We start from the raw sequence: 72,089 nt of genomic DNA on the forward strand, positions 1-72,089 counted from the left end.
TTGGATATGCAATGCTATGTACATATGGTGTTCTATACATGTTGTACATATGGTGCTATGTACATACGGTATTGTGTGCATGATTGTACAAGGGGTGCTATGAGCATGTGGTGCAATGTACATGTCGTGCATGTTATGTTACGTACATGTGGTGTCATATAAATGTTGTGCATATGGTATGATGTACATGTGGTGTTTTGTGCACGTTGTGTAGGTGGTGCCGTGTACATGTGATGTTGTGCACACATTGTGCAGGTGGTTGTAGTGTACATGTGGTACTGTGTACATATGGTACTGGTGTAGATGCATTTATTGCATGGTGTCATATGATGTGTGTAGTTGTATGTGTGTGATGCACATTATGTGTATGTGCACATGGTTGAGCAGAAGGCACTAGGTGTTTTTCTAGTGTGGAAATTGATCTAGAGTGCATACGAAATAAAGACAAAGTTAGAAGCTAAGGATTGATGAAAGGATAATTATCAATATTTTATTTCAGTTTTATTATGCATGTGCTTATGACTATGATCTATGATCATTATATGTGATCTATGATTCTGGTTTATGATGGTTACATGTGATGGTTGTGTTTTGAGCTAACTAGATGTGATATGTTTATATATGATGTTTTGATAAAATAATTAGTTTGACTTGTTGTGACAGGTAGAGAACAAGATTGCAAGTGTACCTTATTGACGAACTACCAACGAGGTATGATTTGAGGTTATTTCAATTTATTTGAATCTAATGGAAATTATGTGTCTGGGACAGGAATGCACGAACATGCTCGGTTGGGTGGTTGAAATCGACTGCAAGAAATGGTAGTAGCAATAAAAGAAATTGGAACATGCAACAATATGATGGTAAATTACTTCAAGAGCAAGGACATTATGGGACACTGGTACCCAATAGTGTCCATTGATTTCCATGGGCATGATATGACTGGTATGATGGTTGAGGCAGGTATATGCATTGGTTGTTTGATCTTATGATGCGAGGAAGCCTTGCCTAGGGATGGATTGCCCAAGATAGGGGATGTTGGGGAACTTGGAAGGTGAGTGACTAGATGGAAGGGGGTGATTGGATTTCCCAAGGGACTGTGTAGTAGAGAAGGGAAAGTCATAGATATATTGGCTTTGGTCATTGGCATTACCAGATGGGATCATATGCACATTAGGAGTGCGCCCTAGAACAATGAGATGATAACTATTCACTAAGGGGACAAGTGGCACAGGATTATATCACTAGACAGTGGATGCAACTTTGACTCTGGAAGTGGATTCTGGACTTCCTGGGAAGGAGGTGAATCCTGATATTACATTGAGGGTGGAGGTGTGATTCTCTGGATTCCCTTGTTGATTGTGTTGGGTTGTGTTATATTCTTTCCATGACTAGCCCACGTATTTAATCGGGGGGTTAGAAGGGGGCGGAGCCCCCCCTTCGTTGCACCGATTGTGTAGCGGAGGGAGTCACGGGGGGTTTGAGGGGTTCAGGTAACCCCACTCTATGGGGTTTGGGGCAACACCCCGGAAACTTTTGGTTTTGGGACCCTATGTTAGGTTGGGTGGACCTACTTATGGTTTTGTGCATGATTTTCACACATGGTTTTGGATGTGATGGTTTTCGGTCCATGGTTTTGGACACGATGGTTTTCGGTCCATGTTATTGGATGCTTTGGCATGTATAAATATTTATTGTAACATTGAAAGGAACATAATGAAAAATCAAGCTGGTAGTCCTGGTTTTGGGATCTAGGGAAAAATATCTGTGTATATGTGTTTTATGTGTTATGCTCTCACATTGTTTATTTTCTGTGTTTTAGAATTCATATGCAGGTAACTTATGTACAGGGTTAAAACCTACATTTGGTATCAGAGTTGTTTTGGCTTCAAGGGGACGCCTTTGTTGCTGAGGATTTTCACTTAGGCCTATGGTAGACCCTGTTTAGTGGGAGATCTGCGAGATCGATTCTGGTGGTGAAAGAAGATGGCGAGTAGTGGAAATATATAGATCGAGAAATTTAATGGTCATAGTTTTGAGTTGTGGAAAATCAAGATGGAGGATCTGTTGGTGGATAAAGATCAATGGATCACAGTCGATCCAGGTACTAAACCAATGGGAGTGTCTAATGAAGAATGGAAGAAGTTGGATCGGAAGGTAAAGAGCACAAGATGATTGTGTGTCTCAGAATCAATATTGCTGAATGTATCAGGTGAAGCTACGACGAAGGATTTGTGGGACAAGTTAGGGACTTTGTACCAATATAAGTCTCTAGTGAATAAACTGTTCCTACAGAAATAGTTGTATAACCTGAGGATGAAAGATGGAGACTCAGTGACAAAGCATCTGAATGCGTTTAATACTATGGTAAGTCAGTTATCATCTGTTGATATCAAAATTTCATATGAAGATAAGTGCATTAGTTTTCTATGTTATCTACCAGATTCATGGGATAGTCTAGTTATTGCAATAGGTAGCAATGCAACTGCCTTGCAGTTTGATGAAATAGTCTCATCCTTGCTGACAGAGGAGATGAGACAAAAAAATATGGAGAGCCAAAATGATGATGCCTTGTATGTACGAGAACAGTCCCAGAACATAAATAAAAATAAGTCATCAAGTGGGAGATCTAAATCTAGAGGGAGATCTAAATCTCCAGGAAAAACTTTAAAGGTGGTGTGCTAGAAATGTGGAAAGGAAGGGCACTACAAAAGGGACTGTAAATCTAAAGCTCCTAAAAAAGTAAAGGGATATGATGATGCTCCTTCTGCAGAGGCGAAAACCACCTCAGATGAAGGTGGGGATGTGTACTTAGCTTCTTCAAGTACACATGTAGATAATGAGGCATGATTGATTGACTCAGGTGCATACTTTCACTTCACTCCCAATAGAGAGTGGTTCTACGAGTATGAGAAATATGATGGTGGTGATGTCTTCTTAGGGGATGATAGGAAGGCTAGAATCATTGGTCGCGGAAAAGTAAAGTTGAAGTTGCAAGGTGGAAGGGTTAGAACACTTCCAGGTGTTCTACATATTTCTGCATTGGCCAAAAATCTAATTTCTATAAGTAAGTTGGATGATGCAGGTCTAAAAACAGTGTTCGAGAAGGATACCTGCAAGATGGTTTGGGGAGCACTGGTATTGATGCGGGGAGTTTGGATTGGAATTCTGTACAAGCTACAAGGTAGCATTGTTGTTGATGGGTGCAACAATTCTGTGGTTCCTGAAAGTGGAGCAAAAAAGCTAGTGTTCTTTGGAGAGAAGACCATGTTGTGGCATCAAAGGCTTGGACATATTGGAGAGAATGGCCTTCGAATACTTCATGGTAAAGGTATGGTAGAAGGTATGATTAATAGCTCTCTAGATTTTGATTTCTATGAAAATTGTGTATATGGGAAGCAGAATCGGGTGAGTTTCCACTCTGGTGGTAAGAGGGCGAAACATATATTATAACTTGTGCACAGTGATGTGTTTGGATCTATGAAGGTTCCATCATTGGGTAAGTCTATGTACTATGTATAATTTATAGATGACTTCTCATGGAATACATGGATATATTTCCTTAAGAAGAAATCTAAAGTCTTTGACAGGTTTAAAGAATTTAAGGCTTTGGTGGAAAACCAGACAGAGAAGAAGATAAAGGTGTTGAGGACAGATAACAGTGGAGAGTTTTGTAGTAAGGAATTTGAAGAATTTTGTAAGAAGTGTGGTACAACACGACAAAAGACTACTCCATACACACCTGAGAAAAATGGAGTTGCAGAAAGAATGATTAAGATGTTGATGGAAAGGGCAAGAAGCATGCTCAGTGGTGTCGGGTTAGGACAGGAATTTTGGGCAGAGGCGGTGGAGATAGCATGTTGCCTGGTTAACACATCACCTTCATCAGCGTTGGAGGATAAGACTCCACAAGAGGTATGGACTGGTAAGAAACCCTCTCTTTCACATCTGAGGGTATTTGGATGTCATGCATATGTACATGTTCCAAAAGAGAAACAAACCAAGTTGGATAATAAATCTGAAAAGTGCATCTTTATTGGGTATAAGGATGGTTTAAAGGGTTATAAGCTTTTGAAACTAGTAACAAGGAAGGTTGTGTATCACCGAGATGTGGTGTTCAGAGAGGTAAAAGATGTTATTAAACATGAAATCCAACCAAAGGAACTTGAGAAGATAGAGTTTGAGCTTAAGGAGGAAGAATCATACTCTACAACAAAGGAGGAATCAGAAGATGAAGAGCCACAAACTCCGAGTATGAGAAGATCAATTCGAGAAAGAAGGCAGCCAGAAAGGTATAATCCATGTGCTTTCTGTTCAAATTTTTCTTTATCTATTACTGATGATGATCCCAGAATTATGAAGGCAGCAGTAGATTTAGAGGATGGAAAACTCTAGAAAGAGGCATGGTTGATGAAATGACATCTTTGCACAAAAATGAGGCTTTGGATCTAGTGGAGTTGCCGGCTAGAAGGAAACCCATTGGCAGTAAATGGGTGTTCAAGAAGAAGACAAATGCATGAGGAAATGTGGAGAAATACAATGCTCGGTTGGTAGCAAAAGGTTATTCCCAGGTGCCAGGAATTGATTTTGGTGATATTTTTTCTCCAGTTGCCAAGGTAACTTCTATTAGATTACTTTTATCTGTTGCTACTGCTTTTGATTTTGAGGTAGAATAGATGGATGTGAAGACAACATTTCTTCACGGGGATCTAGAAGAGGAGATCTACATGAAGCAACCTGAAATCTTTGCGATGAAGGGTAAGAAAGAACTGGTATGCAAGTTAAAGAAGTCTTTGTATGGGTTAAAATGGTCACCAAGGATGTGGTACTAGAAATTTGATACATTTATACAGGGACTTGGCTTCACCAGAGGCAAAGCGGATCACTATGTGTATTTTAAATTAATTGGCAACCATGTTATTTATCTGGTCTTGTATGTGGATGATATGTTGCTCGTTGGAAATGACAAAGAAATTATCCAGTATTTGAAGACCCAATTTTCCTCCAAATTAGACATGAAAGATATTAATGTTTCAAACTATATTTTGGGCATGAAAATTAAAAGAGATCAGGCAAAGAGGAAGCTCTCGTTAAACCAGAGGAAATATGTTGAGACAATATTGCAAAGTTTTAATATGCAAGATAGTAAACCGATGAAGGTTCCTATTCCTGTAGGTGTAAAGTTATCTGCTGAAAAGTGTCCCAAGACACAAGAAGAGGAAGAGGATATGTCCCGTGTTCCATATGCAAGTGCAATCGGTAGCTTGATGTATGCGATGGTTTTAATATACTAGACATTGCACATGCAGTGGGAGTATTGAGCAGGTTTATGTCAAAACAAGGGAAGGAGCATTGGACAACAGTGAAGCGGGTTTTCAGGTATTTGCATGGCACTAGTGATTATGGTTTGTGCTACCAAGGAAGACTAGGATTGGACAAAGTTTTGGATATCCGTGGCTTTGTTGATGTAGACTGGGTTGGAGATTTGGATCAGAGAAGATCTACAAGTGGTTATTTGTTTAACCTATTTGGAGGTGCAGTCGATTGGATGAGTAAGAAACAATCTGTAGTGGCACTATCAACTACAGAGGTAGAATACATGGCAGCCACTCATGCAAGCAAGGAAGCAGTTTGGTTGTAGATATTGTGTTCAAGTATGGGGTTAGTATAGGGAGCTAAAAGGATAGACTATGACAGCCAAAGTGTAATTTTCTTGGCAAAGAACCCTGCATATCATTCAAAGACAAAGCACATTGATGTTTAGTATCACTTTGTGAGGGATATGATAGAAGACAAAAAGGTGTTGCTGGTAAAGGTGGACACTTTGAAGAATATTGCAAATGCATTGACAAAATCTATGAGCTCTGAGAAGTTCTCTTGGTGTATAGAAACAATGGGCATTGTAGGGCTGGATAAATGACTAAGCTATCTTGTGTTCCCCTGTGGAAAGAAAAAAATAAGTGGGAGAATGTTGGGTTGTGTTATATTCTTTCCACGACTAGCCCATGTAGTTAACCGGGGGGTTAGAAGGGGGGCAGAGGCCCCCCTTCGTTGCACCGATTACATAGTGAGGGGAGTCACAGGGGGTTTGAGGGGTGCAGGTAACCCCACTCTAGGGGCGCCTCGGAAAATTTTGGTTTTGGACCCTATGTTAGGTTGGGCGGACCTACCTATGGTTTTGTGCATGATTTTCACACATGGTTTTGGACGTGATGGTTTTTGGTCCATGGTTTTGGACGTGATGGTTTTGAGTCGATGGTATTGGATGCTTCGGCATGTATAAATATGTATTGTAACATTGAAAGGAACATAATGAAAAATCAAGCTGGTAGTCTTGGTTTTTGGATCCAGGGAAAATCTCTGTGTATATGTGTTTTATGTGTTATGCTCTCGCATTGTTGATTTTCTGTGTTTTAGAATTCATATGTAGGTAATTTATGTACAGGGTTAAAACCTGCAGATTGATACGGGCATCATATCCTTTTATTTTCCAGTTTAGCAAATGTGCATACATCTATATGTGGTTATTGTAAATACTTTAATGAGTTGAGTTATAAAGCTCCAGTAAGTGGTATGGGTGTCATGTTATTATGGTTGTTATATTGTCATGATATTTTTCTTTGGAGCAGGTCTTTCATTGTAAATACTACAACGATCTAAGTATAAAGCTCCATAGGCAGTATATTTGCTTTTCAATAGTTTTGCTGAGGTCATGGTGTGGTTTAACACCGAGGATGGTGTTCCCCAAGGGGGAGCGTTCTATAATGGACCTGGTAAAAATTTCATGTAATAAAAGTTAATGAAGTCAAAACAAGACCATGGGTAAGGGACACATATTCCAAGCTGAATGTTGGGCAAAGATATCCTAGTGGGCATCACTGGATATGTGTTTTGGCTAAGGAAAATTGGTAAAGTCTAAGGAATAGGAATTAAAAGGCATTTTTGGCACATTTATTTATGAAAATAAAGGAAATTAGGAGAAAAGTAATGTGAAAGGTCACAGGTTGCATGTGAGGAGGAAATTGAAGGAAAATAATGGAAAATGAAGAAACTAGAGGCCTCATGCATAAAAAGGATTATGAGGATCAGTTCATGGCTTTTGTCAAGTTCATGTTTGGAGCACTCTAATTATTCTCTCTCTCTCCCACTCCCTTGGTCACTTAGAGTTTTCTTGGAGCACTCTAACTTTGGATCAAGGAAGGAAAAACAAGCAAAGGGAAAGGAAGGCAATTAAGGATCAAGGAAAGGAAAGCAGGATCAAGCATCTTCAACAAGAACACTTATAGGTAGCCTTTTGCATGTGTGATTTCCTAGATGGTTTGGACAAGCATGGCTTTGCATGTTGGTGTATGGTTCTCTTGTTATTGGTGGCATGGTTTTTCCAAGTTATGACATTAGTTTTCAACCTAGCCTTGCCTTTTTCTGGATGCCATGGTGTTGGGATGTTTATTTCTGTTTTTGAGATTTTTTTGCCGAATGGATTTCAGAATATAGGGTGGGGGTGGTCTCAAGTTCCATTTCAAAAGGCCTAGGAATCCCTTGACCGATTTTGGTGGGATACACGATAAATCCCGAGGGAGATGTCTCAATTTAGGGGCGAGTGATCTGGGTTTGGATTGCGGTAAAGTATGAGAGAGAAGGAGACAAAAAATTCCTCAAGGATAGTGATGGATCCTGGATGAAATTCCAAGTTATGTTCAGTTGTGATTAGAGCACCGGTTTGGTGTGATCATGTTTTGATGAGGGTGAAGGTGGTTTAACCTCTGGTTTCCCTTGGTTATTCTTGGATTGGTTTTTTATGAGATCCCATATTCATGCTTGGAATATGGCACGACAGTGAATGGATGAAAGAGAGATTTAGTTCAACCATGTTTACAGTCGGGTGGTACATGGAAGTCCTAAAGCTGGTCGGATTTGCCTATGATTAATAAAAGATGGTTCTCTTAATTTTGTACTTGTTTACATGTGGATTTAAAGGTTGTCATATCTTTGATATTTATATGGTTTAATGTTGGTTATAAGCATGGTTATGTGACTAGTTCATGTAATTGTTAAACAGGTGGATGCAAGACCTAATTGATGGTATGATAGTTCAATGGAGAAGGAGGTGATTCTTTTGATTATGTTTCATAATTTCTTTCAGTCATTTATGCTCTGTCTTGTATCCTAAACCTGTAGGTTGCATGGTTGCCAAGTGTTTGACAGAATGTGAGTCCCGGTTGGGGATGCTTTGGCCTAATCCTGAGGTTGATTTTGAGTATTCAATACTGTTATCATGCCTTTTAATGATTATAAAGGTTGTAACAAGTTTTAGGAAAAGTTTGAAATTCTAGGCTAGAAAAGTGGCTCAAATCTTGGGGTCGTTGGCACAAGTATGCTGAGAAAAGTCCACGGTCGCTGGCACAGAGGTCTATGAGAGTGACTTTGAGTTGATGGTCATTGTCTTTGTTATAGCATGAAAGTGACTTTGGGTTAAAATACTTAAAACACCAGTGGGACCAAGAGGTAGGATGTCTTAGTGGCTGACATGTCTCCTGTGGGTGTTGTTGCTGATGTGGATGGGTTTTTTTAATGTGTTCTGTCGATTCCATTTCCTTAAGGTTACTAAGGAGATTGAATCCCTTATAGTGACCTCTCTCATCACATGTTTTCCCCAACTAATTGGTTGCTTGGGTGGACCTGGGAGGAGGTGGTGTTACACTCAAGCTCAAATATTAACTCATCTAATGAGCTCATTTTGAAGCTCAGACAAATCCCTTGGTAAATTGTGTATATTTTTAGCCGTTTTAATGATTAATGATAAAGCTACATGCCCCTTTGTTTGTAGGGAATGTTCTCCATCATAAAGTTCGATTCATATTTATCTAATTTTATTTCCAAATCAAGAATTTTGGTAGTGGATGTTACTTATGGGATTTTCCTCAAATAATAGATGTTATTGCCCAGACATACGAGGCTACACACAAAAAATGTGTGCTAGTTTCAATTACTGCAAGTGATGTGTCTGTAGGTTTCAACCCTGTACAAAAAGTACTTGCATATGAATTCTAAAATCAGAAAATAAACAATGGTGAGAGCATAAAAGATAAAACATATATACACAAATATTTTCCCTTGGATCCCAAAACCTAGACTACTAGATTGATTTTTCATTATATTCCTTTCAATGTTACAATACATATATATATACATGCTGAAGCATCCATAAACCTTGGATTAGAACATAACTGTAGTTCCCTTGACCTGATCTAGAAAATACCATGGGCATAAAACCATCATGTCCAAAACCATGTGCGAAAACCATGCACAAAACCATAGTGTTATATGGAATTTGCATCTACGGATAAACACATTTTCCCTAGGTGGGTAGCTACACCTAGAACAACAGAAAGAAAGTAGTTTAACCTTTTCCTATAGTAGATAGATGAGATGAAGGAACTTACTTGTAGTCTTTTGCTTCCTTAATCCCCTTTGAATCTCTCTTGTTGCTCCCACTTGAACTAAACCCGCTCAATTGGTACCTGTATCAACAAAAGATACATGATTTATCTACTATAAACTAATGGAATCGAAGACATTGAAACACATAATCATCATATATATGAACAATAATATGAGAAAAGGAATAAAATATTTATTAATGTAGAAGGAAGAGTATCACCCAATACAGCTCGATCATGTGCCAGTCCTCTAGCTTCAGTCCAACCTTCGCCACATCAAAAGCACACCAATCCAGCAGCATAACATTGCTTGACATGGACTCAATTCTCAAACCAACATAATTTCCTTACAAACTTCATATTCTCACCCCATGATCACTATGATGAGTGCTCAATTTATAGGAAATGGAGGTGGTTTTGTCATAAATGAGGGTATTGAATGGCTTTCCAAACTTGGAGTTAGCTTCCATGGAGCAAGGGATGAGAGGATATGAGGTTAATGGATCCTTAGCCTATCCAATTTCAAGCTCATAGGAGGAGATAAGAGATGGGATCCTTCTAGAATGATCTAGAATCAAGGAATATTCCTAGAACCCTATGCAAATTTCGCTCAATCTCGCCCAACGTAGGTCAAAGAGGGCCTAAGTGCACTACAGTACAGGCATGAATGGGCCTGCCTTACCCCTAACCAAGACTGCGCTAGTGTCCGAAGGAGGCATTCAAGCAAGGCTTCAGGGCAGGAAAATTTCATGGAAGGAAGCATTCAATGTGATGACTTATCTAGGGCATGTAACAACTAAATTAGGGTTTGATGAGCCCTAATTGTATTGATCTGAATGTCGAGAGTGATGTGCCTAAATATACCTGTAACACATAGATAAGTCCACCCACCTAATATAGGGTCCAAAAAAATATTTCCCCGAGGCATTGCCCCGAACTCTGTAAAGGCCGGCTACCTCCCCCCTGTTGTGCTTGACATAATGAGCAGGGGGCTATCACCCCCTCGTGACCCCCCCCCCGCACGTGGGGCTAGTCGTGGAAAGAATATAACGCACACCCAACAGTGTGATGTGTAACAAGGCACCACAAGAAGTTTTTGGTATGAATCATATTCAAAATATTTTGATGAGATGCTCTCTCTTTAGTGAAATAGAGAACATAAACTCTAGAAATGAAATTATATGTAGGACTTCTAAGCTAAGTATATTTTTATCCACAAAAGGAAATTGAGAGTGTTTGTTTTATAACTTTGAAAGGATTCTCCTTACCTGGTGTTCACTACTTTTTTTTTCATTATTTAAAAAAAAATGCCATGGATGTCACAATAACAAAGGCAAGATTAGTTGGATGGGGAGTTGGTGACACAGTTCCCTGTAGAGCGTTGAGAATGGTTTCTTTTTGTTATCAATGGGAATAAGTGTCAAAGAAAAAAAACGTGACAGTTCCTTTACTATTTGTTTTCATTTTGTAACATTGTGCCCATGATGTTATATTGTGTAGGGATATTATAGTTGAGTATGCTAATATTGTGTTTGCAAATAGTAACGAATTAAGGGCTTTGTGTGGCTTTAGTTCAAGCAAAAGTCTTGATTTAGCTGCAAAACACATAATTTATTATTATCCCCTTATATCTGTCACAAATAGTGCATGTGGCTCCTACATTACAATAAATGATGAAGTTATGTACATAGCTCCTTTTCCTTGTCTTCCTGTAGATATTTTTGGAGTAGGTGATGCTTATGCTCATCGAATTTGAAAGGCATGGGTAATTTAGCTACCATAGTTGCTGCAGTCATTGTAGTTCAACAAGAGACAAGGCTTAAGGAAGAAGATGGCACTGAGCTAGCCAAAATATTTTCACATTATTTGTTTTTCAATAACCATATTACAGATATGTGTATAGATATTCAATCATATCAGATTTCAAGTATTTGAAGAGGGAAAATTGAAACAATTGAAGTTTCCCATGTTCCCTGAAAACATGATGTTTGAAGCATCCAGTCCGATTAATGTGAAACAAATAGCTTAGAGCTCTTATAACTTTGGTATATCTTATATTTTATAGTGTTTCTATGCAAGGCTAAGGCAAAGGAATTAAAAGGCATTTTTGGCACATTTATTTATGAAAATAAAGGAAATTGGGAGAAAAGTAAGGTGAAAGGTCATAGGTTTCATGTGAGGAGGAAAATGAAGGAAAATAATGGAAAATGAAGAAATTAGAGGCCTCGTGCATAAAAATGCTTTTGAGGATCAGTTCATGGGTTTTGTCAAGTTCAAGTTTGGATATCTCTCATTAATCTCTCTCTCTCTCTCTCTCTCTCTCACTATCTTGGTCACTTAGAGTTTTCTTGGAGCACTCTAGCTTTGGATCAAGGAAGTAAAAGAAAGCAAAGGGAAAGGAATGCAAGTAAGGATCAAGGAAAGGAAAACAGGATCAAGCATCTTCAACAAGAATACTTGTAGGTAGCCTTTTGCATGTGTGATTTCCTAGCTGGTTTGGACATGCATGGATTTTCATGTTGGTGTATGGTTCTCTTGTTGTCGGTGGCATGGTTTTGCCAGGTTATGACATTGGTTTTCAACATAGCCTTGCCTTTTTATGAATGCCATGGTGTTTGGATGTTTATTTCAGTTTTTGAGATTTTATTTACAGGATGGATTTCAGAATTTGAGGTGGGGGTGGTCTCAAGTTCCATTTCAAAAGGCCTAGGAATCCCTTGACCGATTTTGGTAGGATACACGATAAATCTTGAGGGAGATGTCTCAGTTTAGGGCCAAGTGATCCGGGTTTAGATTGCGGTATAGTATGAGAGACAAGGAGACAACAAATTCCTCAAGGATAGTGATGGATTTCGGATGACATTCCAAGTTATGTTTAGTTGTGATCAGAGCACTGATTTTGGTGTGATCACGGTATGATGAGGGTGAAGGTGGTTTAACCTCTGGATTCCCTTGGTTATTCTTGGATTATGAGATCCCACATTCATGCTAGGAATATGTCATGGGGGTGAATGGGTGAAAGAGAGATTTAGTTCAACCATGTTTATGGTCAAGTGGTACGTGGAAGTCCCGAACCTGATCGGATTTGCCTATGATTAATAAAAGCTAAGTTCTCTTACTTTTGTACTTGTTTACATGTGGATTTAATGGCTGTCATATCTATGATATTTATATGGTTTAATGCTGGTTATAAGCATGGTTATGTGGCTTGTTCATGTCATGTTTATTTCATGTATTTACTTGTAATTGTTAAACAGATGGATGCAAGACCTAATTGATGGTATGATAGTTCAATGGATAAGGAGGTGATCCTTTTGATTATGTTTCATAAGTTCTTTCAGTCATTTATGCCGTGTCTTGTATCCTAGACCTGTAGGTTGCATTGATGCCAAGTGTTTGACAGAATGTGAGTCCCGGTTGGGGATGCTCATGCCTAATACTGAGGTTGATTTTGAGTATTCAATACTGATATCATGCCTTTGAATGATTCTGAATGTTGTATCAAGTTTTGGGTAGAGGCTGGGATTCTGGGCTAGAAAAGTGGCTCAAATATTGGGGTCACTAGCACAAGTATGCTGAGAAAAGTCCACAGTCGCTGGCACAGAGGCCTATGAGAGTGACTTTGGGTTTTTGGTCGTTGTCTTTCCTATAGCATGAGAGTGAATTTGGGTTAAAAGGCTTAAAAAATCAGTGGGACCTAGAGGTAGGATGTCTCAGTGGCTGACATGTCTCTTGTGGGTGTTGTTGCTGATGTGGATGGGTTTGTTTAATGTGTTCTGTTGATTCCATTTCCTTAAGGTTACCAAGGAGATTGAATCCCTTATAGTGACCTCTCTCATCACATGTTTTCCCCGACTAATTGGTTGCTAGGGTGGACCTAGGAGGAGGGGGTGTTACACTTCAGCTCAAGTATTAACTCATCTAATGATCTCATTTTGAAGCTTAGACAATGCCCTTGCTAAATTGTTTAGATTTTTAGTCGTTTTAATGATTAATGATAAAGCTACATGCCCCTTTGTTTGCAGGGAATCATTAGAAAATTATATATTACAGAAGGAATGGAACACATAAAATATTGTAGAAATATATACACAGAAAACACATAAAATAAGAGAGACACAGATATACGTGGTTCACCCAGTTTGGGCTACGTCCATGGAGAAACAACCAATCCTTACTTTTATATTATCCAGCAAAATGAAGAGATACAACCTACATCAAATCCGTTGTAATTCCCTCTTCGATCTCAATCTCCTCTCGCTTCCTGACTCAGAATACAGATCTACATAGACGTAATACAATTCCCTCATATATAGTGAGGGGTTACCTTCTAGAGAAAAAAACCCTAAATTAAACATAAATTCTACCATCAGAGCTCCGCCTATTGAATGACCCAGATTGACTACAAAATTACAACATTTTACAAGGCAATTTTACATCTATTTTTAGTTTTGGGGGTGTTGTCCCCCATCCCCCCGCAAGGGGGGGCTCCCAAAGGTTGCAGTCGCCCCCCCAGACCCCCCTTGCAGCGAATATTTTACAGGTAGTGTTGCCGCCCCATTACGAGCTGGGGTCCAATGCGGTGATACCTTTGATGTTGAAGATAATCAGGCTCCACACCGAACAATCTCCCACTTGGAGACTGATTATAGCAGCTCCAACACTGCTTTATTTTCTGGACAATGACTCCACTTTGGACCTGGCTATTTCTCATATTCTTTATCATACATGAAGGCCAATTGAAACTGAGCAGATTCTCAGTTTCTCCCTGGTTACAACTTTTGTCAACATATTTGCAGGATTCTGGTTAGTGTGTATCTTTTCCAACTTCAACTGTGCATCTTCCAATGTTGACCATATGAAATGGTACTTGAGCTGTATATGTTTAGTCTTGGAATGAAATGCAGAGTTCTTTGAAAGATGTATGGCACTTTGGCTGTCACTGTATAACCTGCCCAACTCCTGCTTCTTACCCAATTCATCCAAAAACCTTTATAACCGAATCATTTCTTTACTAGTAGCAACAACATACTCTGCTTTTGTTGTTGAGAGTGCAACAACACTTTGCAGTTTTGAGACCCAACTGACAGTTGTTCCACCTATAGTAAACACGTACCCTGTTGTGCTCCTACTGTTATGTCTATCACCTGTCGTATCTGCATCAACATATCCCTGTCGAGCAATGTTTGAACCACCAAAGCATCATGCTTGATTTGTGGTACCTCTCAAATACCTGAGAATCCACTTCATCGCCATCCAATGTTCTTTTCCTAGATTGTTCATGTACCTGCTTGCAACTCCCACTGCATATGCAATATCAGGCCTTGTGCAGATCATTGCATACATTAAGCTTCCAACTGCTGATGCATATGGAACTTTAGACATATGAGCCATTTCTTCTTGAGTCTTGGGACACTCCTCCTTACTTAATTTGAAATGGCTAGACAAAGGTATACTAACTGGTTTTGCATTCTGCATATTAAATCTTTTCAACACCTTTTCTATGTACTCTGATACAATGTTAATTTGTGATTCTTCATGTCTCTAGTTATTCTCATACCTGGGATTTTTTTTGTTGCACCCAAATCCTTCATTGCAAATGAGTTCGCCAATTTTCTTTTGAGCACATTTACTTCTTGCATGTTAGAACCCGCAACAAGCATGTCATCTACATACAATAACAATATAATATAACTACCATTATTTTGCCTTTTGAGATAAATAGAATGATCAAAGTGACATCTAGTATAACCTTGTTCATATATAGAACTGTCAAATTTTAGATACCACTGCCTTGGAGCCTGTTTTAAGCCATACAAGCTCTTCTTCAACCTGCACACTAGTTTCTCCTTCCCTTTTACCTCATATCCTTGTGGGTGCTGCATATATATCTCTTCCTCCAAATCCCCATGGAGAAAGGTTGTCTTTACATCTAACTGCTCAAGATGCAAATATTCAACTGCTACTAGACTTAAAATAGTTTTGATTGAAGTCATTTTAACAAGAGGAGAAAATATCTTATCAAAGTCTATACCCTTTTTCTATGCAAACCCTTTCACCACAAGTCTAGCTTTATACCTTTTTCTACCTCCATCTTCTTCCTTCAACTTGTAACCCATTTATTCTGCAATTTTGTTTTACCTGTAGGCAACCTGCCTAAGTTCCAAGTTTGGGTATGTGCTAACGAGTCCATCTCTTCTCTCATGGCTTGTTCCCACTTCTTCCTGGTTTCTACCTGTACTGCTTCTTCATAACATTTTGGTTCACCATAATCAATCAACAATACATAATATAATGAAGGAGAGTATCGTTCAGGGGGTTTACTTATCCTAGTAGATCTTCTAACACCACTTTCAGGTGTTTGAGGTGCTTGTTACTATTGTGGTTGTTGTTTTGGATGTTGATTATTATGATTTTCACGCACCATCACTTTTTCTATGATCTCGTCAAGCACTGTGTATTCTCTATTTTATTTTTCCTGTTTCTTTTCTTGCAGATGATCCAATAAAGGTACATTTCTTTGATTTTGCCTCAAGCTTTGTTCTATTTTCTTTATTAATGTGGACAAAGGCTTCACAACCAAAAGTCTTTAAAAAATAGTAATTTACCTTTTTACCTGTCCATGCCTCCTCTGGAAGACCACCATCCAAGGAACTTGAAGGCCCTATGTTTATTATATAAAAAACAGTATCTACAACATCTGCCCAAAATTGTAAAGGAAATCCTGCATGCAATCTCATTCACCTTGCATGCTCCATGATTTTCCTATTCATCCTTTCTAACACACCATTTTCTTGTGGTGTTTCTGGAACTATATTCTCTCTACGAATTCCATTCTCTGAATAGTACCTATCAAACTCTTTGCTGCAATATTCACCTCCAGTGTCTGATCTGAGACACTTCAACCTTTTTCCTATCTCATTTTCAGCCAAAGCTTTCCATTTCTTGAAATTATCAAATACATCAGATTTATTTTGAATACAATAGATCCATGTTTTTTTGGTTGCATCATCAATAAAAGTAACATAATAACGAGAGCCGCCAAGAGATGATACCTGAGTAGGTCCCCATACATCTGTATGCACAATCTCTAATTTTTCACTCTTCTTTTCTTTCCCAAAACTGAGGAATTTGACTCTATTTTGTTTTCCATAAACAAAATTCTCATAGAATTTTAAATCAACATGCTTCAAACCCGAAAAAAATTTTCTTGAGTGAAGAATCTGCTTCCCCTTCTCACTCATGTGCCCAAGCCTATGATTCCATAATGTCATATCTTCTCCTGTAGAGGTTAAAGCATTAATAGAATTAGAAATACCATTGCATAAATACAATGTACCAACCTTTTCTCCTTTTTCTATTACCAGGGATCCTTTAGTGACCTTCTAAGTTTTATCTATAAAAGTAGTCACACAGCCTTCACCTCTCAATTTCCTTGTTGAAATAAAAATTTTCTTCAGATCTGGAACATACCTTGCCTCCTTCAATAGCCATTGATTTCCATTCTATTGCTTTATGAAAACTGTACCCATTCCAATGATTTTATAGGGTTTATCATCACCCAATCAAACTTACAAAATCTCCTTGAACATAATCATGAAAATGTTTCCTATGAGGTGTGGCATGGAATGAGGCCCCTAAATCTACCACCCAGGCATCAATAATATTTTCTAAAGAAAGAATCAAAGCACCTTGCAACACATCACCTGTTACATTCACTTCATGATTATTTTCTTGCTACGCGTCTCCTTATTTTCCCTTCCGAGACTTGCAGTCTTTCTTCAGTTGTCCTTTCTTCCTGCATTTCCAGCACACTACTGATCCAGGCAGATCTTGAGACACTAAGGGATGGATAAGGCTTGAAATTAAAAATGGCAGAAACGAGAATTTAGTGGCATAAAGTGAGAGGGCTCGTCTTCTTGATCATGGTGGCATGAACGGTTCATTAATCTAAGCTCGTATGCAAAAGATAGAGCTCTTCAAATTTTGGTATGGTAGGGGAAAAATGGGGCCTACAATGCGCCACATGGCATCCTAGTGAGCACGTGGGACCCACATGGCAGCCTTCAAATCTCGACACTTGGCTTTCCCTAGTGACCTCCTAAACCTACACAAGAGACAAACAACATTTTGTTATAGTTTTTATATAATTAATACCTTAACTATATAACCAAACCCAAATATATATTAAAAAAAAAACAAAAAAAATATAACCAAATATATATGTCAAAATCCAACCATATATGTATATTAACCAAAATCAAACTATATAACAAAATCATTTTTTGTTATATTAAAATAGTACAACAAAAACCAACGTGACATTCACGTGGGGGGGGGGGTTGTTAAAAAGGTTAATACATATATAATCCAAAACCGTTAAACGCATGGCATATGGTGGAGTATGGTTATAACAAAACTATATATTATATATAGTTATAACCAACGTATATGGTGGGGAAATATGTTATATGGTTACAAAACCATATTACCAAAACACATATGAAAACAACCAATCAAACCGTCATATGTGTTGACAGCTATAGAGTTAAACCAAACGGTCAACGATGGGTACATCGGAGGCTTGGGTAGGCGGCCACGTGGTGGTACCGCCACCCAAAAACATGTACAATGCCAACCTACAAGATTTAATGCGGATTTCGTTGGGATGGGGAAGGGTGTGGGTCCCATAAAGTACGAGCCCACCCCCCAATGTAATATAAAAATATATATGACATATATATGGGTTGGGTTTGTTATGTTATTTAAAAATAACCCATAACAACCAAACTATGGTAAGTTCGCCCATGTTATTACTTAAACATAAGATTTTTGTCAGCATGAAGGGGGAGAGCAGAGGTACAACATCCTAGGCACAAAAAACAAGATAGAGGCAGTGGAACCCTGAGCATTTAGAAAACACTGGTGGAACCATGCTTCGTTGAATTTTTGCAGAAGGGTGATTTTGGTCTAGTCTCATAATTGGGCAAGTTTTATATTGATTTTACACCTCTCAGTGACGAGAATCCAATGGTGGTGTCAGTTTCTCCAGCAGAGCTCTCCAATTTTCAGGCATTTTTCAGCATGGAGGTATAATGCTCCATTTTTGTAACTAATGAATGTAACTTCTTTTGATTCCATTTTAATGAATGAAGGCCTCCCCATTGATCGAGCAGGGCCCGAAGACGTAGTCCAAGAAGGACGAACTCCGTTATCAAGTGCTTGTCTTCTTGTCTTCTTATGCTCTTCTTCTTCTTTCTCTCACATGTGAACATTTAAGTTTCTCTTGGGTTAAGCTACAAACTGTATATGTAATTCTTTTAATGCATCTATAAACAAAAGATAACCTAGATCAACTACCCCCAATCTGGACTTGGATCTTCCTTTTCTTGACTTACTGTGATATCCAAGGATCTTTTCTCTTTCCATTTTTCTTCCCCTAGTCTCTGCAGTCAAAGCATTTCCTGATGTATCATTGGAGCTTTTCCGTCGTATTTCCTTGCTAAGGATTGCACCGACAACATCATCAAACTTTAAAGTACTAGATCCAGAGACAAGTTTACTAATGGCCATAACTAAACCATTCCAACTTTCTGGCAATGAGTATAGAAATAACAAAGCCCTAACTTCATCATCAAAAGTTACTCCTACAGAACTTAACGGATTGTTAACTGTATTAAATTCATTTAAATGATCAACAACAGATCCAGCTTCTGACATTTTCATATTAAATAAATGCTTCCTAAGAAATACCTTATTTGATGCCGATGGTTTTTCATATAGTTTGGCCAATGTCGACATTAAACCCTATGTTTCCATTTCCTTTTAAATATTTAACGCTATCGATGCCACTAGGCACAACCGTATTGTTCCAAGTGCCTTTTTGTCAAGAATATCCCATTTTGTGCCTGTCACACTCGTCGGCTTCTTTGCTTTTCCACTCAATGGTTGGTATAGATCTCTCTGATACATATATTCTTCCATCTGCATCTTCCACAACTAATAGTTTTGGCCGTTAAATTTTTCGACCCTAAACCTACCATCTTCCACCATTGCTCCCACTTGAACTAGGAACCCTTTGGTGAGCTCCAGTATTGTAGCAATAATGCTACAACTCCTGGGGCTTCCTGTCTCTTAATTATATCAACCCGGTAGTTCGTACAAACTTGGAAGCGACGGTGCTGTATGCACAAGTACTAGCTCTTGTCGCAGCTGTCACTTGGTCAGCTGGCACAAGTCCGCTAGGGCTCAAGCCAACTTCTATAGGCTCACAGAAGAAGCTTTATCAATGATGGATGAAATCTAGCTCAAAGAAGACTACTCTACTTGGCAAAAATGAACTGAAAGCAAATCAAAACATGGAAACCCTAGGAAACCCTAATTTAACTAGTCTAACCTCTATGATGCAAAGAATGTGAAGGAAACTTCTACCAATGATGCCATTACCTCTAATAAGTGAAAATGCATGAATCTAATCTACTTGCATCTTAAAAGACATGTTTTTGTATTTTTTCTTTAAGTGGATGGAGTGTTTGTGATTTTGTGCTTATTAGGGTTTGGTTGTGAAGATGTGATGCGGAAGGAAGGAAAGCTTGGGAAAGGTTGGGGAGGCTAGGAGAGGTCCCCAGAGATCCTTAGCATCAGTCCACAGAGGTTCCTCACGTTCAGAGGCTCAGCAACCGAGTGAGTGGCCTCCTACAGGATGTCTGCAGGGGATTCTACAGGAAACACAGGGGTTTCTATAGGAAGTCTACAAATTGCTACAGGATGGCCTACCGTGGGTGTTTGAAGTGATGGTGGAGTGATGGAATGGTAGGGGGAGATGTGTAAGGTAGGAATAAGGCTGGTGATGGCTCAGGAGTGGAGAAGTAGGTTGGAGAACGAGTGTATGAAGTGGGTTGATGGATGAAAGGTTATAACAACAAAATGTCTAAAGGATGGAGTTACGTGAGGAGTGGAGGAGTTTAGGAGATAACAGAGTGGAGCAGAGGTCGAGGATGTGGTTGTATGCATGATCAAGACGAAGAAGGAGGTAATAGAATGATGAAAAGCAGTGTAAATGAAACAAATGGCTTATGACTGTCACCAAGATGAAAATTCATTAACCTAAGCTACCTGAACTCAATGAACAGCAAGATAAAGCGTGTAGAGGTATGTGCATGAAGCAGTGATGAAGGTGTACAGTGCAAGAGTGAAGTGCATGGAAAGATCTATCGTAAACGAGACTATGTTGCAGCATGTATAAAGTGAAGAACTGCGTATTTTTGTGGCTGGTATAGGCTGCACTCCAATCTCCAAATAGAGATGGCAGTGGAGACTTTCTCAACCCTTTTTGCTGGAGCTCCAATGTATTATCAACCTGCTAATCTAACTAAAAAACCGAAAGCAATTCAACCATAAACTAGTCCTATCTATGCTCATGAAAATGACTAAATTACCAAACTGTGAATTTGAATTTCATGTGAAAATAACCAAACTTAAAGTGTTGGAACGAAATGCAATCACATTACAACACTGAGGAGATCTATTGCTCTCAGGTTGGGCCCTAACCTGAGAGCTATAGCTCCTTGAGAAAACTCAGAACTAGATCAAAATCTGCCTTCTTTATTCATAATCTGATGTCATGCCAAATTGGCTTACAAAAAGGAACAAAAGACCGAGCTGTGCTCAAGAATTACAATAGTAATGCGAAAGTTTCAACAACCTAACAAAGGCTACGGCCTCCATACTTATGCAAAACGATCATCCAACAGGTGTCCTTGATTTTAGGAGCTCGGCTGTCCAACTGAAGTTTAACTTGCTGATCCTGTAGGACAGTCATAATTGTTGTTCCTGTAGAACAGTTGTAACTGCTGTTCCTGTAGAACAGCTGGCTGCTTCTAAGATCGGTGGGGATATGGATTGGAGCTCAGAGCTATGGTGGGAATCACGAGGAGGGTCCCAATACTGTGGACATCCTCTCCTAAAAACCAGCAGTGCCACCTCATTGTCTCCTTGTCTCATTTTCACGTGGTCTTTTCTCCCTTTTAATGCAAAAACCTGAAATCATAATGCATTAGTCACGTAGATAAAGTGTCTACCCTTCTTCCTACAAACAACACGAATAAACTAAGAAATGCATGCATAAGCAGTAAAAAGTGAATGGTTTGAGCAAAACAAGTAGGCCAAATGAGCCCGAATTATACCAAAAATTGGGGCTCATCATCACCCCCCAGCTAAGCTATTTGCTCATCCTTGAGCAACTTAGTCCAAGTCCTCATCTTTCATTGCTTTCACTGCTTCTCTTGCATCCCAAGGCTCTGTGGTAGGGTCCTCTCTATAGATGTGAAACCCTGCTTTTCTGTTTACCTCTTCCCATTGTTGACTGTCATCTTCCTTTGTATTTCCTTCAGTCAATCCTAGCAACAGTGGTTGGCTGAGTTTAAGGCCAATCCAGCTGGCCTGGAGGCTTTGCATGGACTTTTTGTAAAGGTCAACCCTTGCCAAAGCTTCTCTCATCCGGATGGGGGTATGGTACTCTCGGATTTTCAAGCTATGAGCCATGGTATTCCATCTGCGTGCACAAGCCTGGGCAGCACTTTCTCCCAACAACCTTTCCATGTCTTCAAAGTGAGCTATGGCCTGGGCTTGTTGGTCCATAAACCTCAAGGAAGCTGTGGGATCCGTAGCCAACTGTTGGTGGGTTGAGATGAGTGCCACCGAGTCCTCTAGTTCCGGCCTAATGAACAGTGGTTCGCTCACTTCTCGTTTCATGACCGATTTTGCTTCAGCTGCTCTTTGTTCTTCATGGTGTAACCATGAGGCGATGGCCATCAATTGCATATCACCCAAGGCAATGTTGTGATCCCATGATACTTCATTAGGCAAAGCCAAGTTGTGGAGGTAAAACTCTGCCAATTTGGCTTTATCTTCTGCCGAACTAGCAGTGCATAATTCAGAAAATTGTTGTGGGTTTTGGATGTGTGCAATACCTCTTTGGGCCAAGGTGTTTATTTGGAACTGAAGCCATTTATCCTTTAAAAACAATCCACTGATACGCCCCACAACTATTGTGTGTATTTGCTAGACAATGGTAAAACTGTCGTGCGACGGGATATAAAATTTCAGGAGGAGAAAGCCATGAAGTGTTCGCTTGAGTGGGAGCTACACTTGCATGAAGATGAGGAGCTATTAGTTCCTAAGGATGAGCTTCAGGACGTGGATCAGCCACAGGACGAGGTTCATGGAGTGGAAGAGACCACTCATGCAGCGCCAACCATCAGAGGGCGAAAGCGCTTGACAGAAGCTGAGCGACTGGCTCAAGATGCAGAGAAAGTTGTAGGACCACCTACAGCTCAACGTAGGCAGAGAGAGTCACCTGATCGGTACACTGGATACATGGCTCTTAAGAGCAAGTGTGTTGTGACTGAGCCATCCTCTTTCGAGGAAGCTGTGGAGGATCCCGCATGGGTAGACGCCATGGTGGAAGAGTATGATTCTATTGTCAGAAATAGTGCATGGGAGATTGTTCCTAGACCAGAAGGGAAATCAGTGGTGGGTTCGAGATGGATCTACAAAGTTAAGCAGGCAGCTGACGGGAGTGTGGAGAAATACAAGGCAAGATTTGTTACCCGAGGCTTTTCACATATAGAGGGGATTGATTATGAGGAGACCTTTGCACTTGTCGCAAGGTATTCTTCCATACGGACGATTCTTGCTCTCTCAGCGCAGATGGGATGGCACATTCATCAGATGGATGTGAAGACTGCATTCCTCAACGGAGTCATTGAGGAGGAGGTGTACATTGAGCAACCCGAAGGCTTTGAGGTCTTCAGTAGCGAGTCACATGTGTGCAGGCTCAAGAGAGTGATGTATGGGTTGAAGCAAGCACCACGTGCTTGGTACACACGGATAGACAGCTATTTCACAAGACTTGGATTCTCCAAGAGCGAGGCGGATCCTAACCTATACCAGATTGTGGTGGAGGGTAAGTTGCTTATCATTGTACTGTATGTTGATGATTTGATTCTAATGGGTGATGAGCTGTTGATACTGTCATGCAAGAAGGATCTTGCTACAGAGTTTGAGATGAAGGATTTGGGCCTCCTTCACTATTTCCTAGGATTGGAAATATGGCAGCGCAGTGGTAGACTGTTTGTTTCTCAAGGCGGGAGATACTGGAGAAGTTCAACATGCATGGCTGCAAGCCTGTTGATACTCCTCTTCCTGGAGGTTGGAGGAAGGAGGATGCCACTTCGGGAGAAGAAGTGGATGCCACTGTTTATCGACAGTTGGTGGGGTCGCTGATGTATTTGGTCAATACATGACCCGATATATGCTATGCAGTTAACCAGCTTTCACAAGTTATGGTTAAGCCTACCAAGCTCTTCTAGAAGGCGGGCAAGAATGTATTGCGTTATTTGAGAGGCACATCGGGATATGGTTTGTGGTACAGACAGGAGGATGAGGTGAAGCTATGTGGCTTCATGGATGCAGATTGGGCAGGGAGCCCAACGGACAGAAAGAGCACATCAGGAGGGGTCTTCAGTATTGGATCGACAGTAGTTTCTTGGTACAGCAGGAAGCAGAGATCCGTGGCACTCAGTTCAGCGGAGGCCGAGTATATGGCAGCAAGTTTGGCTGCATGCGAGGCTATATGGATGAGGAAGATCTTAGTTGGTTTGTTCGGTTCTCATTTGGATCCTACTATGATTTACTGTCATAACTAGAGTTGCATTAAACTCTCAGCTAATCCTGTATTTCATGATAGATCTAAGCATATTGACATCAGGTACCATCATATCAGAGATTGTGAGCAGCGGAGGATCATGTTGCTTTCATACATTCCAACGGAGGATCAGGATGCTGATATTCTGATGAAGGCTCTCACCAGGAGCAAATTCAAGTACCACCGAGGCAGGATAGGGGTTGCTGATAATCCATATCTTGTTGAGAGGGAGTGTTGAGATTGCAACAAGATGATGGAGCTTAGTGAAAAGAGTCACCTTCACTAAGTGGGCCCGCAGGCAAATTATGGCGCAAGTTCTATTTTTGGATCCCAGCAGGGATGATCACAGTAGGAGTGACCACAGCAGGGATGATCACAGCAGGAGTGACCACAGAAGGAGTGACCATAGAAAGAGTGGTCACAGCAGGGGTAATCAAAGTCTATTTTTAGACTGGTTGTCCAAAATAGAAAAGTCAAATATTATTGTCTCATAATAATATTTGGACTATAAACTTGATCTTTTTCTCTTGGAGCACTTCAGTTTGAGCTATAGATGTGGCCCATGCAGCTGTCAGAAGGAAGTACGCTTTTCTTATGAGTCAGTTGAGTTTTTGCATGCATGACTTCAGTTAGAACTCAATCAGTTGAGTTTGGTGGAGTTGATTGTGGAGTTGATGGAGTTGTGTTCAGTTTGACTTGGTTAAACTAGTTGTAGTTAGCCTAATTGCAAATAGACTAATGATGAGTTGTTAAACTAATTATTAACTCATAATACAACTATAGAATACATCAGTTAACTCAGTTGCATGTCAGTGCATGTTCAGTTCAGCAGGGACAGGTGTTAGAGAATCAGATTGCTATCAGTTGTGACTATAGTTGTGCATCAAATCTTGCACAATCAAGGGATTGAGTATGCCAATGAGTTTGTTCATGTATTTTCCCATTATTATAGCCTCTGCTCACGTCTAACACAGTGTGAGTGATTCTTTGGAGGTGAAATACGAGTTTGGTAAACCATTCTCATTCATTCTTGAGTAGGTATTGAGCAGTGGAGGCAGGCAAGCAGTGGAATAGATTTGGAGATCAGATCTTAGCTGTATTGTGTGTAACAGGTGGAGCTGGTACTGGATTTCTTGTGATAAGCATTGTACTTCGTAATGTTACATGGTCTCAATAATTAATATACAGATAGTTGGGGTTTTTAGCGATATGCTTTCCCCGGGTTACATACTGTGTTAATGTGTGAATACTCTTGATGTTTTATTGTTATTGATGCTGCTATATTGATGATCAATGTAGAGGAGCTTATGTATTGTGTATGTATTCCACAATAGTACATGATCAGGATAATATCTGTTGAATATGTGTTAAATTATTCAAAATTTCTACAAGATTGACATTTCTGCTACAATCTTCTTTGCTCAACCTCAATCCTATGACAGTTGGAGTTGGTGCGGACTTGCTGTTCTGCATTTTAAACCTCTCCAAAATGTCTGCCACATACTTTTCTTGAGAGATAAACTATCTTAACAACCCTAAGTTAGTCATTTCAAATTCACTCTTCATGACTTGTTTGAAATCAGCGATGAGGAAATCATCACTGCCTGTAAAAATAAAATCATCTACATATAAGATGACAATGAAAATCTTACCTTCGTTCTCTTTGATGTAGAGAGTAAGCTCACCGTCACATTTGTCAAAACCATTATCCAACAAGTAGGCATCTATCCTGCTATACCATGTGCACGGTACTTGTTTCAATCCATAAAGAACTTTCCTCAACCGATACACTTTGTATTCTTGGTATTCAACCTCATAACGAGGTGGTTGTGCAACATACACTTCCACTTTCAGCACTCCATTCAAGAACGTTGATTTTACATCCATCTGATACATTGTCCATTTATGCTGCACGACAATTTCTACAACTACGCGCACTATCTCCATCCGTGCGACTAGCGCGAACGTCTCTGTGTAATCTATTCCATGTTGTTTCTTGTATCCTTTGACAACTAATATTGCTTTGTGCCTTTCAATCTTTCCCTCAATGTTGCTTTTGGTCTTATAGACCCATTTCACTCCAATGACATATTTTCCTTTCGGAAGGCTCACTAACTCCCATGTCTCATTCCTTTCTATTGCTTCTATTTCTTCCTCCATTGTCGCAACCCATTTTTCTTCTTTGATTGCATCTTCAAAGTGGATTGGGTCATCTACATGAAAAAATAATGCAAATAAGGAATTCAAACCTGCGCTACTATCAACTTCATCTTGCTCATAAATTTCATTTAAATTTCTGAACTTTGGTCTTCTTGTGCTTGCTGAAGATGGGCTTGACATGTCACTTGGTGTCGCGCTTTGTGGTGTGCTTAGAGAAGCACTTGCTTGGCTGTGCGAAACTATCCTATTATTTGTTGATGGCATTGCTTGCTGCCTACTTTGTTGCGCTTGAATAGGAGTAGAGGGAGTCACTGTTGAGGAATTACTTGCTGTTGTTAATTCCTCTTTGTCCTCATGTGGTATGCATGCTTTGACATTAACTGTCTTTTCTAAACTTCTATCCCATGCTTCCTCTTCTATGAATTGCACATCTCTGTTGATTATGACCTTCTTGGTTAATGGGTTGTAGAGTTTGTATGCCTTGGATTCATCACTGTATCCAACAAATATACATTTCTCCCCCTTGATGTCCAACTTATTCCTCAACTCATCCGAGACATGTGCATAAGCAACACATCCAAAAACTCTCATGTGAGTGACACTATGCTTTCTTCCACTCCATGCCTCTTCAAGAACTATGTTCTGGAAACTTTTGGTTGGACATCTATTCAAGATATACGCTGCACAAGCGGCAGCTTCAACCCAATAGTCATTTGGCAAATGCTTTGCCTTCAACATACTCCTTGCCATTTCCATAATGGTCCTATTCTTTCTTTTTGCCACACTTTTTTGCTGCGGTGTATATCTTGTTGTAAATTACTTGTGAATTTCATGCTCCCTGCAAAATCGAAAGAAGTCATTTGAGATATATTTGCCACCTCAACTTTGCTTTTCAATAAGAGCCTTGTATTGGCGAAAGCACTCAAACACTTAGGAGATAGACCCATGTCTTCCTTGTGTAGTCATCTATGAAGGTCAATACATAGTGGTTGCCACCAATTGATTGTGTCTGCATTGGTCCACATAAATCTGAGTGAAAAATCTCCAAAGGTGCCTTTGCCCTTACTGATTTTCCTGCTGGAAATGTCTCTCTATGTTGCTTGCCCAAGATACATCTTTCACATATGTTGTCTGGTTTTTCTATGAGTGGTAAACCCTTCACCATGTCTTTCCTATGCAGCAAATTCAAACCTCCAAAGTTGAGATGTCCAAATCTCAAGTGCCATAACCAGTTTTCATCTTTTACCTTTGCTTGAAAGTTTATTTGTGTGACAACTGCCTCTTTTCTTCCATCTTCTCATGAGTTCATAGATAGTTGTGCATGTGCACGTTCTTTCTGCAAATCTGATATTATTTTTAGGGGAAACATTCTATTGTTTGTCATTTGAACCTTTGCAATTAGTTGTCTGCTTGGAGGCCTATCCAAAATTGTGCACACATCATTTTTGAAAAAGACATTGTAGCCTTTCTGCATAAGTTGTCCAACGCTCATGAGATTATGTTTCAGATTGGGGACAAAGTAAACATTTGAGATGTATTTATTCTCTCCCTTCTTTGTTAGGATATTAAATCTTCCTTTTCCCATGATAGAGACTTTGCTATCAATCCCTAATGTCACTTCAGATTTCACACTCTCATCTAGATTAGAAAACATTTCTATGTTTCCTGACATGTGGTTGCTACACCCTGAATCTAGATATCATATATCACTCTGTTTTTCTTGTGCTACATTACAAGCTAAAAACATGTTATCATGATTTTGATTTTCTCTTGTGAAATTTATGCTTGGTTTGTTACTAATGTCATATTGCCCTTTTGTACATTCATTTGCATATTGACCATACTTCTTATAGTAATGACATTGAACTTGAAATTTATCATACCTCTGAACTTGTGCTTGATTTTGGCTTGGGCCTTGACTTGGATTTTGATTGTTGCCTCTTCCACTTGAGCTTGAAGGGCTGCTTCTTCAACCTCTGTGTGGACTTCTTCCTCTTCCTCTAGCATATGACTTTACTCTGCCTCGACCTTGACCAAATGATACTTGTGTCTTGAACGCATGCTCCAATGAGGAGCTTGCTGCTCTATTCAATCTATGTTCATGAGAAATCAGTGATTCATTAAGCTCATTCACTGAGAACTGTGAGAGATCCTTTGTCTCTTCTATGGCCACAACAATGGCTTTAAACCTTACTGGCAAACTTCTCAAAACTTTCTCTACTATTCTTCTTTCCTCAAGTGTCTCACCATGAGACTTGATTTGAGTAACCAACCCACTTACATGTGTAAAGAACAAGTCTACATTCTCAAACTCTTTCATACAAAGTGTTTCAAAATCTCTTCTCAACATTTGTAGCTTTACTGTCTTGACTTTTTCCATGCCTTCGTAAGTTGTCTGGAGGGTGTCCCATGCTTGCTTGGACTTCGTTGCTGCTGCAACCCTTGGGAAAATACTTTCATGAACTGCTTGGAAAATATAAAACAGGGCTTTTGAATCCTTCTTCTTATTGTCCCTTAACAAATCTCTTTCTTGTTGAGATAAGGCATTGTATGCTGCTGCATCTGCTAGTTCTTGAAAACCATTCTCCACCAAATCCCAAATGTCTTGAGAAGAAAACAGGACCTTCATTGTAATAGCCCAATAATCATAATTTTTGTCATTAAACTAAGGTATTTGAGGATTAGTCAAGCTTGTGCTTGATGTTGCCATTTCTGAGTGTAAAAAAAACTTTCTACCTGCTGGTAAATATGCTAAAAACAATATGCCCTCAAAACAATTCTTACTGCTAGTAAAAACACTTGTTTTTACACTAACAATATTTAACCCGCTCTGATACCATGTTAGAAAAATTTACAAAATTTACAAGGAGAGAATTTTTGCGAAGAGGCAAAGGGCTATGACTCTCGTGCAACTCACCCTCTTGCAGCGCGGAGGTAATTTCGCGGAGCTCTATGACATTGGCGAAGCTGATTTCGTGGAGCTATTACATAGACTTGTAAAAAATAATCACTCATGACAAACACAGAGAGTAAAACAATGCAATGTTGGAGCAACACTAAAACTTAGGATTAACTTCTAAATCTTGAAAATACATTCACATGAGGCTGCAACTCTTTCACTAGGTAAAACAAAGTTTACCTCCACCATTTTCTCCTCAGAGACTTTTTCTCCAACTCTCTTACTCTCTAACATATCAAAATCAATTTTTACATTCATATTTAACTCAACATACAATTTTACATTTAGTTCATGATAGAGCAAAATAATTAATATGATGTTGTTGTTGAGTGTAATCAGAATCACGCAGGTGTTTGTGGAGTGTGGGCAATAGTCCCTGAATGAATGCTTCCCTATATCTATTTACCAAAGTACATTAGATGTTTTAAATTCCTAGTTGCGTTTTCGGAATGGGTGTTTGTGGAGTGTGAACAATAGTCCCTGAATGAATGCTTATCCATATCTATTTACCAAAGTATATTAGATGCTTTAAATTCCTTGTTGCGTTTTGGAATGGTTCGCGCCTGGCTTCAGTTCTTCTATCTTCAAACAGAAACGCAACTTGCAAAATACCTTTGACAAATATGGCTACTGTCAGACTATTTATTGTGGTAGTTGGGATTATTATTTCCAACACTTCAGACACTTTGTACTAAATAACACATCTTTTTAGAAAATGAATTAGTTTGTTTCTTTTGAAAGTCGTAAATTATAATTAGAGCTCATGAAGACTTTTTTTTCTTAGATTTTATTTTTTAACCAGAGAAGGTTGGAAAATTAATATTGCTTCGGTGGCAATCAACAACCTCGTCCTAAGTACCCAGTGGAAGGTCTAAAGCGAGTTTGACATTTTGATGGCGGGTCTAAAGTGAGTTTGCACATTTTGATGGAGTTTATAAATAGTGGGTTATATTTTAAATTTAAAAAAAAAAAAAAAAAAATTTATTTTTTCCCTAGTATAATTTAAAAGATGAATAAACTTTATTTAATTTAATATATAAAAAAATTGATTATCTATATTGTTCAATTTTATATTTATTCATTAGGTTTAAAACTAAAAAATTATTATTTTTCATAAATAAACTTTTTAGATTTATATTACATGTCCACTTCTTCCTGCTCTCACGCATTTTTAAACGCATAAAGCTGGGCATCATAGACAATAAAACTCAATTATGATTTAATATATTAACATATTACAATTTTCAAACGGAAAAAATAATATCACTTTAGCTCTTATATATAAATAAAAATAAAAATATCACTTTAGCTCATATATATATATATATATATAAATAAAAATAAAAATGTACACATAACATAGGCTTATCCACACTATATAAATTCAATTACCAAGCTCATTTTTAAATTTCGTAGAAAATAATTGCAATGAATGGATGGTTTCATAGCAGGGGGCAATAATATAATGCACAATTGTTTATTTAACACGAATTTTCAAATTTAGTTTTATATTTTTTTTAAAATAATTGTAATGAATTGATGGTTTCATATATTAAGGGCGGCCAACAATATGTTTTTTCTTTTCAGCCTGAGTCACAGTAAAGGGCATATGAACCTAGGCTTTTTAAGTTTTATAGATTTTACATTTCTTAGATTAATCAATTGAACTGCACCTCAAGGCTAAATGTATTCATATTAATTATTATATATTGTGTGTTAATGTTTATCTTAGTAAATATATAATAATAATAATTTCAAAAATAGAATTTTAACAATGAAGAATTACACATAGTTTATACTTAAAGAGAGATATAAAACAATTATAGATCTATCTAATCATAGATTTATCAAACAGTAAAAGAGATTAATTTTTTTGGTGTGTAAGTTTTTTTTCAACTTTTACATTAAGTTTGCATATAATGAGATTTGATCTCACTTGATTTTTGATAAATCCGTGATTAAAATGAATAAATCTATATTAGTTACTATCCAACACCCTTACATTTGTTAGTAATATTCTTCTATTTTGCAAGCACTAACTTCATTTTTTAAATAATCTTTAGACTCACATCCTCATAATAATTTAGTTTTAAGTATCTTACGTCACCAATAATGCAATAATGATTAGAAAGTCTAACAAACTACTACTATCACTAATAATATATTATAACAATGATAACATGATTTCCACTTGTAATGGGGTAAACCCATAATATTAAGAGTAAAAAAGATAGAAAATATATATTTCCCATCCATATATAATATGTAAATTTGATTGTTTATTTTAATAGAAGATAATAAAATTATATATAATATTTTATTTATTTATTTATTTATTATAAATTAAATTCAAAATATAAAAATATAAATTATTATTTTTATATTTTTACAAATTTAATTTTATAATATATTTAATTATAATGATGATGATGGTGGCGGTTAACGTCTACTGAGACCAAACTTTGGTCTATTGACCTAAATAAATGAATTATTTAGTTTGAATTTTTATTCCTATGCTCAAAAAGCTTGGGGAGAAGCCTGCCGAGCTCACTATAATTTTGACATCGTAAAAGGCTAGGAAGGTCAGTTTTGCAACAAAGATTATGAAACTGAGATCTAATGTGGTTGTACGCGGGGCACTCTAAGAGGAAGTGATTTTCATCCTCGATGTTCATATTCTCACAGAGATGGCAGATCATTTCCATCCATGGTGTTTTAAGAACTGCCCAACGACCCATTTCACTATGGAGCTCATGAGAGTTCGTTCTAATCTTGGCTATATTAATTTTCTTCTTTGAGCTAGTTAAAACAGAGATATACTTTTGATCTTCTAGGGTGGGGTTCATGACCTCCTTATAATATCTTAATTTTATTTTAGCTGCTAAATATTTCTGACACCACATTTTTTCTTTGAACTTAGAGGTAACAATATTTTTAATGTTATTAATGTTTTCAATGCAACATTCTCGTCGATCTCCCAATGGTTTAACCAGGCCCTGGCGTCTTTATACCAACCTCGTTTGAGCCTTAGGTGGTTTTGGATGGAATTTAAAGCTAGCTTAGGAAGTCTATGGTCTCCTATGTTATTGAGCTTGTGCTTGTACAACAGAAGCCTAGTCATAGCTAGGCTCTCGATAAAGGAAAGACCCACTTCTATAAGGAGAATAGGATAGGGTGCATTGCTTTTAATTTTGAGGATATACGTCATAAAATGTTTTTGTATTTTCTCAATCTTTCTCCAGGATTCTCTAGAGATGTTGCAACCCCAAACCTCACATCCGTATGAGATAACAAGAGTGATTAAGGTTTCAAAGAGGAAATTATTTCTATCCCATATTACGAGGTTTGTTGTTTTACAATTATTTTCAAGACCAAAATAAGCTTTCCACCCCCCATTAATCCTTTTCTCAATGCTATATTTCTAGTTGAGCTTGTGATGAATATCAATTCCTAAGTACTCATAAGAAGACACTTCCTCCAAGTTACTATTGTCATACATAAAATTAGCATAAGTGTCCTTCTTGGATTTGATAATCATAACTTTTGTTTTGTCAGTGTTAACAATCATACCCATGGTAGAGCAGAAATCCTTAAGAAGTCTAAGTTGCTTATCAAGATCAGATGGGCACCTTGCGAGAAGAACAATATCGTTAGCATAGAGAAGAAGGATGATGACTATCCTAGCTAAGATCGTGCTAACACAACCTGCTTCCTCTAAACAACCTTCTAGCTTGTCGATGTAAATGCCAAGTAGGATAGGGGAGAGGGGGAAACCTTGTTTAACTTTGATATTACACTTATATCTTTTGACCACTCCTCTTTGCTCTTTAACTTGGCAATTACATTCTCGTATAACTTTATAGTGGCAACGCTCAACTCGAAAGGAACCATTAGCTCTTCTAATCTATTCCATAGCTTGTTTCTAGGAACCGTATCGAAAGCTTTTCTAAAGTCCACAAAGAAACAAAAGAGATTGTATTTATCATTGCGAAATTCCTCCACAATGATCCTAAGCGTAACGAGGTGGTTCGTTGTTGAGTGTTGCCTTCTAAAACCCGCTTGGCCTTTAGCCCGCTTACCTTCACTTTCAAGCCATATGCTCAACTTCTTTTCCAAAATAATACCATATAACTCGGCTAAGAGAGGGCTAATCATAATAGTCCGATAATTAGAGGGGTTATTTGTATCCCCACTTTTAAAAATAGGCATAATGAGGCTCTAAGTCCATGGTTTAGGGAACCCTTGCTTGACCGCTTGATTGAAAAGCTTTTGGATGTGGGGGATGAAGGAAAGACCTCCAATTTTTAAGATTTCCACCTGATAACCGTTAATGTCCTTAGCTTTCCCATTTGCTAGGCATTTAGCCCCAAAATCAATGTCTTCTAATGAGAAAACTTTTTTCGTTGTGAGCAGGGTTTCAAAGTTATCCATGACATTTGGAGATTCATAAATCTTTTTAAGATAGGAGTTCTAGTCATGTAAAGCAATTTTATTATTATCTTTAGTTTTCCTAGTTAGAATCTTCCTCCACAATTTCTTAGGAGCTATCTTAGAGAGGTGTAAAGATTCTCTTGTCTTTTACGAATATACTACCTTTTTTTCCTTTTAGTTAGGGCTTTGTATATATTTATCTTGCCAATTTAAGAGATTCATCAACAGCTTCCTTAATTGCTCTCCTCGCACTTTTACAATCTTTGTCATACCATGGGTTGGTTTTGCTATTTCTTTTATTACTTGAAACTTCAATTGAGAACTTGTTAATAGAATATGAGAGGGTTGTAGTAAAATTATGATAGAGGTCTTCTATGTTGTCTATACTAGATAAAGGAAGCAAATTAGTTTTTAATTCATTTAGAAAGAGATCGTTTTTATTTCTATCAAAGATTAAGTTCTTTTGGCTATAAGGATTATCTTCTATGGGATCTCTATGCATGACAAAATTGAGGGTTATAAGTAAAGGCCTATGATTAGAGTCAGGCTTGTGGTCGTTTAAGATGTCAAAATTTATTATTTTGGTGTATAAAGGGATATTGGAAATAACAGTCTACCACACTACTACCAAGTCCATGGATGCAGGTCATCTGGCTAGAATTGGGCCACTTCTTTAGACTATTGCAAATTATGATATCCCAAGCACTACAGAGCTTGACTAGCTCTGACCTAAATAAATTCTCCCGGGGTCTTCAGAGCTCCTTTTGTACTGGCTAGCCAGAGTAAGGTCTTCGTCTAACCAAAGAGGATTAGGGTTGGAATGATTGCTTAGAAGAATAGCTTGGTTGCTTGAAGTTCGAGCATTAAAGTCAACCATTAAAAGGATATTACCTTCATTCCTTAGGCTGGAAATATCATTCTCTAAACCATTGTAAGGACTATTTTTATTTAGATTATTTTTCTTATAGAAGTTAGAATTGATGGGGGGGAAATAACAAATTGCTATGTAAGTCTTTTTATCATTAATGTCAGTAATCTCTATCCAACTATATTGGTTGTAAGGGTCGTTTTTATAAATCCTCGCATCGGGGGAGATGTTCTTCTTAATGTAACAAGCTATACCCCAAGTGCCTTTACAGGAGGATCACTGTTCTAGGTAGACCATAGTGCAAAGCCATCTATGTTAGGGACCTTAGATTTTACTCAATCATGGAAGCAACTAGAAAATTGAGGTAATGATTTTTCAATAGTAAAGATTAAACTAATTAAGCTAGAGAATTGAAGTAATAATTTCTCAATAACAAGATTAAACTAATTAAGTTAAACGGAATAAAATAATTTAAAAATAAATGAAACAACAAAATATCTCTTAAACACCATTTAACCTATAATACTATAAACATTCTGAATGAGAGATTACATTTTAATTGAATAAGAGATTACAAATTTATTTTTATTTTTGTTTAATTAAAATGAGAATTTGAAAAAAAGTAATTTAAAAAATTTTAAATTATGTTATTTTCCTATAAATCATCATTTTAAGAGATTATTTATTTATTTATTTATTTTTCATATAAAATAATTTGTTTTAAAAATGAAGTATAAATAATTTTTATAAAAATATATGATAATGAAGGTGAACAATAAAATTATTGCTTTGTTAAGTTGTAGATATCAAATATTATTTAAATTATTATTTTTATATTGATTATTATTTTTAGAAATTTAAAAAAGCATAAATGATTTTAATAGTTAGACATGTATGGTTTAATATTTGAGAAAAACATATAATTATTAGCTAGATGAACCAGATAACCATAAAAAAAATTTATAACTATTTTAAAAATGTATAAACAAAACTTTGTTAAGATAAAGATGTGGAAAAACATAAATGAATCTCCATCTAACTTTGATAAAAAAAATATATGGAACACCATTTTTGATAGAAAAAATATATGGAACACCATTTTTAACCCAAAAAATAAATTGTTAGAACGAGGATGTGGAAAAGCATAAATGAATCTCCATCTAAGTTTGATGGAAAAAAAATATTGGTTTTTTCCGAAGTGTTGGGTTAAGCGGAGGGCCCATTTCGTTTGCACACAGGGAGGCGTATGTACAATGCAGCATGGATTGAACATGAAATTCCGCGGGCTACGAGCTTCGTGGCATGCAAAGTGGTCAATTAAAGCTATTGCGAAGAGGGCTTCTAGAATTTAGAATCTTTAAAAATTAAATGTATAGATAGATTTATAAATTTGGAATAATTTTTTGTCATTTTCATGATTGATGTATGTAATTAGGAATTGAAGTTTCAAGTAAATCAACTTAGGGTATGACAAAGATTGTAAAAGTGCGAGGAGAGCAATTAAAGGCACTGTTGATGAATCTCTTAAAATTGCCAAGATAAAAATATACAAAGGCTTAACTAAAAGGAAAAAAATGTAGTATATTCATAAAATACAACAAAATTTCTTACCCTCTCTAAGGTAGCTCTTAAAAAATTTTGGAGGCAGATTCTAACTAGGAATACTAAAGATAATAATAAAATTGCTTTACACGGCTGGAATTCCTATATTAAAAAGCTTTATGAATCTCCAAATGTCATGGATAAGTTTGAAACCCTGCTCACAATGAAATAAGTTTTCTCATTAGAAGACATTGATTTTGGAGTTAAACGCTTCACAAATCGGAAAGGTAAGGACATTGAAGGTTACCAGGCATAAATCTTAAAAATTGGAGGTTTTATCCTCAACCCCCTCATCCACAAGCTTTTCAATCAAGCGGTCAAGCAAGGGTTCCCTAAACCATGGAATCAGAGCCTCATTATCCCTATTTTTAAAAGTGGGGATACAAATAACCCCTCTAATTATCGAACAATTATGGTCAACCCTCTCTTAGCCAAGTTATATGGTATTATTTTGGAAAAGAAGTTGAGGATATGGCTTGAAAGTGAAGGTAAGCGGGCTAAAGGTCAACCAGGTTTTAGAAGACATCACTCAACAACGGACCACCTCGTTACGCTTAGGATCATTGTGGAGGAATTCTGCAATGATAAATCCAATCTCTTTTGTTGCTTTGTGGACTTTAGAAAGGCTTTTGATACGGTTCCTAGAAACAACCTATGGAATATATTAGAAGAGCTGAAGGTTCCTTTCGAGTTGAGAGCTGTCGTTATAAGGTTATACAAGAATGTAATTGCCAAGTTAAAGAGCAATGAGGGGTGGTCGAAAGATATTAAGTGTAATATCGGAGTTAAACAAGGTTGCCCCCTCTCCCCTACCCTATTTGGCATTTACATCGACAAGTTAGAAGGTTGTTTAGAGGAAGCAGGCTGTGCTGGCACGATCTTAGCTGGGATAGTCATCATCCTTCTTCTCCATGCTAATGATATTGTTCTTCTCGCAAGGTGCCCATTGGATCTTGATAAGCAACTTAAGGATTTCTACTCTACCATGGGTATGACTATTAACACTAACAAAACAAAAGTTATGATTATCAAATCCAAGAAGGACACTTACACTAATTTTATGTATGGCAATAGTAACTTGGAGGAATTATCTTCTTACAAGTACCTAGGAATTGATATTCATCACAAGCTCAACTGGAACTATAACATTGAGAAAAGGATTAAAGGGGGGTGGAAAGCTTATTTCGGTCTTGAAAATAATTTTAAAACGACAAATCTCATAATGTGGGATAGAAAGAAGTTCCTCTTTGAAATTTTAGTCACTTCTGTTATCTTATATGGATGTGAGGTTTGGGGTCGCATCATTTCTAGATAATCTTGGAGAAAGATTGAGAAAATCTAGAAGCGTTTTATAACGCATAACCTTAAAATTAAAAGCAATACACCCTAGCCTATTCTCCTTATAGAAGTGGGTCTTTCCCCTATCGAGAGCCTAGCTATGACTAGGCTTCTATTTTACAAGCACAAACTCAATAACATAAGAGACCATAGACTTCCTAAGCTAGCTTTAAATTCCATCCAAAACCACCTAAGGCTCAAACGAAGTTGCTATAAAGACACCAGGGCCTAGTTAAACCATTGGGAGATCGACGAGAATGTTGCATTGCAAAACATTAATAACATTAAAAATATTGTTACTTCTAAGTTCAAAGAAAAAATGTGGTGTGAGAAAGATTTAACAGCGAAAAGAAAATTAAGATATTATAAGATGTCATCAACCCCACCCTAGAAGATCAAAAGTATCTCTTTGTTTTAACTAGCTCAAAGAAGAAAATTACTATAGCCAAGATTAGAACGAACTCTTATGAGCTCCATAGTGAAATGAGTCGTTGGGCAGTTCCTAAAACACCATGGATGGAATGGATCTACCATCTCTGTGAGAATATGAACATCGAGGATGAAAATGACTTCCTCTTAGAATGCCCTGCGTACAACCACATTAGATCTCAGTTTCATAATCTTTGTTACAACATTGACCTTCCTAGCCTTTTACGATGTCAAAATTATAGTGAGCTCGGGAGGCTTCTCTCCAAGCTTTTTGAGCATAGGAATAAAATCTTAAATCAAACTAAATAATTCGTTTATTTAGGTCCGATAGGCCAAAGTTTGGTCTCAATGGACATTAACCATCATCATCATCATCATACTAAAAATTGCTAAAATTCTAATTGCTTTCAACCATAACATTAAAGATAATTTTTTTTGACAAATTTTCAACAATAAAATAAAAAAGCTTCAAGTTTTCAACATATTTCAACTATGACATTATGAACAATTTATATGATTAAATTAATCAAAATATCAATGATGTAGATTGAATGAAACATAAATTATTTCTATAAGTTATTGTTGCATTGTGGATATTCTAAACAAATAAACTCATCCTAATTAAAAAATGTAATCCAACAAACATAAAATGACTCATAACTTCATGTAAGATCATATGGAAGTTAAAATATTTATTTCAAGTTACCATGCAAACATCATTTATATAAATTGTCTTAGACAATTATTCAAAATCACTCATATGTTCTTGCACACCATTAGAATTCACATCTTAATATGAATTATTGGATGCAGATAAAGATGTTCCATATTCTTCTCTTTCATCAACTAGTGCCCCATCCGAGTCAACATGCATGCCCACTGTTAGATCTCAAAACTGCCTCAGGCTGAGGAAGGCAAAAACTCAAGGCAACATCAAACCAAGCTCAGCCTCGTAGCTAGCCCTACGAGGACAGGAGAGGGCTCTCTCTGGGTCTATCTCGGCAAAAGGTCTTCAAAGGGGCTGATATGACCAATAAAGAATACTGATTTTAGGCTAGTAAATTGATAGGGAAAGTTTGATTTCAAATTTTTAGGGTTTTGTTGGACAACAGAGCAAGGCAATTTTGGGTGCGGGGATGAGACACAGTTTTTGCAGAGGTCTTTTTGGGGCAAGGTAGGTGATTGTTTTGATGCCTTTAAAGGAATTGAATGGAAAGGTATGACTGGTGAGGAGCTAAGGAGAGCAAGAAACTTTCAGGAGTTCTCCTTAAACAGATGAAAACATAGATATTAAGCAAACTTAAAGGCAGAGCATAGAAAACCATGAATTCTACCTTAACACTTCATTTGCTTAATTTGCAAAAGAGAATAGTAGGAAAATGATACACATAACAAAATTAAAAGTACATGAGAGTAACACACCATCAACACAAATAACCACAGTAATCCCAAATAGTGCTGCAAAACCCTGGTCTTTCCTTTGCCAAAATTGCAGAGATACAAAGTGTAATACAGTCTAAGCTTATCCCTCCAGAGTCCAACCATGAAAATGACTTAGAAATTACATAATATAGGCAAGCCAACCTCTTCCCTTGCGTCTAGGGGTCGAGCTCATAATTTTATGATCTGTTTCAACCAATTCTAAACAAAGCACTACAATCTAGGCAGTCAAAACAACTTGCATCTATAAGCTAGGAAACCAATTCATTCATTAATTTTTTGCCATTTTATGAATGAATCTTCTAGAATAGGTAAAAAAGTGTCATGTCAACATGAAAATACATTAATTACATCAAATAGGGTGAAAAATCCCATGAAAAGTCAAAACTGGTCAAATAGTTGCGTTGTCCTGTACTGTAGATGAAAAACTGGAAAATTTCCCTGATGCGTAGCGCGCCAAATCTCTACGCGTAGCGCGCCTTTCAGCCCACTTTTGGGGCACTTCCCGGCATCAAAATTGAGCTCAGGTGGGCTTGTTAGAAAGTTCTGGATGTCTACTTTCCATCCCAAGTGGAATTTTTCAATTTGGTACCCATTTTCCCCTCCAAAAATGCATTATTCCAAGACTGCTTCCTGTGTGTCCAAAAAGGGGCAGTAAGGTCATTTTTTGCATGTTTTTTGACATTTTGGGGGCCCAAAACTTGATGAAATGTCTTGGCAGTGGCTGAGCAGGTGTATTTTATCATGAAAAATCCATAAATGCAAACCTTTCTTGAATTGGGTCTCCCCATATTCAGGGTAGCGCGCGGTGCGCTACGCTTTGAGGGCAAAAACCTGTTTTCAATACAAAAATTTCAAAATTGACCAAAACTTCTCCAAATTTTTTGAGATTTGAGCTGGGGGTGTATCATCAAGTACCATGCTCCTTCAAGGAGGCTTCGGCCAAAATTTGGAGTGGATCGGCCCTTTTTCTACGTTTTAGTGCCTTGCTCAATCGCCCTTTAAGGATCTTCAGTTTCGCTTTGCAAACATGCATGCGAGCCCAGTAATGATTCTTCATATGGCAGAGCATAACTTTGTCTCTGTTTGCCTTGGATAACAATTTCTCTAAATGAGTGTTCACCCGGATGAGCATAGACTCTCGCTCAATAGGTGTCAAATCACCGGGTCTCTTGCGGGCCAAGTTTCGGTCTTCTCGGATTCGCCGCAACTAATCAAGAGTGTGTTCATCTTCTAGCTGCTTGTTACGCTGCTCCAAGTAGTTGATTGTCCAATTGCACGTTTCCAATTTCTGTTGCAACAAGTGATTTTCAGCCTTCTGTTGCTGAATGATCTCCTTTAGCTCTGCGCTAGGAGAGCTGATATCAAGGTCGATAATATCTATGTCTGGATCTCCTGATGGTCCCTCATCCAACATGGGTTGCTTGCCTCTGTCCTGTACCTGTACCTGTGCTGCTGTCAAAAGCGAGGCCCCTTCTACACGAAGTGGAGATAACACTCGCTGTGCTGATGAAGAAGGCGAGACCCCTTCCACTTGATGTGGAGATAATACTCGTCGTGCAGATGCAAATAAGGCCCTGTGGCCTCTCTGATATGTAATACATGCTGGAGTGTTGCCATGCTTGGGCTCTGGAATGTCAAACTGATGTGAAAGCCCTCCCTCATCATGGACAATCTTAGGAGGTGGCCTTGGTACCGTGAAAAAGTCGCGAGAAATGAAATCCTCCCAAGCAATACCCTGCTGTGCCAACTGATGCATCACTATGATTTTAATCAGTGCATAATGATAAATAATCTTGTGCTGCTGTGCTGGGCTCTTTCTTTGTACCAAGGGCACCATCCTTTCTATATTGCGACACATGAAAAAAGGAATGTTCATCATTCATACCCTTGTGAAATGCATCAACAAACGAATTAGGTACGAATAGAGACGTGAAAATCTGCCCTCACAAGTGAAATAGAGAATAATGAGTCTCATCAACGGTGCATACTCATCCCTTAGGAATTTGAAAGGAAAAACAACAGTTAAGTGTCTCATACACCCGGGTTTGATATATGGCTCATAGTGAAATCTATCTAACTGCTGGCACTTATTCCATTCCTCCCCTACATTTGGTATCCCGGTGGCTTGAGCAACAATCTCGGGTGATAGGGTGAAGTCCACTCCTGCAAGTTTCACATGACCATTATGCAAATGTAGGACAAACAAACGAGCTAGTTCTCTGTGATGTTGAATTTGTGAGATCCGCTCACAATATCCAAAACACGATTGGTACTGAAAACAGTTCATTGCAAGTGGACAAGCTTGCAAATAAGCCAAAGAAGTGGGCTCCTCCCTGACATGCCGACCACCTTTACCGCCATTGTGATGCATCCTTGGCACTTCTATCTCTGGTGTTGAATCACTGTCATAACTCTGCTCATAATCTGATTCGGTTTCTGACATAGTTTTGAAGACATGATGGCTGAAATGTATATGCTGACTATGCACACAATTGATTTCTGTTTGACTTTTTCAAATGCTGTTACCAAGGGGACATAAATACAAGGGAATTGTTAGGGAAAGGGAAACATGAGGGAATTAGGGACAATAAAAATAAACAAGGAATTTAGGGAAGGGCAAGGGCATAGGAAATTTTGTGGAGGGATATTATAGAATTTTATGGGCAATTTTAAGGAGAATGCTGGTGAATGTGGGGAAAAAGAAGGATCAAAATGGGAATACCTTGGACAGCATAACACCTTGAAACCCTAGCACAAACTAGGTCTTTAAATTTCACACAACAATTTAGGGTTTTTACTTCTAATTTTCATGGCATCTTTATCATATTTCTTTCACATTCATCTTGGAAAACTGAAACTAGCCATGGAAAAGAAGCTTACTTGTATTTTTCTTGAGTTAAGAGAGAGTTTGAGAGCTTGCTGGCAAGTCACTGGGCGAAAAACTCAACGCATAGCACACCTTGCCCAAAGCGTAGCGCCCCTCTGGTGCGTAGCACCTGAACGAAATTACACTGAGAAAATCGCGCTGATGCGTAGCGCGCCCTGGGTGCGTAGCGCGCCTCTGCTGATGCGTAGCGCGCCCTTGGAACTGCTCGATCGCTCACTGATTTGTGAAATCGCCTTTGCAAGGATCCACTTTGCTTGTAAGAGATGAATGAGGTGTTAATGAAGAGGAATGTGCTTATATAGGCTCCTTTTTAATTTTTACTTGACCAAAACCCACTTTGTAATGTTTGAGTATTGACACTTTTTTGAATTAATAGGCTCTGACTTATGGTTTCACTTTTTAAAATAAATTGGTTGAAATAATGATTTCTTCTGATGATTTTTGCAGGGATAGCTCTGAAATGCTTTGGCAAAGGAAACCAAGGCTGCGCTTCAACATTTGGAGAACTTGAAATTTTGACAATTTTTACAAAAACGAGATGGTGACTTGTGTTTTTCAAAAACAGAGTTTTGAAAACAAAGTCCAAATTTAGCTGTACAATGATGAGAATTATTGAAATGATGCTCTATGAAGGACATCCCTCTGGCCTGCTGGTCCTTTATGACTTCTTAAGACAAAATTGACTCAACCCTAAACCTAAAACCTCGAAATTTAAAACAAGATGATGAATGACCCTTGAAGACTTTATTTACTTAAACAGACCTGAACCAGCAGTGCCAAACACGAGGGGAATAAATGTCACAAAACTACTCCACCAGAGTTATGGCATGCCTAACAGAATGCAACTGATCACACTGATGGGACACCTAACCATGAAATGCAAAGAGCTTTGATCTCTGGTGAAGGGCTAGTAGACCGACTCTAACACCCACCATTTCAAGTTTCAAAGGTCTTCTAGATCTACGGCCGAGTTCAACAAACTCTCATCTCAACATTGTTTCCTTTGGTAGAAACCTTTTAAGAATCTCTATCGTCTTGAAGCGAAGAGTTCGTCTCTTTGTTAAATTGAATTCATAAACAAGTACATGTCAACATCCTCCAATTTTAAGAGCTCTGTGCGATGACAATTTATATTTGTACCATTTATTTTTCTCTTTTCGCCAATTTTTTTTTATCAACTACCATCTCTGGCTCGTACACACCATTGAACGGGTGTGTATTTGTGGCATACCAATATTCTTCAACACTTGCAACATCTTCATTTTCTGTAATGACATTTATAACTTTGGCAATCTAGAATGGATAACCATGTGCATCTCCATCTGCTAACATTGCGATCATGCAACCCTCCTTAATATCCTATACTGAACCCCTGTAAAGGTCTTCCATGGCTTCACGTTGTGCACGAGATCTTCTAGAACCAATATAAATTTCTCTTTCCTCTACTTGTGAAGAATTAATAATACCTTGAGATTGTTGTTGTTCAACAATGTTTTTTTCCTCGTGTTCATTTGATACGTTTTGTGCCCAAATAAATGGATTCTTCAAAACTATATCTTCATTTGTTGATCTTGAAATGATACACTCTGATTATTGAAAAAATTCTCCCACCAAATTGAATCAACAACATCAAAGTACTCATATGTATTTCTAATAGATTTTTTTATTTCTTCTAGGAAATCAAAATAATTTATATCTTTCTTATGCCTTCATGCATTATTAACTTCAACAACTAATTGTAATAACAATATATTTGACGCAAATATTGGATGGTCTGGAATGAGTTTCAAAAATTCCAAACTTGATGATGACATCCATTCTGTAGTAGTTGAATACTTCTTGCCCCATATTAGTGTTTTCCCATCAATTTTTTAGATACGAAATTGATGTTGGAAGCTAATGTCATTAAGTTGTTCAATGCATTTCTCCTCACCACACGATTTGATAATAAACCTTCGTATGTCAATAGTTTCTTCCAACACTTGAAAAATAGGCTCTGCATGTATGATTTCTTAATACATCCAATTAATGATGGAAATCTCCCAACATCTTTGCTCCTCAATGTTACTAAAAAACGAATGAACATCTGATCAATATAGTCATGAGTGTTCCCAACAAGAAGGAAACCAACCTTTACCTTACGAAATTTTTTCAATTCAATAGGCATGCTTAGGTATCCAAAAGCAAGATGATTTTTTTTCACAACAAGTGTTATGTAATTATAGATACAAAAATTTAGGAATATTTCCAGACCAATGAGAAAGCACATCATGAATTATGGTTATTGTTAGATTTGCATCATTATGAATATTTGGAGCTCTGAAGTAAACCCTTGGAAACGTTTTCCCATTGAAGACCATAACAAAATTTTCCTCTTGTAAATTTTTGGGTGTGCGAACAAAATGTGATAGAAGTGTTTTCTTCTGGTCCATACCATCAATTATCAAACCAAAATATTTAGTTGTATTATCATAACACTTCTTTCAATGTTTGTACAACTTTTTCCTTTCACTTGTTTGTTGTTCGCGATGCTCTTGAAGTGCTTTGACAATGGAATCTACACATAACATAAAAGAAACCTATTAATAAATACATTTTCATAGTTGAATACAATTCTAAAAAATAATGTTATGAATGCTTACTTATTTCCGCCCCTTGACATTTTTTCCTTTTTTACTTAAGAGAAGCACATGTACTGCAAACTCGCATCTTTGTCTTCTTAGGAATACGACCATTGTTGAATTCTTTCCTCCATATCTTCACAAAATATTGATATGTAATAAAATGACCATTTCCTTCAACACCTTCTGCTTATTCTTTGTATAAGTTGTAGATTTATCATCTTAAGACATTAGCTGGAATATGTATTGTTGCTATTTGACATCCACTCTGTTATCACAATAAAAAAAATTTCGCTTTTTAATTTTTTGTTTTTTTGTTTTTTTCTTTCAGAAAACTTTGACAGTTTCAGTGTCAACATTTTAGTCGTAATAAACAAGGTAAATTTCTGATAATGGGGCTATCAACGTTTTAGTAATCCGATAGGGTCTGTTGAAGGAATTCACTGACAACGGGTGTATCAAAAATTTTCATTTTGGCTGATTGGCCAACTGTCAGTGCCAAAACTAGTTTTTAAATTTAAAAAGTGACAACTACACTGACCACGTTAGCATCAAGGATATCACTAAAACACGTCTCTATATATTTTGAATGGGTAAAAAGTATTGGTAAATGATTTTTCCTCCACCGAAATGAGTGAATGTCATTTAATATGATCTTACCATATGATACGAACTTCATTCATAATCATAACTTCAAATTCCGTGATTATTCACTCACTAACTATATTATCTCATCCGCATGTCGAGTTGTTTTACCCTGTCCCATCAACAATTTGTTTTTTATTAGTTTAGAGGCAATCACACTTGGCATTGAAAACCATTTTTATCATAGGGATTTAGGATCAAATCCTGGAAAGACCACATAGTGCAATGGGGAAAGGAGGCAAAGCGAACTAGTTCGAGTCCAAAGCGTCGGATTTACTGGACATATACCTCGAAATTCATTAGTTGTTTCAGCGAGTCGGTTGGAGTGAGTTCTTCCACCACTGTACCAACTACCATAATGCAATGGCTCGGTCTTTTTCTCAGGGGTTAAGTGGAAATCACGTGGAGGTGGGAGGTTTTCCGCTTTCAATTATAGGGAAAACGATTGCTAAGGCCACAACCTTACCAACAAACAAAGAGAAGATTTTCGACAGTCATGTTTTGGCAGGGATCAATGTCCCTTTCTTCTTCAAAGAAGAATTCAAGGGAAAAAATCGGAGGGTTGGAGTTTGAAAGGAATGGTTGTAGGAAAATGGCATGTCCCTTTACACCTCCGTCAACAATATTTTACGTGCAAAGGACAGTTTAATCGGGTAAAACTATACCACTTTTATTTCCTCTCCCATCTTGCTGGTCAAATTAGAATTAATCCATGTTTTTATTTGTTAGAAAGCCTTAAACATATGGAAACTAGGTTCAAGGCCCGCACAGACCCCTCCTCCCATTTTGTATACCACAAAGCCCTGATAAAACTGTTAATCCAAACCAACTAGCTAGGGAAGAAAGGACTTGGAGCCATTTCCTTTTTTGTGGAGGTTTTCAACCTCAACCCTTTAAAAGGCGAAGAGGAATACCAAAGACTACCAAAAAAGAGAAGAAAATTAAAGGTCAAGCTCCTATTGAGCAACCTCTCAACCAAGAAAACCTAGAAGTTCCATCTACATCATCTGGTCATAGATTCCAAAATTCTACTAGAAGAAAAGAGCTAGGCTTCATAAACCAGACCTTGTATCCCCTATAAACCCACCTGTTGATATCGGATCTTCCCAGGCTGTGACTCCACCTTTCAAAACTTCCCCTATAGACACAACTAAAACATATAGACACAACTAAAACATAGGTTCCTAAAGGAAAAGAAGAAGAGGTTGAAAGTGAAGAGGAGGAGACACTGTTTGAATTTTTCAAGGGTGGGAAGAGACCCCATGCAAGGCCAAATAACAAGTTAAGATACAAAATTAAACTCAGAAATAACCCAGAGTTAGACAAGGAGGTGATTGGTGTTGACAATATGCCACTGAAGGACCTCATCATCAATAGGAAGAAGGAAACAGGCTCTAAGAAGAGCATAGGCAAATAGACTGTGAAAAATGGACATATGGAGACAAGGAAAAGCAAAAACAATATATTGGAGAAGGTGGATGTATTTATTAGAGAAGATAATACCCTTAGTTAAGAGGCTTGGGGGATTAAAGTTAGATTTTTGCCTATCTATTTTATGAAACAAGGTTTTCATTTTATCGTTGACAGTCGGACTTATAGTTTTTAAATACAATAGAATAGTCAGGAAAGTTGGCATTCTCATCGTTATTGTTTTTGATAAAGTTTTCAAATCCACTGTCAGCTATTTTGGGGCGAACTATGTGCCGATGGATAGAAAATGATACAGGGACGAAAGCCAACAGTAAGCTTGTCAGTGATTTTGGAGCAAACAGGCAACACTTACTTCTCCGTTGTCAGCGAAATTTGGACAGACGAAAATGCCGACCTTCCTATTGTCAGCGTTTTTTAAATAAGGAGGAAAAGAAAATGCTGACAGTCAACCTATCAGCAAAAGCTACAAAATAGAAAACTAGTGAAGCTCACAAAAACGGTATCAACATTTTTTCACCAGGAGGTCCGAATGAAAGAAAGGATGAATAGAAAAGCAGTTTTGGAGGAAACTTGGACCTGTTTTATAGAGGGACCTATTTTTCCAACTAGGATTCTAAGCTATCAGTTAGGGACCCGTTTCTATTTCCAAGGGAGATAGTTTGACAATATATTTTACTTGACCTATATATCAACATATTTTCCTGTAGCTATTTTAGGAAAAACTGAATATATATAAATTTTATATTCACATGCATGACCTTGAAGTGTTGAGATTGCAACAAGATGATGGAGCTTAGTGAAAAGAGTCGCCTTCACTAAGTGGGCCCGCAGGCTATTTTTGGCACAAGTCTATTTTTAGACTATGTCTATTTTTAGACATATGGATCATGTCTATGGATTGCAGGTTGCTGTTTATGGATGATTGGTCAAGTTGGGAAAAATAGATGGACTTCTATTTTTGATCAAAGTGTGAGTGATCACAGTGTGAGTGATCAAAGTCTATTTTTAGATTGGCTGTCAAAAATAGAAAAGTCAAATATTATTGTCTCATAATAATATTTGGACTATAAACTTGATCTTATTCTCTTGGAGCACTTTAGTTTGAGTTACAGAGGTGGCACATGCAGCTGTCAGAAGGAAATACACTTTTCTTATGAGTCAGTTGAGTTGTTGCATGCATGACTTTAGTTAGAACTCAATCAGTTGAGTTTGGTGGAGTTGATTGTGGAGTTGATGGAGTTGTGTTCAGTTTGACTTAGTTAAACTAGTTGTAATTAGTCTAACTGCAAATAGAATAATGATGAGTTGTTAAACTAATTATTAACTCATGATGAAACTAATGAATACATCAATTAACTCAGTTGCATGTCAGTGCATGTTCAGTTCAACAGGGACAGGTGGTAGAGAATCAGATTGCTATCAATTGTGACTATAGTTGTGCACCAGATCTTGCACAATCAAGGGATTGAGTATGCCAATGAGTTTGCTCACGTATTTTCCCAATATTGTAGCCTTTTCTCACCTCCAAAAAAGTGTGAGTGATTATTTTGAGGTGAAATACGAGTTTGGTAAGCCATTCTCATCAGTTCTTGAGCAGGTATTGAGCAGTGGAGGCAGGCAAGCAGTGGAATAGATTTGGAGATAAGATCTTAGCTGTATTGTGTGTAACAGGTGGAGCTGGTACTGGATTTCTTGTGATAAGCATTGTACTTTGTAATGTTACATGGTCTCAATCATTAATATACAGATAGTTGGGGTTTTTAGCGAGATTCTTTCCCCGGGTTACATACTGTGTTAATGTGTGAATGCTCTTGATGTTTTATTGTTATTGATCCTGCTATACAGATGATCAACGTAGAGGAGCTTATGTATTGTGTATGTATTCCGCAATAGTACATGATCAGGATAATCTCTGTTGAATATGTGTTAAATTATTCAAAATTTCTACATGGTATCGGAGCTATTGATCATCAGATCTACTATTCAGGAAGTGTTTACATTCTATTTCTTTAGGCAGAGTCTGTAATCGGGCCAGGTAGCCTCTGGATTCATCCTTCCTTTGGAAGGTGAGATATCCGGTGAATGCCCATACAGTCAATCTCTGTACGAGAAATATTGTGTTCTCACGAATCTTAGATCCGAAGCGGTTGAGTTGGTTGCTGGTGGAATTTGAATTTGCAGCAGTGTTTTCTTGGTGACAACGCAACAATGTCTTTCAACGGATTGCGATTGGAGTATGCTCTTGAGGGCAGCTCAAACTATATTGCATGGAAGGACAGGATGGAGGCAGTATTGGATGATAATGGGCTAAAGGAGTTCATAGATACAGATATCCCAAAGCCTACTGATGCTTGGCAAAAGAAGATCGCAAAATGTCGAAGGATTCTGTTGGAGGGCGTGAAGGATCACATTGTGTCCAACCTCCATGGAAAGGCTACTCCATATTTGATGTGGAAATCATTAACAGAATTATTCCAAAGCAAGAGTGATTAGAGGAAGCTAGCGCTCAAAGATAAACTCAGAAACATCAAATGCGAGAAGGGTGACAGTATTCCCAAGTATCTCATGAAGTTCACTTAGTGTCGAGATGAGCTGGGAAGTGTGGGGGTTACTGTCGATGATGAGGACTTGGTGACCTTGGCTCTCCTTGGTCTTCCGAAGAGTTGGCATTCCTATCAAGACTCTATCAATGGTCGGGAGAAATTGCCAGGATGGGAAAGACTATGGTCAGATCTTGTGCAGGAGGAGATCAGGCGGAGTACCAGGGACAGATCTTCGTCAAAGGGAGCTGATGAAGAGAATTTTGCTTTGGCTGCCAAAGCAAAGAAAGGGAAGAGCAAGAAAGCTTCTCAGTCTGGTGCGAAAGGCAAGAAGCAGGATATGTCTAAGGTGAAGTGTTTTCACTGTCACCAGCACGGACACTATGCCACTAACTGTCCGCAGAAGAAGAAGAACAAGCAGGCTGCTGGATCTTCAGTAGGAGAGGCTCTAGCCTCACAGTTTGAGCTTGATTTTTCATTGATCGCATGCTTGGTTTCAAGTGTGATGGGATCAGTGTGGTTCTTGGACAGTGGTGCGTATTTTCACATGACGGGAGATAAAGATTTTTTCTCTGATTTGGAGGACAAAGATCTTGGAGTGCACATCGAGATGGGCGATGATGGTAGATACAGTGCGACCAGCATCGGTACCATTTCCTTTGAGAGGGAGTCTGGTAAACCCTTCGTATTGAAGTAAGTCATGCATGTTCCAGGATTGAAGAAGAATCTTATCTCAGTGGCGATGTTAGAAGACAAGGGGTATGATGTTGTTTTCAGCGAGGGAAAGGCTTTCCTGCGCAGCAAGACAACTGGTGAGACCTGGAAGATAGGGGTTCGAGTGAGGAACCTTTATTAGTTGCATGTAGATGGATGCGCAGCAATGGCGAGCAAGGCAGAAGGATTGGTGAGCCGAGATGATGGCGAGTTGTAACACAGGAGATTGGGTAACCTTCACCATGGAGCCTTGAAGGTATTGCAGCAGATCACTACAGGGCTTCCTAAAGGCACACTTGTGTAGTCAGATCAGTGCAAGGGGTGTACTTTTGGGAAGTTTTTGAAAGCTACCTTTCACGAGAAGGATAGTCATGCCACGACGATCCTTGAGAGAATTCACACAGACGTGTGTGGACCTTTCTCAGTTGCTTCGACAGCAAAACACAGGTATTATGTGATTTTTGTTGATGATTTCTCTCGTAAGTGTTGGATCTTCTTCATGCAGAAGAAGAGCGAGACATATTCAAAGTTCTGTGAATTCAAAGAACTGGTCGACAAGGAGTCGAGGAAGAAGGTGAAGGCTCTTAGGAGCGATAATTGTGGTGAATACATCTCGGACGAGTTCAAGGATTTCTGCAAGGCAGAAGGGATTCGTAGAGAGCTCATAGCTCCCCATAACCCATAGTAGAACGGGGTAGCTAAGCGGAAGAACAGAACGATCGTGGGTGCTGCACGAGCAATGTTGCATGATCAGGGCCTACCCCTTCACTTGTGGGCGGAAGCATGCAATACAGCAGTTTATGTGCAAAACCGTTGTCGTCATAGGATACTTGGCATGAGTACACCCGAGGAGGCTTATTCTGGTAAGAAGCCTGATCTTTCTCATTTGAGGATTTTTGGTGCTAACGTTTACATGCATGTGACGAAGGATGCCAGGAAGAAGTTGGAGCCGTCCGCAGAGGTTGGGATATTTGTGGGGTACACTGATACGCCCCACAACTATCGTGTATATTTTCCAGACAATGGTAAAACTGTTGTGCGACGGGATATAAAATTTCAGGAGGAGAAAGCCATGAAGTGTTCGCTTGAGAGGGAGCTACACTTGCATGCAGATGAGGAGCTATTAGTTCCTAAGGATGAGATTCAGGACGTGGATCAGCCACAGGACGAGGTTCATGGAGTGGACGAGTCCACTCATGCAACGCCAACCATTAGAGGGCGAAAGCGCTTGACAGAAGCTGAGCGACTGGCTCAAGATGCAGAGAAAGTTGTAGGACCACCTACAGCCCAACGCAGGCAGAGACAGTCGCCTGATTGGTACACTGGATACATGGCTCTTATGAGCAAGTGTGTTGTGACTGAGCCATCCTCTTTCGAGGAAGCTGTGGAGGATCCCGCATGGGTAGACGCCATGGTGGAAGAGTATGATTCTATTGTCAGAAACAGTGCATGGGAGTTTGTTCCTAGACCAGAAGGGAAATCAGTGGTGGGTTCGAGATGGATCTACAAAGTTAAGCAGGTAGCTGATGGGAGTGTGGAGAAGTACAAGGCAAGATTTGTTGCTCGAGGCTTTTCACAGATTGAGGGGATCGATTATGAGGAGGCCTTTGCACCTGTCGCAAGGTATTCTTCCATACAGACGATTCTTGCTCTCTCAGTGCAGATGGGATGGAACATTCATCAGATGGATGTGAAGACTACATTCCTCAACGGAGTCATTGAAGAGGAGGTGTACATTGAGCAGCCCGAAGGCTTTGAGGTCTTCAGCAGCGAGTCGCATGTGTGCAGACTCAAGAGAGCGTTGTATGGGTTGAAGCAAGCACCACGTGCTTGGTACACACGGATAGAGAGCTATTTCACAGGACTTAGATTCTCCAAGAGCGAGGCGGATCCGAACCTATACCAGATTGTGGTGGAGGGTAAGTTGCTTATCATTGTACTGTATGTTGATGATTTGATTCTAACGGGTGATGAGCTGTTGATACTGTCATGCAAGAAGGATCTTGCTACATAGTTTGAGATGAAGGACTTGGGCCTCCTTCACTATTTCCTAGGATTGGAAATATGGCAGCGCAGTGGTGGACTGTTTGTTTCTCAGGGCAAGTATGCTCGGGAGATACTGGAGAAGTTCAACATGCATGGCTGCAAGCCTGTTGATACTCCTCTTCCTGGAGGTTGGAGGAAGGAGGATGCCACTTCGGGAGAAGAAGTGGATGCCACTGTTTATCGACAGTTGGTGGGGTCGCTGATGTATTTGGTCAATACACGACCCGATATATGCTATGCAGTTAACCAGCTTTCACAAGCTATGGTTAAGCCTACCAAGCTCTTCTGGAAGGCGGGCAAGCATGTATTGCACTACTTGAGAGGCACATCGAGATATGGTTTGTGGTACAAACAGGAGGATGAGGTGAAGCTATGTGGCTTCACGGATGTAGATTGGGTAGGGAGCCCAACGAACAGAAAGAGCACATCAGGAGGGGTCTTCAGTATCGGATCGACAACAGTTTCTTGGTACAGCAGGAAGCAGAGATCCGTGGCACTCAGTTCAGCAGAGGCCGAGTATATGGCAACAAGTTTGGCTGCATGCGAGGCTATATGGATGAGGAAGATCCTGGTTGGTTTGTTCGGTTCTCATTTGGATCCTATTGTGATTTACTGTGATAACCAGAGTTGCATTAAACTCTCGGCTAATCCTGTATTTCATGATAGATCTAAACATATTGACATCAGGTACCATCATATCAGAGATTGTGTGCAGCGGAGGATCATGTTACTTTCGTACATTCCAACGGAGGATCATGATGCTGATATTCTGATGAAGGCTCTCACCAGGAGCAAATTCGAGTACCACCGAGGTAGGGTAGGGGTTGCTGATAATCCATATCTTGTCGAGAGGGAGTGTTGAGATTGCAACAAGATGATGGAGCTTAGTGAAAAGAGTCGCCTTCACTAAGTGGGCCCGCAGACTATTTTTGGCGCAAGTCTATTTTTAGACTATGTCTATTTTTAGACATATGGATCATGTCTATGGATTGCAGGTTGTTGTTTATGGATGATTGGTCAAGTTGGGAAAAATAGATGGACTTCTATTTTTTATCAAAGTGCGAGTGATCACAGTGTGAGTGATCAAAGTCTATTTTTAGACTGGCTGTAAAAAATAGAAAAGTCAAATATTATTGTCTCATAATAATATTTGGACTATAAACTTGATCTTATTCTCTTGGAGCACTTCAGTTTGAGCTACAGAGGTGGCACATGCAGCTGTCAGAAGGAAATACGCTTTTCTTATGAGTCATTTGAGTTGTCGCATGCATGACTTCAGTTAGAACTCAATCAGTTGAGTTTGGTGGAGTTGATTGTGGAGTTGATGGAGTTGTGTTCAGTTTGACTTAGTTAAACTAGTTGTAATTAGTCTAACTGCAAATAGACTAATGATGAGTTGTTAAACTAATTATTAACTCATGATGCAACTAATGAATACATCAGTTAACTCAGTTGCATGCCAGTGCATGTTCAGTTCAACAGGGATAGGTGGTAGAGAATCAGATTGCTATCAGTTGTGACTATAGTTGTGCACCAGATATTGCACAATCAAGGGATTGAGTATGCCAATGAGTTTTCTCACGTATTTTCCTAGTATTGTAGCCTTTGCTCACATCCAACAAAGTGTGAGTGATTATTTTGAGGTGAAATACGAGTTTGGTAAGCCATTCTCATCAGTTCTTGAGCAGTGGAGGCAGGCAAGCAGTGGAATAGATTTGGAGATCAGATCTTAGCTGTATTGTGTGTAACAAGTGGAGCTGGTACTGGATTTCTTGTGATAAGAATTGTACTTTGTAATGTTACATGGTATCAATCATTAATATACAGATAGTTGGGGTTTTTAGCGAGATGCTTTCCCCGGGTTACATACTGTGTTAATGTGTGAATGCTCTTGATGTTTTATTGTTATTGATGTTGCTATATTGATGATCAATGTAGAGGAGCTTATGTATTGTGTATGTATTCCGCAATAGTACATGATCAGGATAATCTCTGTTGAATATGTGTTAAATTATTCAAAATTTCTACATGAAGATATTTAGATATCTTAGATTATTGTAATTAATCTGGATACTACTATTTTTCAATAAGTTGATGTAAGTTCTTTAAAACAGTTTATGGAGAATGAAGAAGGGTTGAAATTTCATTGAAAAACATATTTTCATTCTGGTATATTTGAGCAGTCTTGAATATATTTACAATTTTTAATGAGCATTTTGTAGGAAATTCATGCGTTGTAGTTCCCTGTCAGTTTCCTTTTTGTTATGCAAACTTTATTTCATGCCTGAAAGTTTTAGTATCTAAGATTAGATTTAATTTATGCTCATTTCTTGTATTTATCAGGCATTAGTATTTGTTACCTCAATCACTTATAAACTCTGCCTCATTTCATTTCTCTTCTTCCAGTTTCTCAAACAGTCAAAGGATTTGTTGCTATCATGCTTTTTGTAGATTTATCATTAGATCTGTAACCTTACTTGTTTAGAAATGGACTCCATGCCCAATGGTATGTTTATTAAAATGCCCAATCAATTTTATCCTATGATCTAAATTTGGCCACCGAACTCAATTGTGAAACCTACTACTACAGTGACCGTAGAGTAGTTGAACTTTACGGAGATACCCCTGTCTGGGTTGAAGGGCCATATTTCAACCTAAAAGAGGTTTGAGGTTACCTTAGGGTTTTTCCTGCAACCAGGGTTTTCCCCAAGTGATAACACACTTTCCATGCTTTGAAAATAAGTCTTGCATCCATGACATTGCAATATTTGCTAATGGCCCAAACTATCATTTATGACATACTTTTGAATAAAATGTGGGATATTTTTTGAAATTTTCTTGGATTATTGACAGAAGAAAATTACCAATTGAATGAAATATTTTGAAAGTGTTTCTACAGAGAAATAAAGATCCAATATGATAATTATAACCTGACAATGTAGATTGCATGCACCCCACTAAATATGAACTTTGCATACTTTTATTCATTTACAAATATCTCTTCCTTTTCTCCAATACAAACTTGAAATCCATATGTTTCAAGTAATCCTTTTGAAAACATTCACTTGAAATGAGATCACTGATAGAACTTCTTCTCATGAGATATTCTGCTCTACCCTTTGTATAACTAGAACATCTTGGATTGATATGAAAAGATCTACTCCTACTCCTAGATACAATATTTTTTGGCAACGTATCCATCATTTCATCATCATATGTATAAGAATTTTCATCATCATTAGGAGGAATATTATCCTCACTATGATAATTTTGAACATAGTTAGGAAATTCATCACCATCATTGTTTGAAAAATATTCATTACCATCCTCAGTTGCAGGAAATTTTTCACTACCATCATCTGTGCTTTTGAAATACTGACTTGGAGGATATTATTCATCATCTTCATCCTTCCCTTCATCAATGCTACCCTCATAGTCCTTAGAATTAAGACTAAGTGGAAAATTTGACTCTCTATTTACTGAAAATTCTTCATCCCGTGCTTTGTCAGTGTTTCTTTCATAATCCTTAGGACTAGGACTACATGGAAAATGTTACTCTTTATTTACTGGAAATTATTCAACCCGCCCTTCATCACTGCTATCCTCATAGTCCTTAGGACTATGTCTAAGTGGAAAATGTGAATCTATTTACTGAAAATTCTTCATCCTTCCCTTTGTCACTGCCGCTCTCATAGTCCTTAGGATTAATATTTAGTGGAAAATTTGACTCTCTATTTATTGGAAATTTGTCATCTTGCCCTTCGTCACTACTGCTCTCATAGTCCTTAGGATTAGGACTAAGTGGAAAATGTGACTCTCGATTTATTGGAAATTCTTCATCCTGACCTTCATCACTACTGCTCTCATAGTCCATAGGATTAGGACTAAGTGAAAAATGTGACTCTCTATTTATTTGACTCTATATTCACAGTGAAATATTTTTTGTTATATTAATCAATATGAATAGAGTTGTTACATGATGAAGATGTTGATGCTTCACAAAGAGAAACTTCACTATTGTAAGAATCCATGACTTTCAAAAATATGATGTTGAATGATATAAATTCACTCTCTCCTGATGATAATATATAGCTTAAAGAATGAAAAATTCCCTCCAAAATCCCCCTCGAAAAATTTTGTTTGAAGTATTTCCCTACAAAATTTTCTTCTAAAATTTATTTGAAAAATTTCTACTAAAATTTTCTCTTGAAAATTTTGACCCTAATTTCCATTCAAATTGTCCACACAATTTTCGTTTAATTGTCATTTCTTCAAAGTTAAACTAAGCATTTTACTTAAATTATATAACATTTACTAGACAATTGATTTTTTTTTTTAATTTTTATTATATCTTTTATCCCACATGTAACATAAATTAGTGTATCATCAAAATATTAACTATATATTAAGTTTTTCTAATTTTATTTTTAATACCACACTCAAAAAGTGATAAAACAATTCCATAATTTCTGCTATATAATAAATTTCTTTATCGTTGTTTCTCACATCACATAAAGACTTCTTGAGGTTTCGTCAAAAAGCTTGAAGTGATTTTTTGGAGCAACTACGTTGTCATCGACAACACATTCAACAATAGATTGTCACATTTTAAGGGTTAGTTTCCCTTTTAGGGATTTGGGGAAAATATTTTGTTATATGCCGACAAATCATTTGTTTTTTATTTTATTTTCTTTGTCTTGGGGGACAACTCAACTTATTGATTTGAAATTTAGGAAATTTTTGAAACTAGGTAGACTTAAGTTCAAATCCCACTGAGTGCAGGTCTTAAACCCCCATATGTTTACTAGTAGTTACATGTCAGTTGGGTTGTTATGTTCATCCAGTAAACCAGAAAAAACCCATTCCATCAATTTTTTTTTTTAAACATTTAGTTAACGAAAGATAGATTATTTTTCCAAAAATAATAAAAAAAAAATTCACGTGGGTCGGGCTCACCCGATTGTACCTTGGTAAGCAAGGGGCTGTTGTGTTGTCGGTGGGAACGACGAGCCCGATCATGGGTGTGCCTACCCACTATGCCGTTGGAGGGCACGCCCACAGCTTGGTGCACTCGTCCAAGGCACAAGATGGTCGGGCGCGTCTTCCCATGGCACAACAGACATGCAAGGCACACCCATTGTGTCGTGGGTGGGTACGCACATGGTCGAGCGAGCCCTCCCAAGGAACAATAGTCTTGTGGCTTGGAAATGAGCTCCCAGCCATGGGCATGTCTGCCCGTGGCTCAACAAACATGCGTTGCATGCCCACTGTGCTGCGGGCGGACAAGCCCATGACCAGGACTATTGCCCAAAGCACATGCCCTCTTGTGCCTTAGGCGGGTGTACCTAGCCGTGGGTGTACCTTCCCATGACACAATGGGCAGGCTGTCATATGCCTTTGGTAGGCGAGCCTGCTCGGGGCACAGAGTCCCCTGTCAAGGAGGGGGTCGTTATGCCCCAGCGAGCTTGCCCACCAGCAGCGCAATGACCCCTAGCAGGAAGAGGGTCGATGTTCCCCAGGTGAGCATGCCCATTGCCAACACAACCTGCCTGCCCTAGGGACAATTATGTGAATAAGCCCCTTGGTATGTAGGAGGTTGGTATGCCATGAGAGAGCACACCCATGGCTAAGAATGCCCGCTCGCGACACACGACACCTAAGACAAAAGGAGTCCTGTGTCACAGGCGGGCACGACCATAGTCGAGTGCGCCTGCCTAGGGCACAATGGCCCCTTGGCAAGTAGGGGGGCATTGTGCCCCATGGATGGCACGCTTGGTCGTGGGAATTCCCGCTCTCGCCACAATGGGCATGCCACTCTCTGTGCCTTAGGTGATGCGCTCGACCATGGGTGTTACGTCCCCATGCCAGTGGTAGTATTTCAACTACTATTGGCGAGGTGCGGCATCACCGAACACTTTCTTTTCACCAATACTTATGTTCATGGACTACGCCTAGCCATTAGTCTACTTAGTTTGTTTTTCGCAACCAAGTATTATTATGTTTCCTTTATACCAATGAACACTCATACACATTCATTATCATCAGCAATTATACAAGAGAACATAATTGCACAGTATAAAGGGAGGGGAAACTCCCTGAACAATGAGTATGCCGGAAACATATATTATACAACTTTACAACAGTTACAATGCTTTACAAGTATATTTGAAAACACCAAGTTTCATACTTAGCCAATTTTACATCATCTCACACCTCCGTGTGACAACCAAGATTTCCTTGCCCAAGGCGGGCGGGCGCGCCCTCACACGAGTTGCCTTTTTGCACTTCACAACCGAACCTTGTTTTCGTGCACGACGGGTGGGTGACTCCACCAAGTCATCAAGACACCCTCTTCACACCCGGCTTCACCAACGTTATACCATTTACCTTCGCACATTAGTCTCACCTGAGTTCTACTGTTTACAACTTCGCACTGGTGGGTGACTCCACCAAGTCTCCACTGTTTTTCCTTGCACGATGGGCGGGCGCTCACCCAAGCTACCCGAGATACCCGTGTCAAGTCTCGGCGCCTTCACTGCGCCCTCAACCAACAACCAAACTTGTGTTGCCGTGTGCCTTGCCCAAGAACGAACGCATCATCAATCTGCGCCTTTCCTTCTCAATCTGCACCTCGCACCTTTTTCCTTCGCATCACCAAAGAGCTCGTTCGTATTGCTTGGTCGAATGATGTCCAAATTCCTCCATGCATTCGTTTACTTATATGCCTCCACGCATGGTTGTGCTACCTCTCGGCCGACCTGCGTTTTATTTCACCCGACGCCCTTCCATTGCTAATTTGCTTGGTCGGCTCATCGACCAACGCCCAAACAACAATCTTTCCAATGTTGGCTTGTCAAAGGGTGAATGCCCTCATCCATCCTTATAAATCTATGCAACCGCTCTCCTCATTTCGCACGCGCTCATGAGTCTCGCTCGGTCACCTTTGTTAACTCATCCAACCGCATGCCTGTTTGCCTTCACTAACTCGTCGTGTTTGCCCAGAGGTGATGCCTTGGACCACAGGTCCTTACAATGGGCGTTCCCACTTGCGGCATAGTGGGTGGGCATGCCCATAGCCATGCGTACTCACCCAAAGCACAACAACCCCCTGGGAGGGGGCTATTGTGCCTTGGGTGGACATGCCTGATCGTAGAATCAACCCTCTTCCTACCAGGGGTCATTGTTCCTTGCGTAGCCACGTTCGGCCGTGGGTGTGCCCTCCTGCAGCACAACCTGCATGCCCGCCCACGACACAATGGGAATGCGGGCAGACACACCCATAGCCTGGTATGCCCGCCCAAGGAACATGAGTTGCGCATGAGTCATGTGCCTTGGGCGGGCACCCCCTACCATGGTGCAAGTAGGCACACCCATTGTGCGCGGGAGAGCATGCCCATGGCCCAGTGCACCCGCCCAAGGCACATTGACCCCCTACCTGGCGGGGGGTCGTTGTGCCCTAAGTGGGAACGCCCACTGATGACACATCGACCCCCTGGCAGATAGGGGTCTAGGGGGAAAATGTAAATTTTTAATTTATTTTTCAATGAATGGGTGTTTTTTTTGGTACCCTGGATGAACCTAACAACCCACTTGACATGGGGGTCGTTCTGCATGTGTCTGGTGTTTTTTAGTTTTTATTTTTGTTTTGTTTTGTTTTGTTTGTTTAGTTAAAATATATATATAGATATATATATATATATATATATATATATATATATATATATATATATATATATATATATATATATATATATATGAAAATAGTATCAATGAAGGTTTCTATGAATCTTTATGGACCAAAGACAACAATTACATACTCTAGAGCTCGAGGTAGACCCTAAAAAATTACTGCTGAACGAACCCGATCCGAGGTAATAACTAAAAATCTAGCAAGTGGCTCCTCAAAGGAAAATAATTTGATTTCATATTGGAAGAAATCATAAGAAGTGAAGCGTACAAAATTTGCATGGTCTGTGAAATATAGAGAAGGCGAAGAAGATCCGCAGATATATCTATATGCTGGTATGATTTACGATGTTGGAAGTTATGAGGTGCTGGGAAAAGTACTACACATATTTCTGATGCCGGATACTAAATTTTTTTATGTACTTACAAAACCACCCAAGTCACATGACAAGATTAGATATCATTTTGCATTTTTGATGTATGGCATGACGGATGGTTCTACAAAGATATGTAAACAAATCATAAATGACATTGCACAAAATACCATAAGTATTCTTATTTATAATTATGTGTTTTGCATTATTGCAAGTATATCATTATATTTTTTATAACTTAGTTATTATTAGAATATTATATTTTGTTTGAAATTTTTTTACTGAGGGTCTTTCAATTATGTTGGAAGGAATTTATTTTATAGAGCGAGATATTATGAATGTTGTAAGTAGTTTCTTCTCAGGGTCAGAAGAAGATATGGCAAATAAGCAAAAAAAATTACTTCATGATGCTACAAGACTACATACAAGGGATCATCAAAGAATGCCTATAGTGGATCAATCTAGTAAAGCTAGAAAATTTACTTTTGAAGGTGAGGAAGTTGAAGCTGAATAATATGTTTCCATTAGTGAGGATGAGATTCTAATTGATGTTAGAAAAGAGAAGAGCCATTAAAGACCAAAAAAAAAAGGGCCAAGAATGTTTCCCTTCTAGTTTATGATGAGGAGATTATTTATGTAGACTAAAATATGATACTGATAGGAGGAAGAAATTAAAAGTTGATCATTTTGAAAAAATCATGGCCAACAGTGAAGATCCTAGTGAAAACTCAAAAGGAAGCAGGGAAATCATTACACCAAGAGCTTATTTAGAGGACGACATTATTAAAACAAAACAAAATGTCATTCGACATTAGTTGACAAAGAAAAACTTAATTGAGGGCGGTCATAAATTTCAACTTAATGTCAACCAAATCTATAAACCAAATGAATTACAATTTAAATATCAAATTGGAAAGCCACACCATTTGCATGTTCACAACTTGAAAAAAATTGATGAGGTATAATCCATATGTTCATGTGGTTGATTATGTGCTTCTTGTTGATCTAATTCAAGTTCCCAACAAAGAATCATTTGATGAGTCAAAATGTTTTGAATACAAATATTATGTACTTGGGGGGAACCATTCTGTAGAAGTTCAAATACAATTGATGGAGGAATATCCCAATAAACCATGTTTTGAAACAATAAAATGTATCATTTATGTTGGTTTAACAGATACAAAAGAAAAGTTATTGACATGAGATCATAATACAAATAATGAGTATATGATGTCTATGAATTTCATCCAAAGGGTTAGATTTATTCATAATGAATTTGAAGAAAAATGTGGTGGGGATAAGACAAAGGTTAGTTTATCCTTTTGGAATGAATGTTGTATGGAAATAGGCTATCAAATTGAGGAAAAAATTAATTCAAAAGGTGTCAAAGTAAATTATGAAATATTCATAGGTATGGATAACATTTTCTAGTTGACATATAGAATTGGAGAGATATGGGAATCGATTAATGATATTTTTGACATGTGGGATAACATTGGCATAAAAAACCAGAAGGTCAAAAAATCTAAACCATTGATATTTACCAACAGTAAATTAGGTTCTGAAATGAAGCTCCTTCCAGGAGATATTACTATCACACCTTGGAGAGCTTTGCAAGGAGTGAAGGATGAAAATCTTGTCAAAACAATATTATCTCGTGTGAAGTCAGGTGAATTATCATTGGAAGAAATGTGTGAGGAATTTCAAAGGTAAGTTTGTTGAATTATTTTTACTTATTTCTAGATTATAAGTCTCTTTTAAATATAACATATTATTGTTGGTAGTATTTGTTATACATATCATTATATTAACATTTTTTACTTTATTTATTTAGTCACAAGGTTTATATGAGAATGCTAAAACAAATGGTTAAATTGTTGAATGAATATAGTTGAGATGGTGTTGTACGCAACTACTGAGATTCAAGTTCTACACCAACACTGAAAGATTTTTATCTTGCATTTAAAAATATATGTTGATTTGTACATTCATTTTTATTCATGTATATACTATTTTATTTTATAACGTATACATATTAGTTTTTATTTCATTAAAGATGAAGAAGGATGCAAATGGAGCACCAGATAGTTTCAGGAGCTTTATTGAAAAAATTAAAATGGAAAGGTTGAGAAAGAAGCGTCTTAGTAATGTTGAACTTGATTCTAGTCTTACTCATTTCTTTTGGAATGGGCTCAATACTATCCAATATCAAATAATACAAGGTGATTGTGAAGAGATTTTAAAACTCATACCTAAAAGGGATTATTCCCTAGTTATTGCAGATATTCCTCATGGTTTCAATATCCCAAACATTGAATATGATAGTGACCCTTATACTTATCAAGCTTTTAGTAAAGTGGTTGCGAGATTTCTAGAAGTCACAACATCACCATTTTGGATATTTGTGACATTTCATTCAGACACACAATTTTCAATGTTATTGACAAGCTTCAAGGGAAAAGCAAACTCAAGGATGCAACTTACATGGTAAGACATTGAAATTGTATGTTTGATTAATGTTAAAAAAGTCATTTATGTACAAATTAATTAAACTTTTACTATTTTATGTTATAGACAAAAATCAAATCTTATTAACAACAAAGATCAACCAATTATAAGTGATTGTGAGTTCATCCATGTTGAATGTTGGACAAAAGATGATAGCTATAAGTCTATGCTTCTGAATTGGGTAGAGGGGAAGAGTCATAGCCAAGTACTGGTTCATGATGTCGTTATAAAAAAATAACATACAAAGATAAAGAAGCAAAAGGAGAGATAGTTAACATTTATTAAAAAACCACAGTCATTGATTAACTATCTTATAGAGATATGTTCAAATGAAGAAGATTGAGTTTTGGATTTATTCTCAGGCTTAGGTAAGTTTTATTATATAAAATTGAATTTCAATATCTTATTTTTTATGTGTTTATACTAATTTACTTAATTATTTCTTTTTTTCTTGATGATTAGGTATAACACTAGCATGCTGACTACAAAAAAGAAGAAATTACATTTGCCATTGAAAAAGGCCTGTATAGTGTAAATCTATTCAGAAAAGAATTAATGCTCTTCAATTTCTTCTAGATGCAATGCAAGAAGTTGGTTTGAGAAAAGAGGATTTTAATGAATCACATGTGGCAAAAAAAGCAAAGTAACCTCAACCACCATTACATGGAATGATTGGAAAGGCATACATTGGGAGATTCATAGACATCAAAGATTCATCAGAAGAGGAAAATGACCAAATTGAAGCAAAAAACATTATGGAAGAAGACAATGATGAAACTCTAGAAGATGAAGAGTACGGATTATGTGATATTATTGATTAAATTTAAGTTATGCTTGGAAATCAAGCTCGTTTTTCATAATTACTAATTAGTTATACTTATAATGTTTTGACTTTCAGATTTCATGAGAAGAATAAGTATTAAGTTATTGTTGTTACATGTTTAATATTTGTATTATGTTATTTCAACTTTAGTTCTTTTGTGAATCATTATTTTTTGAAAAAAATTGTGATTATTATTATTTTTTTGACATGAAATTCACATAAAATGCTATTTTTTAAACATTTTTTGTTAAATTTTTCCTATAAAAATTGTTTATTTGACATGTCATTTTTAGTAAAAAAGTCTCAAAATGTGTATTTTTATGTCAACTGTTAATTTTTTTTGTTTTTTAGTAACAATTATTTGATGTGCATTGAAATATTAATTAACGATATATAAATATATAGAAGATCGAAACTTTAAAATATTGACCTTTTTTTTTAACTATGCAAAAGAATAAATATCTCACTACAAAAAAAATGAAAAGAAAAACAAAAAAATATGAATCAGAAGACTTCTTCAAAAATCGTTAATTTGGAAAATAATTATCTACAATTAATACATTAGAAAATTTAAAGTCAAAAAATAAGTCTTCTAAAAAAAATGGTTGACGTTGTATCAACACTTTTTAAAATCAGCATGAAAATCACTAACATTTTAAAAATAATGTACATAAGAAAATTTAAAGTGTCAGAACATTTGGTAAAAAAAATATAATATGTATTATGAATTAACACTTTTCAAAATCAGATGATTTTTTTGCTACTTCAAAAAAATGGGTACTCGATATAGTTCCCATTTCAAAGTTTACATTGTTGAGATCGAAGTTTAAATCCCATTGAGTCTATGGTGAGCAATAATCTTGGCTCAAGGTGTAAACACCCCAATGTTTGTTTTATAGGATTTAAATGCTTGTAGTGTGGACTTTGTAATATTTAGTTTTTTGAATTTTAGAGTTGAATACAATGCTTTTGGTATGATTAAATTATGTCCCACATCCAAATAGTAATATAATCCCTTCTTCCTTCTTACAAATATGCTTTTAAATTCATTCCTATATCTATAGAAAATTCTTCGATCAAGCTCTCATTTATGCCATATTCTCTTGTCATCTCAACAGCCAATGTTATGAATCAAATGAAAAAAAAATCCAATAAAAAAACTCTAGCTAGGGAAGGAATTTCTTTGGATCTCCCTCTCAAGCAGATTCTCTCCTGTATTTGATTTCAAATCTAGGTTCCTTAGAGCATAACTACCCTCTAGTAATGTGCATAAATGATTTTTCTCTCTTTAAACACCAGAGGAGTCGGTGGAAGCTCTGAAGTAAATTTCCTTAGGAGATTAATAGTAAATCATAGGCCTCTAGAGATTCCTTTTCAGGAAATAATGGTTTCAAGAGTTAGAGCAAAGGAGATTTTTTCAAAAATTTGGCCAGGGTGCTGTGTTTGTGTTGTGGATGCTAAAGGTTTTTCAGGAGGTGTAGTTACTTTGTGGGACCCTAATCAGGCTTCCTTGGAGGTTTCTTCTTTGAATATGGGCATTATTTTAGAGGGGTTGTTGAGAGGTTTAGATAGACTTGTTTCAACTGTGAACTGCTATGGGCCGCATAAAGAAATGAAGGCTTTTTGGTACTCCTTCCATCAAAGTAACCTCTTGGGAAGTAAAAATATTATTATGGTTGGGGACTTAATCCTGATAATCTCAATCAAAGAAGTTTGGGGAAGAAGCGCTAGGATTGACCCTTTATCTCAATGTTTCTTATATTTTTTTCAGGATGAGAATTCGATAGACATATTGCCAATCCCTTAGCCCCTACTTGGAGGAACGATCGAGTAGGATAGGAAGGTTTAGTGAAGAGGCTCAATCATTTTCTCGCTGTGGAAAATATATCATGGTTTCAGGAAGGTACAGGTCATGGATTTTCTCAGAGGGAATCTTAGATCACATTCCTATCTTCCTAAATAAGGATTGCAATGAGCAGATACCTCATTATCCTTTCAAATTCAAGCATGTCTAACTAAAGGATCAATGCTTCAATGTGCTAGTTAGAAGTAGCTGACATAATATAAAAAGAGCTTAATTGTCATTTTGAAATGGATAAACCTTCTATAAAATTGAATGAGTTTAGGAAGAAAGTAATCAGATGGGTAAAGGATAAGAAAAAAAAACTGACTGCAGATCTAGAAGCCATTGAGCAGGATTATATCCTTTTTTGTCAATCTCTCATTAAAAATGCCTTTTTGGTTGAGGTTAGAGAATGTCTTTGTAATATGTAGATAAGAAAATTCTAGATTTTAACCATGAAGCGCTAAGTGTCACCTGTGAAGCCTCTATAAAAGAACATACAGACCATGGGAGAAGGGACTTTTTTCTTACTATATTGTTGGATGGATGAGATTATGTCATTATGAGTGGGTATGAGATATAGTTGAGTTTTGTGAGGTAGAGGACATTTGAGAGAGCACTTTTGAGCCAATGAGTGCTCACCTCTATCAACTATCACACTTCCTCCATTGTACAATCCCATTGCAGCTTGGGGTCCACGGGGAAGAAGAGTACCCAAGGAGTAGGTTGGAAGGTCAACCGGTGGGTCACTACATTTGGTTAGAGCACATCAACATTCACACTTGGAGGTAGACAACAATAAGGGAGTGCAAGTAGCGGCAAGGCCAAGATCGAATCTCCTCTCCAGGTGAATGGTACCTATGGTATTTATGATGTTTTGTTATATGATTTTGTTGTGCCTATAGTTAATAGAATGTAAAATAGATGATATGTGGAATGTATTGTAATTCATGGATGTTGATGTAAATGCTTTAATATCTTTGGTTTTCCAATGTTTATCTATTTATGGTTGTATTCCTAATTTATTTGCGTTGTTTTAAAAAATAATAATATAGTGTTGGGTGTGGATCCTGATTATCTTCTTTATTCATAGGTTCACCACATTGGACCACAATTTGTAATGTGGTGGAAACGCTGCCTATAATATTTGCGTTGCAAGGGGGGTCCAGGGGTGGGGTGACAATGATCATTAGGAGCCCCCCCTTGGCAGGGGATTGGGGGCAACGCCCTCGAAGCTAAAAATAGATGTAAAATTGCCTTGTAAAATGTTGTAATTTTGTAGTCAATCTGGGCCGTTCATTAGGCATAGATTTGACGGTAGAAGTTATGTTTAATTTAGGATTTTTTTTTCCCTAGAAGACAACCCCTCGCTATTTATGAGGGAATTGTATTGCATGGATGTAGATCTGTATTCTGAGTGAGAAAGAGAGAGGAGATTGTGTGAGAGCGAAGAGGGAATTACAATGGATCTGCTGTAGGTTGTATCTCTTCACTTTGCTAGATAATATAAAAGGAAGGACTAGCTGTTTCTCCGTGGATGTAGCCCAAATTGGGTGAACCACGTATATCTGTCTCTCTCTTGTTTTATGTGTTTTTGTATTTATATTTCTGTAATATATTTTATGTGTTCCATTGCTTTGTAATATATAATTTTCTAACCACTGGTATTATAGCCGAAGGTTTATTTGGCTGATAAACTCGCATGAGAGAAGGGTTCCTAGTTCGAGTGGGAGCAATGGCAGAAGATGGTAGGTTTAGGGTCGAAAAAATTAATGGCCAAAACTACCAGCTATGGAAGATGCAAATGGAAGATTATCTTTATTAGAGAGATCTATACCTACCATTGAGCGAAAATACAAAGAAGTCGATGAGTATGACAGACATAGAATGGGATATTCTCGACAGAAAGGGACTTGGAACAATACAACTATGCTTAGCAGTGTCGGTAGCCTTTAATATTTTAAAGGAAATGACAACAGAGGGTTTAATGAAGGCATTGTCCAAACTATATGAAAAACCCTCAAGCTCAAATAAGGTATTTCTTATGAAGTGTTTATTTAATATGAAGATGTCAGAAGGTGGATCTGTTGTTGATCATTTAAATGGATTTAATATAGTTACCGGTCAGTTGAGTTATGTAGGGGTAACTTTTGATGATGAAGTTAGAGCTTTATTTCTATGCTCATTTCTAGAAAGTTGGAATGGTTTAGTTATGGCCATTAGTAACTCTATCTCTGGATCTAGTACTTTAAAGTTTGATGATGTTGTCAGTGCAATCCTTAGCGAGGAAATGCAATGGAAAAGCTCCAGTGAGACATCAGGTAATGCTTTGACTCCAGAGACTAGGGGAAGAAAAATGGAAAGAGGAAAGAGCCCAGGATATCACAGTAAGTCAAGGAAATGTAGATTCAAGTCCAGATCGAGAATAGTGTGCTGGAAATGCGAGAAGAAAGGACACCTAAAGAAAGACTGCAAGTCTCGGAAGGGAAAAGAAGGAGACACGCATCAAGAAAAATCTCATGAAGCGAATGTGACAGGTGATGTGTTGCAAGATGATTTGATTCTTTCATTAGAAAATATTATTGATGCCTGGGTGATAGATTCAGGGGCCTCATTCCATGCCACACCTAATAGGAAACATTTTCATGATTATGTTCAAGGAGATTTTGGATAGGTTCGATTGGGTGATGATAAACCCTGTAAAATCATTGGAATGGGTACAGTTTTCATAAAACAACGGAATGAAATTCAATGGATATTGAAGGTGGTAAGGAATGTTCTAGATCTGAAGAAAAATCTGTAAGGACTCTGGACACCACATATCTCCACAATGGTATGATATTGTCCACTTTGGGCCTAAGCCCTCATGGATTTGCTTTTGGACTTACCCCAAAAGGCCTCATACCAATGGAGATATTTGTCCATCCTTATATACCCATGATCCTCCCCACTTCTAGTCAATGTGGGACTTTGGTCGTATACCCAACAATCCTCCCCTCGAACAAAGGACCACCTGCCTCGAGAGCTTGCTCTATCCCAGGTCAACTCCTCTTCACCGTGTTGGGACCAGGACACGTCCATGAAGAATCCGGAGCACACCGCCTGTCTAACCGAGCTCATCCATGGATCCCATCGTGATATTACCGGGGCCCGCCACCTTCGTTCAGCATTTTGAGGATTCATCCACTTGGATAACTTTGGGGCATGGCTCTGATACCACTTGTTAGGACTTTGGACACCACATATCTCCACAATGGTATGATATTGTCCACTTTGGGCCTAAGCCCTCATGGATTTGCTTTTGGACTTACCCCAAAAGGCCTCATACCAATGGAGATATTTGTCCATCCTTATATACCCATGATCCTCCCCACTTCTAGTCAATGTGGGACTTTGGTCGTATACCCAACAAAATCTAATTTCAATAGGGCAGTTGGGAGGTGAAGGCTCTGTGATACTTTTATAGATAAAACCTGGAAGGTCACTAAAGGATCCCTGGTAATAGAAAAAGGAGAAAAGGTTGGTACATTGTATTTATGCACTTGTATTTCTAATTTTGTTAATACTTTAACCTCTATAGGAGAAGATACGACATTGTGGCATCATAGGCTTGGGCACATGAGTGAGAAGGGGATGCAGATTCTTCACTCAAGAACTTTGTTGCCAGGTTTGAAGCATGTTGATTTAAAATTCTGTGAGAATTGTATTTATGGAAAATAGAAGAAAGTCATTTTCTTCAGAGTTGGGAAAGAAAAGAAAAGTGAAAGCTCAGGTATCATCTCTCGGTGGATCTCATTATTATGTTAATTTTATTGATGATGCAACCATAAAAACCTGGATTTATTATATTCAAAATAAATCTGATGTATTTGATACTTTCAAGAAATGGAAAGATTTGGTTGAAAATGAGACAGGAAAAAGGTTGAAGTGTCTCAGATTAGACAATGGAGGTGAATGTTGTAGCAAAGAGTTTGATAGGTATTGTTCAGAGAATGGAATACACAGAGAGAATACAGTTCTAGGAACAACACAAGTAAATGGTGTGTCAGAAAGGATGAACAGGACAAATGTGGAGCATGCAAAGTGCATGAGAATTCATGTAGGATTGCCTTTACAATTTTGGGCAGATGCTATAGATACTGTTGTTTATCTAATAAACAGAGGGCCTTCAAGTTCCTTGGATGGTGGTATTCTAGAGGAGGCATGGAAAGGTAAAAAGGTAAACTACTCATTTTTAAAGACTTTTGGTTGTGAAGCCTTTTTCCACATTAATAAATAAAATAGAACAAAGCTTGAGAAAAAATCAAATAAATGTACCTTTATTGGATATGGTGTTAATGATTTTGGTTATCGCTTTTATGATTATGAAAAACACAAAATAACTAGAAGCAGAGATGTCATATTCAATGAGAATGTTTTGTAAAAGGATCAGCTGCAGGAAAAGGAACAGGAAAAAGAAAACAAAGAATACACAATGCTTGATGAGATCACATAAAAAGTGATGGTGCCTGAAAATCATAATGATCAACAACTAGAACAACAACCACAACCACAACCAAAACAACAAAAATCACCTCAAACGCCTGAAAGTGGTGTTAGAAGATCTACCAAGATAAGTAGACCCCCTGAACGATACTCTCTTTCATTATATTATGTATTGTTCACTGATTCTGGTGAACCAGAATGTTATGAAGAAGCAATGCGGGTAGAAACCAGGAAGAAGTGGGATCAAACCATGAAAGAAGAGATGGAATCCTTAGCACATAATCAGACTTGGGACTTAGTCAGGTTGCCTGTAGGTAAAATAACATTGCAGAATAAATGGGTTTACAGGTTGAAGGAAGAAGATGGACGCTGAAAAAGGTGTAAAGCTAGACTTGTGGTGAAGGGGTTTGCACAAAAAAAGGGTATAGACTTTGATGAGATATTTTCTCCTGTTGTTAAAATGACTTCAATAAGAACTATTTTAAGTCTAGTAGTAGCTGAAGATTTGCATCTTGAGAAGTTAGATGTAAAGACAACCTTTCTCCATGGGGATTTGGAGGAAGATATATATATGTAGCACCCACAAGGATATGATGTAAAAGGGAAAGAGAAACTACTGTGTAGGTTGAAGAAGAGCTTGTATGGCTTAAAACAGGCTCCAAGGCAGTGGTATCTAAAATTTGACAGGTTTATGTTTGAACAAGGTTATACTGGATGTCACTCTGATCATTGTGTTTATCTCAAAAGGCAAAATGATGGCAACTATATTATATTGTTATTGTATGTAGATGACATGCTTGTTGCAGGTTCTAACATGCAGGAAATAAATGTGCTAAAAAGAGAATTGGCGAACTCATTTGCAATGAAGGATTTGGGTGCTTCAAAACAAATCCTTGGTATGAGCATAACTAGAGATAGGAAGAATAAAAAATTAACATTATCTCAGAGTGAGTACATAGAAAAGGTGTTGAAAAGATTTAATATGCAAATTGAAAAACTAGTTAGTATACCTTTGGTTAGCCAGTTCAAACTAAGTAAGGAGGTGTGTCCCAAGACTCGGGAAGAAATGGCTTATATGTCTAAATTTCCATATGCATCAGCAGCTGGAAGCTTAATGTATGCAATGGTATGCATAAGGCCTGATATTTCACTTGCAATGGCAGTTGTAAGCAGCTACATGAACAATTCAGGAAAAGAACATTGGATGGCGGTGAAGTGGATTCTCAAGTATTTGAGAGGTACCACAAGTCAAGCATTATGCTTTGGTGGTTCAAACATTTCTCTACAGGCATATGTTGATGCATATATGGCGGGTGATAGAGATAAAAAGAGGAGCACAACAGGGTATTTGTTTACCGCAGGTGGAACAAATGTTAGTTGTGTTTCAAAACTGCAAAGTGTTGTTGCACTCTCAACAACGGAAGCAAAGTATGTTTCAGCTACAGAGGCTAGTAAAGAAATGATTTGGTTACAAAGGTTTCTGGATGAATTGGGTAAGAAGCAGGAGTTGGGAAAGTTATACAGTGATAGCCATAGTGCCATACATCTTGCAAATAACTCTGCATTTCATTCTAAGACTAAACATATATAGCTCAAGTACCATTTCATACAGTCAATGTTAGAAGATGGACAATTGAAGCTATAAAAGATACACACTAGCCAGAATTCTTCAGATATGTTCACAAAAGTTGTAATCAGGGAGAAATTGAGATTCTGCTCAATTTCAATTGGTCTTCAAGTATGATGAAGAAGATGAGAAACAACCAGGTCCAAAGTGGAGTCATTGTCCAACAAATGAAGCAGTGGTGGAGTTGCTATAATCAGTCTCCAAGTGGGAGATTGTTGGGTGTGGAGCCTGATTATCTTCGTTATTCAGAGGTATCACTACATTAGACCCCAGTTCATACTATCGCAACAAAGTTACCCGTAATATTTGTGTTGCAAGGGGGGTCCGGGGGGGCGACATCGATCTTTAGGAGCCCCCCCTAGTGGGGGATCGGGGGCAACACCCCCGAACCTAAAAATAGATGTAAAATTGTTTCTATATATCTATATTTTGAGTGAGAAAGAGAGAGGATATTGTGTGAGAGCGAAGAGGGAATTACATCA

Source organism: Pinus tabuliformis, chromosome 6 (assembly GCF_031772625.1).
Source record: "Pinus tabuliformis cultivar Carrire ecotype Pingquan chromosome 6, CPIR1, whole genome shotgun sequence".
NCBI classification, from domain to species: Eukaryota; Viridiplantae; Streptophyta; class Pinopsida; order Pinales; family Pinaceae; genus Pinus; species Pinus tabuliformis.